General features: G+C 44.7%; 1 protein-coding gene across 3 annotated transcripts; it reads left to right on the top strand.

Moving 5' to 3' along the window:
* Positions 1-2410: 2410 nt before the first annotated feature.
* LOC121593966 lies at positions 2411-55087 on the top strand. Of its 3 annotated transcripts, none has more exons than XM_041916774.1 (6): positions 2411-3073; positions 16110-16315; positions 25450-25690; positions 53264-54016; positions 54202-54466; positions 54538-55087. In XM_041916774.1, the coding sequence occupies exons 5-6, from the start codon at positions 54209-54211 to the stop codon at positions 55000-55002; spliced, it is 723 nt and encodes a 240-aa protein (XP_041772708.1). In that variant the 5' UTR covers positions 2411-3073; positions 16110-16315; positions 25450-25690; positions 53264-54016; positions 54202-54208; the 3' UTR covers positions 55003-55087. The 3 variants fall into 3 exon arrangements, with proteins under 3 accessions (XP_041772708.1, XP_041772709.1, XP_041772710.1); XM_041916775.1 differs by lacking the exon at positions 25450-25690 and having other exon boundaries at positions 53264-53441; positions 53647-54016; XM_041916776.1 differs by lacking the exons at positions 16110-16315; positions 25450-25690.
* The last annotated feature ends 5861 nt before the right edge of the window (positions 55088-60948 follow it).

Raw genomic sequence — 60948 nt, forward strand, 5'->3', positions numbered from 1 at the left:
CAGTGTCTGCCTGGTGCTTTTGATTTTTTGTCAAAGAAGCCGCGCTCGCTTGCATACATTTCAGTGCGCAGGCATGCTTGGTTTGATGAAATTTCTGAACCATTTCTTGGGAAAGTTTCCCATTGCACTGTTGGCTTTGATGCGTTTGAAGATTCACTTATTCAATTAAAATATGAAACTTATAGCTCCAAAAGCGACTCCAAGGGAAGATGCCCTGTTCATACTATAGCTCAAAGAAAATATATGGAACCAAAGTTGATGGACAGCAGGAATTAACTATCGTTTCCACACCCACTGAATGACGACTGACAATCCGCAAGACATTCTATGGCTTTCATTTTAACCCTCATTACTTCCACCGTAGTTTACACATTCCGCCCGGGATGAAATCAATCCTTTCATCGGACGCAGATTCCTCCGATCAAACCACCTATCCTTAGCCCTTAGCGATCATCGGCGACCCCCGTTTGGAAGATTGGAAAAGAACGTAAGCAGCAAGCCTTTCGCTGGTGTTATGCAAAGCAGACAACCTTGTTAAAAGAATGGCAGCGGAAGTGTAAAATGAACAAAAAGCAGCGTGCCACTTTTCACACTTCTTTTGTTAGCTTTTTGCCCCCGCTGCCGATGGAAGCGATGTCAGAATTCTATCATGCAAATGCCACGTCGTGGGGAGAGGATGCTTTTAACACGCCCCTTTGTCTACATTAATTGAACCGAGGGGCAAGATTTCTCCGATCGGAAGCAATCGCTTTGAGATGGTAAACGATCGAACGCCAGTCGGAACACGGGCGAGTCCGCTCGGAGCGGTCACTGTATGTGTGAGTGTGTTGTTCCGTAATCGTTCGATCTGAACTGATTTTATGAAAACACGCTTTGCAAACGTTTTAACATGCAAAATCTTGAGAAATAGTTTTCTCTACACATTACCGTTCTACCATCCAATGGTTGAAAGAATGTTATGTTTAAATACTTAAAGGAAGTAAATGAGATTTCACTACAAAGTTACAAGTACCATGTACCAAGTGCGGAATAATAAAAAGCAATTGAAAAAAATCTGCCCTCAAAAAATACCACCAAATGGTAAAAGGTTGAAAGTTATTGGAACAACATACACCATGGAAATGAAATATCGACACGGCGGGCAGTAAAAAGTAGGTCGGAAGATAAAAATGCAAATGATCTAACGAGCGAACGTGCCCGTGCAGTACCCGATTGTGCCGATTCTATCCGTCGCTGGTATATAATTTATACTTTCAATTCCACCTACCCTAGTAGCTAGGAGAATGCGTATGTGGTTGACTGTGTGTGACTGTGCGGGAATGTGGTTTACCAAACGCAACCCTCCCCGAGTTTGCTCTCCCAGCGCTCGAGCTGCCTCCCGTCATTCAACCCACCGTGACACTTACTGCCATTCAGCACATTTCCGCGTATGATGAAGTTTTGCCTGACTTCCGGTGCTGCTGCTGCGCTTTACAACGGCAATGTGTAAAACGAGCGGAAGTGTGTTCTCGGGCAGACTTCTTGCACGGCTCCTTGGTGAGACAGGGATTTCTATTGGGTTTGCTTTTTTCCTTCTTGTCCAACTATCGCTTTTGAATTATGGTTTACTTTTATTTATTCGCACTACAGAGTTTTCTACCGGGGAGCTTGGGGAGTAAAATTCCCACCAAAACTATGAGTAAAACTTTGCTCGCCTCTTCAATGACGAGTCTTTGACGCAATCAAGGGAACATTCGCTTCGGGGAGTTTTATTCAAGATATTCAATTCATATCTATTTTTCGTGCAGTGTAGGATTTTCTCAGCTGAAAGTTACTTGCACATTTTGAGGCTCATAGCACGGTTTATTGACAGAAATTTAAAAAAAAAGTTAAATATAACCTAAGATGGTTAAGAAACTACATAAAATGTTAAAATCATTGTGGAAGCTTCAGTAATGGATATTACTATAAACAAAACAATATAAAAAAGGCATTTGTTGGACAAGTCTACCTCAATATGGCATGTGAGCCAAACATACCCTTAGACAACATCGACAAAAATAACCCTGCACAGCACCGAAGCAAGCGTACCGGCCGTTTTCCGTCATGCTCACGAAAAGCCCTTTCCTCTCAATTATTTCATACATAGCATACTGTCGCAAGAAAACGTCCATTTCCCCACTCACTCGCCGATGAGCGCTCAATTCACAGGAAAGCCATTCTCCCCTCACTCGAGCGCCACTCTCAGCTCACTCTGCTGCGCTTCTCACCATCAATTCCATCTCGCGTCCGCCGCTCTCGGCGCATGGATGCTGGGCTGCCGCTCCTTCCCCTTTTGGCGGCACCAGTTTTTAGCACAACACGACAGCACGACACCATTTTCCACCGGACGGTCACAGGACCACTGCCCTACATGCACTATCTGCTTCAGTATCTGCCGTAGACGTTTGCACAACGCAGGCACGCCGTCGCTCTGCGCCCGCGAAGGTCGGAGCTTCACACAAAAATTACGACAAACGAAGCCTTTCTCGCCCTTCACCCATCCTCCGCTCGGTTTCCGGGGTCGACGAGTCGATCAGTCGGGTTCGCACGCTCGGCGTCCGAAAATCACGGCCGGGTCTGACGCGTAAAGTTCTCAAGGACGAATCCTTGATGGGTTTCCGTAGGCGTTTCGGTGTTTGTTTACAAGTAACATTAATGGCATCGTAGCTTACAATCACGCAGATAGTGGAGAGGGATGAAAAGGAGGCGGTGGTAGAGGGAAGAAAAAACTGGTGAAAAAAAAACACAGTTCGAAAGCAGAAAGTAAGAGATAAGCAAACGGGAGACAGCGTAAGTGTAAGTGATATGCCGGGTTTTTTTTTTTTTCTTGTGGTGTGACATACAACCCAACCATGGAAGCAATGTCAACAAACTGACGGGTGAAATATTGGACGGATGAATGCACGGGGGTTCGGTGGATGTTTGCACCTTGGTGAACCCAAGAACCCAAGTTTTGCTTCAATTAGTGGACGCAAAGGTTTTGTAGCTGCAGCAATTTAAGGAGCAGTCCAAGGAAGTTGTGTATAAAATACTCAATCCATCTACAAAGCTAGTAAGTAGCAAGCCACAATCAAGCTAAAAATCGTTTTGTTGTTTTAGTTCGTCTTTATTTATATACGTTAATTTAAATTGGTATCAATTGATTCCTTTTCTATGTTTATGCATATCAACCATGCTTTAAATATCTCCAAATATCCTTCCAAGAATGCATGGTTCTGTTAGATCCTCCAAAAGCGACCGTTCTGTTAAACAAAAACTCTGCAAAAACCTGGGCAAAAAAAATACTCACAATGAATACCATATTGAGCTAAAAATAAATCCCAAACCGAGCCCGAATCAGTCAAATGATTTGCTCAAATGATGGGTTTTATTCTTCACCGTCCTAGATAACCGTCCTGGGGACGCGTGGGCTCATTTAATTTGCCATGTAAAGCAACCGATCGAACCCCATTTCCACACATGCTCGACTGTGTGCCTCGCACCGGAAATATAATCCCAACCGCACCCGAGTCGAGTCCTTTCCGTGGGTCAATGTTATTTATTTTTTTGTCCCCTGCCCCTGTGCGCCATTGACGGGAGGGGAAATTGGTACATGCAAATATTCGTATCTCGCCCGTACAATCTGCCGCGCCTGTAAGCGAGCGATCTAAAGCTAAAGCTTCTTTTTGTTACCCTTCCCTACCCAGGCCCTGTTGTTGCTGTCATGTTTTTGCCCCAAATCCTCCGTCCAGCCAGTGGGGTAGCTTTCATGTTTGAATGCATGTGAAATGTTACGACCCCGACGCTTCATCTTCACTCACCCATTCCGGCTTCCCTGCATCCCGGATAAATTGGGTCACACCGGTTTGGATTCCATTGACAAATGGGATGATCATGACCAGCGACGACGATGATGGTGTTGGTCGATCCCTTTCGTGTTTGGTGTCCTCCATGTGTGTGTGTGTGTGTGTGTATGTGTGTGTGTGTGTGAAGTAAGGTGGTGGGGAGGAGGAGCGAGTTAGTGTAGTGAACGAAAATAAATTGCTGTTACGTGAATCGATTAACCATAATATGGACTCATCGTCCCGTATAACCCTTTCCGTTGTCGAAGATCCGGCCCTGCTTATCGCTTTCTCCGCTCATTCTTTTTTCTTCCCATCCCCCATTCAATCGCTTTGAATGCACACACATACACACACATGGACATCGGAGGTTTATTATTCGCACCGTGTGCCTTGTGCCTATCACGATAAGGCCCGGCATAATAACTACCCACCGGGACTGGCGAGCAATAAAAGGTCTTTAATTTCGTACAGACTAATGTGAATTTATCATCGCACAGCAGACGACCTTCCGGTTCCGGCCCTGCTCCTTCGCCCTCAAAAGCGATTACTTGTTGGCATATTGTAACCGTTTTCATGTTCCGCAGACGGTTATTGTGTGTATGTGTTTGTTGGGCGCTATCGATTACAATGGAAAGGTTTAGCAATAAGCGACTAATACCTTTAAGAGATGTGAAATAATTCAAATGGTTTCTTCAAATTCAATACCTATTAGATACAAATAAGGAAATACTATTCAAAAACAGACTCTCACGCTTGATTGCTCTATTTAAAGGATTGTTTCATACCTCATCCCTCTTCCTGCTGCTCCCATCGATCGCTAAACGGTATTGTGCTTTCTATTGCGTATCAAAAACTAACCAGCAGAGCGAACGGAAATGGTGTCCTTTTTTTGTTTTCACATTCTTCCCACCCTCTGCCTTTTTTTTTTTTTGTTTTCCACCGAGCGCAATAAATGCCCGCAAGTGTGGACAGCCACTTCATCGCAGTCAGCTTCTTGTCGGGTCGGTGTCGGCCGGGCTGCTGTGCTACGACCGGAACACTCACAAAAGACAGAGCTGTCAAAAAGTGCAAACCATCCTGGCTGGTTTTGGGGCTTTTTTTGTGTCTGTGTGTTTTGTTTGCCCCGCTGTTCCGATCGTCGAACGGTTTTTACTGTTGCTACGTTTTTCACCCAACTGCCAGCCGAATGGCAGTTATCGATGGTGTTCGACGCGGCGTTTTTGCTGCCTCTTATATGCCATTCGCTCGCATCCTGAGACCTTCACATACAACGCACAGCACGGCACTAACGTCACATGTGATCAGTTAGTTGGAGGAGTTTTTTTTACGCGCTTTATTTTTCCCCCTTTTCGTTTAATCAGGATGCTTTGGCGAATGGTGCTTTTGCGAGCTTTTTTCGTTTGAAATTAGTTAGTCGTTTTTTTTTGTATGGCAATTGCACCAGGGGAACGAAACTTCAGTTTTACTAATTCAAGCGAATTGCGAACGTAAAAAATGACTTTTTTCCGTGGAATAGCGCGATCTTCGTGTCTGGCATTCGAGTGATCAATCTAGATGTTTGCATCAAATGAACGATGGGGGTTTTCCGTGATATGACAGATGTTTTCCTCTACAGCTCCTGTTTCGCAATCGATATACATTATAATTGATCTATTTGACATCCACACGTTCGACATTACGCTAAGATACGTCTAAATGATATCTGGAGTGTGGTTATCTTTCCAATAGTGGTGGGAGCACGGAATCGGACCTACCCGATTCCGATTACGTGTTCGTAATCATTTCCGGAGCCGATTCCGGAGTTGACTCCGGAGCCAATTCCCGAGTCGGTTCCGTAATCGATTCCACAATCAGAAACGGCCCCGGATTCGGAATTGAACTGGAAATTGCAATTTGCCCCGATAACGGAATCATAATTGATTGCAGAATTAGAATTAGCTCTGGAATGTGAATTAGTTCAAGAATTGAAAAAAAGGAGTTTTAGAAGCGAAATCAGTCCGGGAATTTCCATGAGAATGGATCTTTGCAAGTAAATTTTGATTTTTTGAGGTTATCAATACGTAGTATGATTGGACCCAAAAGCCTATTTTTATGGCGATGCCGAAACATGCTCCGTTTGGCAGCCGATTCTAATATAGGAGCCAATACCGATTCGAGAGCCGATCTCGATTCGAGAACCGATTCCGATTCCGGAGTCGATTCTGGAACCGATTCCGGAGCTGATTTCGGAATGAATTCTGGGGCCAATTCCGGAACCAATTTCAGGATCGATTCCGATTTCGGAGCCGATTCCAGAAAACTGCGAAGTTAGCCGGAATCGATTCCGACAAAAACTTATTTTTTCCATCACTACTTTCCAACAGTTTAACCAATGGAGTGCTCTATACATTTCCTGGAACTGCTCTTTGATGCTAACAAAAATGTTTACTCTTGAACATATTCATACACCTCAGGGTGCGAGATGAGGGTTACACACGATCAAAGAGGACGATTCAAAGAATTGATTGTGGTTTTAGAGCTCTAATTTCAGTTCCATTTCAGATTGAATGTCTATTTGAATAACTTTTTTTAATAGCACAGAGAAGAGGATAAAAAAAATAAGTTATTTAAAAAGCAATCAACAACTTTACGATTAAAAAAGGAAAATAATTAGACTTAATGTGTAAATTTCCATACTTTTAGATAACTTTGATTTTGTATACAAAAAGGTACATGAGTATCAATGGTTCCCTTGCCTCAAACGAAGCGTTAATAGCTCAGACCAATGGTTCAGCGCAAAAGAATAGAAGCTTCTCTGCCTCGACGACACACGAAAGCTTCCATAAATACCATCACCATTGCCAGTAAGCTGCTGAATCCCGCCACCAATCCATTGAATCCGCCTTTAATGAAGCGAAACATGTAGCGGCACAGGAAACGATTGCAACAAGCAACCCAAAACCAACACACACACACACACACACACAATCAGATCCCATCGCAGGAAGCGATGTGTCCAATAAATTTCAGTTTCGTTTTCCGTTTTTGCGCTTTCCAGCAGCCTTTCCCCCCAACAACAACAAAAAAACAAACCTCACCCCCTCGTGCTAATGCCCCCCCCCACACACACACACTTCTTTGCACAACCAATGCACGCACACACACACACACGTACACAGCGAGCATCTGACGACAGGGCGGATATTTGATTAAACTCAACAGCTTGATGTGATTAAAAAGCGTAGTGCCTGGTATCCTAGCCAGGGAAGCGCCGCGCACCGAACCCATCGACGCCATCGCCAACGGAAACAGGATGTGGCGGTGTGCGGTGTGGCGTTAAACTTAAGAAACCACCGACTTTGGCTTCCTTTCGCCGTAGCGCCGAATGTCGAGAATGTCGAATTGATTGTTTATAATTAATTTTCTACTCTGTGGCCCGGGCTTTGAGTGGGAGCAAAGCGATGGCGAAGGTACGGCGTGACTGCTTGCGGAGTAATTTACACACTTTTACTAATCGTGTGATCGATGCGGCTCCGGCCGAGACTAATGTTACCGTTTTAAATTATACGCTGTTGTGGTGGGGAGGTTTTGTGCTAAAAATGGGAAATGTTGTCATTATTGCGGTGTGTGTCGTGGAAATGTGTTGCCTCTGGGGGAGGAACAAATGTTTCAGATTTGTATGTAGATAAGTGATTAGGGGAAAACAAGTTTGTTCGGGGGATGCAAAATGGAACGCTCTATCTGATTTGGGTTTGAATTGAATTTTAGAATGAATGATAAAGCATCTGCAGTGAACTAAACACACACAACACAACTAGATGTCCCTATCTCTGCGGCCATTTTTCATGCCTCGTATACGATACAGATAACCAACGGGAGGATGTATCTCCGATGGGAGGAATCTAATTGAATGACTATCAAGCTTTGAAGCTACCATTTGCCGAAGTAAGTGGCATCCATTTATCTTTTAATTAAATCATTTCAATCGCAGCCATATGCAGTGCACGATAACGATTGTCCTGCAGGCAGTGCAAGCGTTAGTAGCATTATGCTTCTCTAGTAGAACTGTGAACTTCACTGATAAAAAGCTACTCAAAACGTACTGCAAAACACTCATCGTAACGAATGCTTCCCAGTTCAAATTAGCAAACACATTTCTCTAAAATAGCAAAAACCCTTTTCCTAACTATCTAAAACATTGTTTTTGTAGCAAAATAATTGTACTTCATGTATGCACTCCACTTCACCAAGCATCTCACTTAAGGAAAAGTAGCAATAAAAAACCGGACCGGAGCAATATCTCCCACTTGCCCTATCAAATCCCTAGACTGTTTTTCGTCTACACAAACGTTTTTCTGTCGCTCAACAAGAATTCCGATACGGAACAGTTTTGGGGAGACAGCAATAAACAGTGCTTATTTACATCTACACCCTAACCCATGGTCATGTCCATCCCTGCCCCCACTTTGCGGCTCTGTGACACGGCACTGTTTAACTTTTCCATCGAGCACGACCTCGAGTGGTGCCTCGGAATGTGCCCTGCAGATGCCAGCAAGAAGCAATGAAGGGATACAAGGAAACAACCAGCAGTCAGAGCCCAGGCTGGTGTTTTTGGGTTTTTTGCTAAGCCGAGCAACGGTGTCACTAACAAATGGTGGTCCATTCCCCCGGGGGAGATACTATTTTCGATGTTGACTTTTGAGGAATTGATTGAGGGAGAAGAATATTTAGCAATGCGAAAACATTCGACACAAATGGATGGGTGTTTTTTGAGATGGCGAAAGGGTAACATTTATTGCTTTAGTGAAGTAATAAAGATCGGAAAGCTTGTGCCAAATGGTGTCAACTGTAAGTAGTGCTAACGAAAGGCACTTGAACCTTCAACCACAATTGCAAAAGAGAAAGCTGGAAATAGTTGTTAATAGCTATCAAAGTCAGTAATTTTAGATATTTTCAAGTGTTTTTAACCTTTCAATCATCGCACTTTCACTATATCATGAACCAGTTTCCTGTGAAACGATCACTCAAATTGAACGTAAATGCAATTCATGTTGCAATCGTCCACAGTTTTCACACTTCCGTTCTGTAACGCTTTGGGAGATATTACCCCACGTACACTTGACTATCACTATCTTGAAAGCCAGTTTTTTTTTGCTCCCTTTACTCCACTGCTTCGTCCAGCTGCTGGTCATCGAGTGAATACAAAACCAAAAACCCGGTGCTTAAAAGTTGGAAAAACTGCCGAAATTCCCATCCCCCAGGCACGCTCTCGAGCAATTACTTCAGCGAAATACTTCATTGAAAAGCGCAGAGCGAAACATGATATTTATCCGGTAAGAGGAAGTTTTTTTTCAGGTCTACAATACCTCACGTTTGAAAGGATGGTCGATCGCAGGAAAATTTTGGAAATGTTTTCTGCCATAAGAGGGGGTCATGGTTGGGCGAATAAAAGTTTGTTTTACAATAAATATGTTTTTTCGAACGTTGCAAAGTTTTGAGTAGAGCTGATGGCACTTGTGCTGCAAGTGAGATGCATTGAAATTCATGAAAATAGTGGCTGATCTCTTACGTTTGTGTTCTTTTTTGTTGTGGCTTTGTTTGTGCCGAGTTTTTAATGTTTCACCCATTGCCTTACTGGTAATTGTACGTCCAATGGTCATAGCGGAAGCATACGATGTCTATAGCTAAATTCTTTTATGTTAAAATACCCTGCGGTAATAAAATGTGTACATTTTTCCCACGATAGCACAGTACTTTTTACGCAAAATCGGTACAAAATTTTGCATACGGCACGTATGCGAAAAAATCCCACCTGCAAAAAGCGAATGCAATGCATTGCCCAAAGATCGTAGCTGCGAACGAAATCCAGACCATAGTTACGCCAGTGACAGGCATCATAAACGTTCCAACCAAATTCCATACCTCACGGTTACATCACAACCACCTCCAAAAAAAAAAAACAAACAAAAAAAAGGAGTAAAACCAAACGAGAAAGAAAAAGCCACGCCAACGAACGTCACGTCCGTTCACGCCCTGTCTCAATACGCATAATCCTGTCCGTGAGCGATGTCGTGTGCGCGGCTGTTCGACCTCCAAAAACGATGTCCTATCGCCCCGCCATCAACCCGGCCCGATTGCCCTGGTGGCAAGCCAAAAATTTCCATTTAAGCGATTTTTATCACGCCCCAGTGACAAACATCAATCAATTTTGATCAAGCTTAACACCGATAAACGGCCTGATCGCACGTCACCATGCCATAAACAAACCAAAGAAGAAAAAAAGGTTGTGTCTCAGGGTGTCACAGAGCGTCAGTTTTTGTTTCGTACAGGGGGATTTTTTTTGTTATTGTCATACCGAGCGATTTTCTTGCTGCGTAGAACAGCGCATCATTTCATTATGCCTTTCTTTTCGCAATATTTGTTTTTTTTTTCCTGGAATGGAAAAGTCGTTCCCATGTTTGTTTTTGCGTGTGTCTATCCATCGATCCTTGACAATGTTGTGAAAGGCTTGGCATTTCGCTTTCGACGTACGCTGCTCTAAAGAGAAGCAAACAGAGAGCAGATACAAAAGAAGATGGCCAAATCCTGGCATTCGCTTTGCTCGCTGCAACCGAAACCAGAAAAGGATGCTGACACGTAATGCCTACCGTCCTTCCTCTTACGATCGAATAAATCGCAGTCAATCGTAGCCTCGTGTGTCGGGTGTTTCCTTAGCGGAGCGTTTTGTCACGGGGAGCAACCGATTTGCGATTGACATCGCCCTGGAATGTTGGCACGCCACGCCACGCTAATGGAGGCGAAACGCTAACGGAACGGTATGCCCGAAACGAAATACCACACCGATGGTGCTGAGTAGAAGAGGCAAAGGGTTGTCCCCGTTAGCTGACATTCAAACATGTCCGGTGGAACACATACGAACAGGCGATGGTTGCAACATTGTTTTGCTTCACGCAAAAGCGTGTATAAAAACGGGCACATTCACTGCAGCATTCTTACATGCTTAGGATCGCTTAGCGAACGAGCGTGCAGCCTTTGGTGGTGGTGAACCAAACAGGATGACACGGTTTTCGAACATACCTTCATTTTCATTCATTTTGTTTTCCTTAGCCTCAAAGGGGAAAGCTCGTAAGGAAATGTCGTTCGATCAAACATCAATCAAACGATCCAATATCGCGTAAAATGACAGTCAGTTGGACAACCCAATGTCTTTAATGTGGCCTTCTGACAGACAAGCTTTTCTCAATACTTTTCCTTTGTATGACAATCCATCTTTGAACCTTTCTCATCTAGCGAGATAGTTACCTACATCGTTCCCCATCTGTAGCTGCATATTTTCCATCATTAATCATTCAGCAACTTGCGGGCACACTTGTTGGTCAAATTATTATCATCTCTCTTTATTGCACCCACACAAACACATCGTTCCCGATCGTTCTGTCTACATGGAAAAAGCTATTTGTCTCCGGTTCAGTGATTTCCTTTTCCGTATCACAGGTGCACCACCAGCGCTCGTTAAACAATGGTTAAACCCCCGTGTGTAACTAATTAAATCTCATCAATCTTCATTTCATGATTTGCTAAGCTTATTTTGCAGCTCTTTCTCTCTCCATCTCGTTCCCACCTGGCGCATACAAGGCAGCTTTCCCTTAGCTTTGTGGTTCTCACAATGCTCACAGGATATCCTGTGAGCTGTGGAGTTAGAGTTTTGTTGTTGAAATCTAGCTGCAAATCGAATTACACTAAAGGTGTACTTGACCGAATTCTACAAAAAACACGCTCTGACACTGATCCATTGCGAGAAGCATGGAGGTGATTTTTGTTTATTGTGGAGCCCTCAAGGAAAGACTGTTAGTATACAGTACATGCTAATCGACGTAATCGAATGTCCTTGGTACAACTCGAGAATAGACAGACCGAAGAGAAATCTCCCCGTGTGTAAGTTGCATCCTCACGATAAGCTCGATGACTCTCAATTTAACACTATAACACTGACTGACTGAGACTGAGATGAATGTTTTAATTGTATTGCCTCTGGAAAGTTGGGTCATCCAATTCAAATATGATCAAAAATAATCGTTTACTATTAAATTTATCAATGCTTGCAAAAGGTCCTCAATCACCGGAACATGCCGGAGATAATGCAAATTGTTGTTACCTATAAATCCATTTAATCCATTTAATTTAAATCTTCCCACTTCCCAGCTTCCCACTTTCAGTAATTGGTACTTAACATCAATTACAAAGGGAAGTGATTCCAATTTCTCGCCACAACTTCATGATCGGATGCAATTGTTGGTATTGTAATCAAACTTCCTGGAATACAAAATCAAACACATTACTGACGCAAAGCAAACACTACGAGTTAAAGCTAACAATTTAAGTCGTAAAAATTAAACCAACATTTCTGTCAAACCAACCTGTTTATCCTTACTAAAGCAGCTTTTCGATTTTTACCGTGCTAAATTAATGCTCTTCTCCACCAAACCACTGCACACTAAATCCCCGTTTTAGCACTTCATTCCAACTATAACAATAATAGTTATGCAAATTCCACCCCAAATGCTTCCGCCGATTCGTTTTACACCTCGGTTCGCAATAAAAAGCCCTTCATCACACTAATTCCAAACCAAACACTGCCGCTCAGCTCGTGCACACGTTCCTCCTCGTGCCTGCAACCAGCTTCTCCGGCTGTAATCAGAACGCCAACCGACACTGCCGAGCAGGGGATGGCAATGAGAACATGGTTGAAACTGGGTTTTCCTTCCCTTTTGCCTTTGTGTTGGGCAACTGTTGTTAAATTAGCTCTACAGCAAGATTACCCAAAACACACGGCAATTATCTTGCGCGGAGGTCAACGAGCAGACAGCGGAAGAGCGAGCCTGGTCTGGGAAGTAATCGGAACGGGTCAAAGAGCGTTGCTCATTAATGCATAATTTAGTGCATAATATGCAAACGAGGGTACCGAGGGGTTAATGCTTGTTGACACGGTTGTTGTGTGAAAATGATTGAAAATTCATTAAACTTTTGTGCAGGGGATGTCCTTGTTTTTTTGTTTTCAAAACAATTCATGTCACGTCTTAAGCTTACTTTAACATATAATTACAACCAACTGCTTGGCATGCTGTTAACCGAAAAAAGGGTTGTGAAAAAAGGATATTTTTTCTTCAAATTATTGTCCTTACACTCGCATTCACAAGCCGTAGTTAAAGCTCATAAATAAAGCATGTTGCTTTGTTTTTGTTTCTCCCTTTTAAAGCATCACCCTTGCCCGAGCTACTTCGATGCGATGCGGTGATTGTTGTGAAAGAACCTGCCGTCGTTTGTTTTTGTATTTCGATCAGCACCGTTTGTAAAGCCCCAACCGTCGTTGTCGTCGTCGTCACGTGATACCCTACGGGTAAACTTTAACTGGGTCATCCGTGGCGGAGTCGGCAAACAATTCGAGCGTTGTGTTGAATTTTAATAGCACCACTTGAACGTTAAGCAAATTGATCGATTTTTCGAGAAACTTTTGTCCGGAAACTTGCTACCAATAGGGTGTGCAGGGTGGTTTCGGCAATGGATCAAAGGCGGTAGAGAGGATGTGCTTCGCATATTTGGATCATCATCAATTATCCACCGAATGTTAGAAGTCTTATCAATAAACCATTGAAGCTGCCGCTCGTAAAAAGTGGCTCATCAACTATCCGAGCAGAGTAGAGATAATAATCAATAGATGTACAGCTACCATCCAAAGACACACGACGGGTGCTTTATGTGATATATCGCTATTTTTCATTTACCATAATACTGAAATCGGTACCCAGTTTATTCTGCCCGTTCCCTTGCTCAACACTGCTAACTGCCACTTAGACCCTTTTGCTTACTTTATTGATTTCCTGTCTCGGTGGGAAAACAAATCCCTATATCAACCGCTGCCGCGGTGGACCTTTTGGCCTTTGGCAGCGCCTACGCGAAAGGTTAAATGGCTTCCTTCAAAACCATGCAGCCCCCATGCACGGCAACCTGTTAGCAATCTTGGCCACGGAACAAGCAACATCGTGGCTCGTCACGCAAATATCCTTCCCTTTTCGCCGGTTCGTTAGTCACGCAAACGCGAACGCCTTTTTTTAATGAAACGATCGCTACAACCATCATCCGAACACTCTCTCCGTTCGGGCTGGGTTGGGGGATGGGCCGGAAATTGTTTTCGTTGCGATCGAGCTGGATGGATCAACCGATTTCCGGGCTAGACCGGTGGCAACTGGTGGCTGTCGGTTTGAAGTAATTGATTTTTTTTTTTTTTGGTGTAGAATGTTCTCGCGATTGTTGGCCGGCAAGCCAACACATTTCATTGTTTCCGTTCATGTGCGCAAAGACGGGAAGCAGGAAATCGCAACACAGCTCGACTACGGTCGGTCGCTGTGAAGCTAAAAGGTGTGTAGCGTAATTTGTAATAAACTGCTCATGCATTGCAGCTCGATGATGAGTGAAATTAGTTTCCACCATCAATCAGCAGGAAGTCGGCCGGAGCTGTCGGCTGGTGCAGAAAAGATTCTATTGCTTCCTGGGTTGATAAGACATGAGAAATGGGTTTGTCAAATTGGCAAATTCTTTGCGATTTTAGGATTTCACAAGATTTAGATCACTACACTAGTACTGTTTCCAATATACTAAGGAATATAAACGGAAAATGAACACTTCATTTAAAAAAAGAGTTTCAATTTTGTTCAAAATTCCAGTCTTTTTTTCATCCATACAAAAGCCTGGCTGCGAATAGTCAGCAAGAAAATCATTTAATTCATTTTTTGGAGCTTTCATTTATTTTCCTCTAATTCTACCCTTTTTCCGGCAAATGCCACTCACCTTCACAGCCAGATGCAAATTTTTAGTCAGCAAGCAAATGCATGGTGTTGTTTTTAATTTCCTCCAAACTTCTCCTCTGCTGTGGCATGTATAATCGCTGTTAAAAAGTAGCTCAAACCCAAACAAACAATAGTGGCATGAATTGAAAATGAAGTAGACCAAAACAGGAGGAAAAAAAACGACAACATTCATTTACGTACTGTCGAACATATTGAATGCCTAATGAACCCGGAATGCTGCACACGAAACCTCGCACAAGGGTGAATTTAAATTTAGGTCACTTTGCTTTGCATTAATTTCGATTCGAAGTGAAATCAATTAAGGTGGAGAGCAATTTGTTCGGCAGGCTTGCTCGCCCAATGCAGCAGCATAGGGGAGCAGTACATTCGGCTCGCACATTGAATACAGATTCGTTAGAAATAGTGACACATTTAAATATTTCATTACCGATATGCTCCGTACATGCACACTGATGGGTAATGAAAAATACGAATTTAATAAACGCAAACAATGTACAATCCGCCCCGGCAAAGGAGCTTCATACAAGACATTTACTCATGCCACCCGAACGGAACCTTCCTTACCGTACGTGAATGCTTCATTATTGCAAACTAGAATGGCTCCTTCAGGACTTTAGGCGAATAGGGGCAATAAAGTTCTCCAGACACTTCTCGGAAGGGAAGGCATCGCCGCACAACATTACCTACCGAGCGTTGCTAGTGCCTACAGAGCATACATTGCCTCTATAAGGCTAGTGCTAGCGAGATAATCAAACGGGCAAATTACTTTCTCGGGGGGGAAAAAAATCGATTCAACCGTTCGAAATAGGGTGCGATGATGAAACCCCGGGGTCATATAATATTGTTTCTTCGGTACGTTAAGTTGGTGCAAAGTATACTCACACCCTCCGATGGGCCTACGAGCAGCAGCCGTCTGCCTTACGGGATGCTTCTCGGGATACGAGGCTCCAGGAACGCACTAGCTAATAATGGAATTACTTTCATGAGCCTCGGTCGATTCATAAGAGGGTGTACATTGTGTGCCTAAATAATACCGGAGCCTTGCTAAGAGCCCAATTTGTTTGCTTTAATGTAATGCGTACGAGTCCATTTGATCGCAAATATTCCAGTAATAATTCAATATTCCTTACCTTAAAGCACCTGAGCACCCTTTCGTACCAAAAACTTTATTAACTCCCAGACAGTTTCGGTTTCACAGTCAATAAACTTCCCCGGGCTTGAGTTTCTTTTTGTTTGTGCTGCCGTACTTTTTAACACCATGTTTCATTCACTCATCGTTCACGGGGCGATAGTCGTATCGTCTGCTAACTTTGAACCATCCTTTACTGCCACACCATGAAGTGAATTGATCAAAGCCTCCACGAACACTGCATCAGAATCCAACACCCAACCCAAGTCTGTCTTTTCTCTTCCCTCCAAGATTCACACCGTTATCATTTCACGCGAAGCCGTCCCGCCCGATTTTTCTTCCGCTGACACTACGTACTGCAAACACCTTCCAGATGCCGCACGACTCTCCCACTATCAGCCATGCGGCTGCAGGCAAGACGACTATCATCCAACCATCATCGATACATTGCGCCGCAACGGATCGGATCATCCACGTGTACGACTTGCACGATGACGGTAAGCTGGGATGAGGTAGAGGATATTTTTTTTTTTGTTGCCTGCTCACATTTCGCAGAACATTCCACCAACAGAATGGTGTGAGGGGATAATATTTGCGTCGTGCTAAGTCTTGTGCGAAATTTCATCAAACAACATGCGGATGCGGCTTATGAAATACTTGGGGGAATGGAATTTATTTGATTAACAATTTCGTTCGAAACTGTCTGCAGTGTGCTGGCCCGGGATTGGTACGGGATGATAAAGTCAAGCTTGACGCTGGTATCAATTGCGTTCAATGTCTCAGATTAATGCAGCAATCTTTAATTAAGCTTTATTTTATTTGAATCATTTTTCTACGACTCAAATACTCTATTTTCTTCGATATTTAACAAGGTTTAGTTAGAAATGTAGCTTCATTCGCCTTTCTATAGACTCTAAATAACCGGTACGTTGCACGTAACACGCTGTTTACCACTTGCTTGAACGCAAAAGGCATAGCTACCTTATTGCCTGTGCACCTCAGCACTCAACTCAGCTTAGCCGAGCGCGTCACACGATGCATCCTTTTTAAGTGTGTGCCCATTCACGTCCCTGTTGACGAGGCTGAAGTACTCCGGCTGAAAGGAGAAAAAGGCTCTCTCCATTGCCTACTTTTGCCTGCTCGTGTCCTTAGAGAGTTTGTTTCCGCGTGTTCCGTACTCTACAGGACAGTCATTGAGTTGCGCTTTCTTTCGCGCTGAAAAGCCCGGCTGCCAAGCTGCTAGCTGCCGAGTATGAGTGGCTGCTGCTTGGCTCGGGAGGTCGATAAAGAGCAAAACTAGCGCTCGGTCACTAGAACTGGCTGACGGCACGTGTACGGCTACTTGATTCCATGTACACTTTTGTGCACTGTATAATTGAAACAATGTTATGGAGTGGTTTGTTTGTGTGCAGAGTGCAACTCGTTGACGCTATTTGTAGCACAACAACATATCTTTCAGTTTGTATGGAAAAATAGTTTTTTTTTCAGGTTTAAGTATGCTAATTAAACATAAAATACAGATTTGCTACCACGAAACCACTAACTTCACAGATATGATTCTTCCCAGTAAAACATACAACAAAAAACCAAGCCACATTTCCAGCTCTTCCTGAGCTTAAGCCTTGCTTTTTCTTTTCCCTGCCAGCCGAGAGAGCGATTCGTCCCAGCAAGCGCACTCATGCTGCAGCTGCAACGACGCAAATTAGCGTACGCTCCATGAGCACGTTTGCTCATTTGTATTTCCGTCCGCCCTGTCCCGCGTGGTAGAAATTCATTGAGGGATTATATTATCCCCCCCCCTTTTCGGTGCCACATGCAACATGCACTCATGTGCAGCAGTGCACCACAGACGCCAGGCCGAGTAGGCGCATGCGGTGAACTTTGTATGGCAAACCGCAGAAAGAAAGTTCCACTCATTGCCGCTGCCCTCATGGGCAAAGAAACGAAGCCTGCAGCAGGATATCTGTGCTTACCGAACCGCATTAGAACCCGCAAAACTACATAATGAAACGGGGCGGGCAAGTTGGGTGAACAACAGGGGGGGGCAAATAAACATGGCTTCCGGGCTGGGCGAGTCTGGGAAACGGCGACACATACACCGGGGGAACGATGGGAAGTTGCGCAACAGACAAGGTTTAGAGTTGCAGCAACAGGAAAGGCTGGGGAGGTCGTACGAAGGATATATATCACCACCGAAGCCTTTGCCCTTGCAAAAGCCTTAAAGCTTGTTTTTATTTTCCAGTTTTGTTTGTTTGTTGTTGCTGCTGCCACTGCCGTTGCACTGGCTGGGTGGAGGACGATAATGAAAAGCTAATGACATGAGGCTGTAGGCATAAGAGCAGAAAGCGGCAGCAGGAACATCCTGGCCGGATGTAGACATTATACTGCCGCACAGGAAACCACACTTGGGATTGAAATCTCCTGCCGACGTCACCGGTTTGGCTGTGGGTGCGGCTGCTACTGCAGCGGCAATGTTATTTAATTCTTGCCCTACACTTGCCAGCAACATACACACACTCCCGCTCCTATCGATGGACGGACAATGGCATAAAGAAACAGCGTCCCTTGCCTCACTTGCCAGTATACTAATTGCATGTTTGCAAGTTTAACTGCAACTGCATATGTCCTGCCGATACGCCCTGCCTCCAGGGACGCTCGAAACATACGGCAAAAAGATCCTCCAGCAGTTGTTTTGACATCTCAAAAGCACAGCAGGAAAGCATTGGGCCTCCGCCTTGAACTTTGTTCCTTGCAGCACTGGAGCGCACAGCGCACTAGCAAAACAACGGCCACAATGTTGCGCAAGGCACTTCATAACTTTTCCCGCTCAACAAAAACCGTCCCGACCGTTGGGCGTGTTGTTTTCTGTCCGGCAGCAACCAACTAGAAATCGGAAACAATTTCAAGCTAAATTTCATTCCCTCTGTTTTATTCTCTCGCAGCTTTTCGAATCCTCCACTCCGGCAGTCCACAGCGGGCTCCCGCACAATCTGATCAAAGAACGCAATAACTGTTTCATCATTTCATTGCACAAATTTAACCACTTTTCGATCGTTCGGTCGTAAAACAAACCGGCCAGTGGAGTGGGTCGGTGTGTGTGTGTGCCACGGTCTGGCCGCAGAAGTTGTGCCGCCGGCTCTCGAGCAGCAATTATGTTGCGCTTCACTTTGCCGACTGATGGTGTGCCGGTTTATGTTGCTGATTTCTTGCAAGATTTGTTCGATTCGCTTCCACCGATGTATTGATGCACCCACAGGGAGCAAAGAGGGCAGACTGAATTTAGAGTCCATTTATTTCCCCTCCCCCTCCTCCCCCACAGAGCTACCCACGGACAGGAAGGGGGGCAGTCATCGACAATTGATGAGACTTTAAAACGTCAAGCTCGATCATATAATAAATTGTTATTGCATTTTAAAAGAGCTTTCAATGAACTTCTTCTTCAACGTTAGGATCTAATTGAGCGCAGACAAATGGCCAGGGTGAGTTATTGATTTAAGAGTCCTTCGCTTTTTAGTGTTGTGCAGTTGTTGTTGCTGTTCGGGAAGCTCTGGAAGCAATTTCATTTGTAAAGAAGTTTCCAGCCCGTCCGTTGATAGCACGCTTCATCAGGTCCCAATTGTGTGGTATTCTTGTCTCGGAAACCCGAGCCGGCAATTATTATCCTCGGAAACGTATTTCAGCTCTAAAGCACCGTTTAACTGTGGCCAAAACAGAGCAGCATTATACCGTGCCGGTGGATCCTATTTAGACTGCTGATCCAATGCTCCTTTCATCCAGCCGGGCTGTGACTGCTGCGTGTTCGCACTCCAGAAATGGAAAGAAAGCACGACACCGCCCAAGAACAAAGGGCAAGCGCATCAAGCACATCCTTCGGGCTTGTCCTGGTTGTGCTTTCCCCGGTTTGGAGTTTTGATGCGCGTCTCTAAGCAGCAGAGAACCCACCTGCAACTCTGACCGAAAGCAACCTCCGTGAAACACTTCAATGACGAACGCGTTACCCTTTCGAGTCCACTTTCCAGTGTCCTATCTCTCCCTCTCTCTATGTCTCTTTGACTGTGTGTTTGTATGCCACTTCGTCAATGCAGCAACGCTCACATTCATTCTCACATGCGTGTCAAAGGCCAGCACCTAGCACACAACAGTGCTGGGAGGAAATGGAATTAGCAGACGGATGGGTCCGTAGGACATGGGACATGCGACACAGCGCACGCAGCAGCTTGCTGCTTGCATTCATCTTCGTCAGCGAGTAAACGTGATGCTGAAGCACGATGAATACCGTTACGCCACACGCTGAACGATGCTGCACAAACTGTGTGTCCGCTTTCAAGACACCGTGTGCCGTCCGTGTTGCTGCCTTGCCATCCTTTTCTTTTTTTTGTTTCTCATTTTCTTTGTGATGACGTGATGTGGACAGAATGAAGGATGCCTTTTGAGAGGTTCAGTGCCTCCGCCTACATTGGGCGGAACCTTTTCGACGGTGGGTGACATCTGCACCAAGCTGTGTAAAAAGGAACCGCTCATCGTGATGTCATTGGAGGCGCACAACTTAAAGGGCGAAGAGCTGGGTCGTAATTAACACTTAGCTGAAACAATATAAACTGCACGCGGCACATGGTTAGCGCAGACGCTGGCAAGTTGTTGAATGTGAATGGTAGCTGGGTTTGTGCTCAAAGCATCAGCTCACCCGCATTAATCTCAATAGAAGCAGGAGGCCCCGGGTGGAATGAGTTCGGCTGGAATGAAGCACATGCAAAGCAATTCCATCTACTGCAGTTCATACCCCATAAAGACACACTGCTAATGTACACTTTATATGTCTGCGGATTGGACGCATTAATGCAAAGAGCATCAGTAAAGATTAAGACTACAAACTGCGCACCGAAAAACATCAGCAACTTGAAAACCCTTCCAAAAATATCAACTTTATGATAAATTGCTCAACCTTCCAGGCAGTATTCGGAAGGAGCAGGGATATGCTCAGATTGAAATGTTAAGACACTGGTGTGTGCGTGCTAGCCCTATCTCTTTAACACCAGTTGCCATTTGGAAGCAGCCCGCTTTCTGCCCGTCAAACTCCAGCAACTCCGATTTCTCTACCCCAAAATGGCCATCGTGCTCAAATATTTATCGTAGTTTTATGTTAAACATATCGGCGAGAATGATTTATGTAGGCATCATTTGCTCCCGAGCAGTAAGCTATCAACTCGTATGTTTACATATTCACAAGAGAAGGAGGATCTTCTGTGTGTCTGTTTTTTGGGGGCATCACAGTCCCTAAAAGCATCCCCAGAAAGCTAACCCAGTATTAACGAACCACACGAGCTCGAGGGGTGAAAACTTAAGAGCTACCGAATCTCTTACATTACTAGTTGTATGTGTGTGTGGGGGGGGGGGGGGACTGGGCTGTAGTAATAAAAGCTTCTCCCTATGCTTTATGGCAGAGTGTTTGATGATAGGGTTATCTTTCTACGAATATTGAGCCGGCTCTTGGGCTATGTAGTAAGGGAGAAGTCGATTTAAAGCGAGGGAAAATCTTTCGCCGCAACTCACACAGCGGAAGCAGGGAGTACTTTGGGAGTGTTGGAAGGGCTAGGGAAAGGATGACTCTTTTCACAAGTCGTGTAGAAATGTGTGTGGGTTACTGGCAAGAGATAGGAGAAAAATAATAATGCATACGATGGTCCGATGGGAAGAGAATTATTGCAAATGAAACACCAGCATAATCTTACTTCCCTTGTAGTTCATCATTCCCAGGAAATTACGATGATGCTCCTTCTCGGAAAAGGACTTCATCGAAAGTGTCATTGGCTAATATTTGCACTGTCTTTTGATGTGTAATATTAGGTGAACATCTTAACGTTTTCAGTTCTGCTCGGCACAACTTTAAGCAACTAACCGCCAACGTATTTCAGTGGATGCTTTTCTCTTCCTTTGTGACTTCCAATGTCCATTTGTACCGACCAGCCAACCCAACAAAACCAGAACCAAACTAGAAAAAGAAAACAAACGATTCTCATGCTCAGAAGTTCAAACGGAAGCGAATGATTACATGCAAGCGATGGGACTGTGAGTGTGTGTAATGTTTCCATTTTGCTTTAAATTTACTGCAAAACCGCATCCGGCCAGCACCGACACCACTGGGAGGAGCAAAGCCATCGCCTTAAGGTACAGCAACAGCAACGGTACCGAAACTTTCCCCATTGCGCCCCCGTTCTGGGCTTTCATCGGGACCTCTGTGTGTATGTCTGCAAGATCAAAAACAAACATAACCGCACAAAAAAACCCCTCCATTCGAGCAAGCAACCACAACCGTTCTGCTTATGTAGAGCATGTGGGACATTAGGGTTGTGTCGGTGCAGACAGTTCAAGGATATGCAACAGTTTCGAAGGTTGGACAGCCTTACTAGCATTGGAAGAGAAAGAACAACTATACAATCCTGATCCAAATTACGTGTCGATGAATGTGAACAAAGGTTTCATGCTTGAATACGCCTAATGTAAACGTCAGCAAACTTTTAGGCCATATTTATTGTTGAGCAATATTGCATCAGTTGGCCTATGACAGGAAAAAGGAAATAAAATCCATATGCATGCATAAAAGAGCACTTTTTAATAGCAACAGTACCATCATAAAGCTACAAACTTGTGCATTTAATTACCACTTCGCAGAATTGGTACACACACGACCATCATAATTAATTGTGATATAGCATTAGATTCCTGGAAATGCAGATAACAATCCAGAAAATCAAAGCAACTCTTCCGCAAACGATCCACATGGACACCGCAAAGGGGTAAGCAAAACCAGTCAACAGTACACTGCATAACTGTGACCCACAGAGTCCCAGCTGCAATTGTTATTACGCATGAGGCAATAAGGGGGAAAAAAATGCAAACATGCACCGTGGACGGCTACACCCAGGATGGCACCGTGGGTTAACATTAAACAGACTGTTGAGTGAAATAAGCTCTCCATTACAATGAAGGCTGAAATTCATCAGAACTACGTGCTGACTTTTTTTGTTTGTGATTGCTGGAAAGTTGCATGCCTTCACAGAACGGCACAACAGACACACAGGAAGGAACGGTACAACGAAAATTGAAATGTTGATAACGTAGTCAGCCGAGTCAACCAAATCAACCGTCCCATCTCTAGAGCACAATGTTCTGCAGCAGCAGCAGCAGCGGTAGCAGCACCATTTTTGATGTCTTTTTAGTTTTTCGCTGTTCTTTGCTTCGCTTTGCTGTCAGCTAGTTGTGTCAGCTCTTCTTCGCTTTCAATCGATCAGCAGAGTGCGGAGCAGTCGGTGCTGTTTGCCGACGAAACACAACGTTTTGAGGACGCTTTGGAAGGCAAACGCTGCAGCTGCTGGAGCTACAACTATCGAGACGTTGTGCATTATTGACGATACGATTTCGGACATAAAAGGACAATCGGTGCAACAAAACGGGCAGAGCGAGAGGATCTATAGGCTATGAATGTTCAAGTAGACACGTCGAGGGCATTTGTTGAGAAGGATACGCTTCGCGGAAGATGAAAGTGAATTGTTTTATTTCCGTGACCTTATTAAACCTTTTTTTTCTATGAATTTAATACTGTTACCTTAAACCTTAAACTACAAAAAACACATTCCTGTTATTCTAAAAAACTTATAAGCTTCTTTTAACTTTAAAAATACTATCCATAAAATACTTTATTTGACACGCTTCACTACTTCTATGTCGGTCGATCGCTGTATTGCTAGAAGCTGTGAGCAAGAGCACATCGAACCAAAGGAATTTCATTACGGGGAAGCCAAAACCTTTCAGGTCCAATTTCCGCTCAAAACGCAATGGAGCTTCCGCCCTTTTTCCCGCCACTTCCCATCGGGACCATTGTCTGCTCCCCGACGCTCCCTACGGTAATGAGTGACACTATTGCCCGTACCAGGCTCTCAGCGGCGTGGCAAATGAAATTAAACGCTACAAAAATATTCTTTTAAAGCAACTAATTTACTGCTTACCGCGACCGGTTTCGGTCCAGCGGTCCTTTGTAAGCCATCACATTATGTGCGGAGTGTCGTCTTGTGTCTGAACAACTAGTAACTCAATTAAAGCTAGCCGGTCACTCTTTGCTGGAATGATTTTGCTTTTTGGTTTTGGTTCCGCCAACCGAAACCATTTCCCAGTTTGTTGGCGGAAAGGCCTGGAGGGCATCCAAAGCGCGGTACTCGGTTTTCGCTACGAAAGACAACTTCCTGCACATGTCTTGCTGTTTGTCTTTACAAAATAAAGGACCACCGGAAGGATAGCGTTACAGCGGCCCAGCCCCTTACGCCATTGCTTGACGTTCGTTGGTTGGCAGATTGTAGCGTACGCTCGAAACGCTCCACTATCTATTGGCAAATAGTGCAGCGAGGGGAAAAGTTTTCCACACTGTGTGCGAGTGGGTGTATGCGTGTGTGTGTGTGTGTGTGATGTGGAATCGACTCTATTTGCACAAAAAGCAGCGCAGCGGCAAGTTCTTCTTCCGCGGTTTTGTTGGGTTTGTGTCGCTTGGTCACACGGGCCAGCCTTGATATGAGAAACCACCGGGACGACGTGACGTGTTCCCGTTCTGAGAAGACGCGCACATCAGTGACACTCCACATATGGATGGGAAAGTGTGGGCCGGGATGCCACAGAATGCCACAGTGGTCCGTTCTGTATGCCGTGCCCAGCGCTGTTGCCCAACGGGACAAAAGTAGAAAGCTTGGAGCAAAATAATCGTTTGTCTCCCTCTATCCTCTATTCCGCGCTTGCTTGCACTCATGCGCGAGCGCTCGACTATATTCTCTCAGAACTGAGTATTCGCAGTTCAACCCGTGCAGTGAGAATGTATGTGTTAATGTGTAGCGAAATTTGTCTCTGTATCTCATTCCCCCACCCCCAAAAAACCACATTCACTCTCCGCGCACTCTTACAATTTTGGCGCGCACGCTACATACAACATAATACAAAAGGTCGTTTTAACCGCGCGCACTGATCAAAGTCGCGATGGTTCAATCGGAACGCCGACGCTCCAAGTCAGAGATATTTGGTCTGAAGAAAAAAGTTTTTCTGACCAAATCGACAACACACACGCGACGACACACATCGTCACATCGACCGCCGTCGATGGAAGTGAATGATGTTCTAAAAATAGTTCTGTGGGGCGAGTGAGAAGGAGGAGGGGCGTAGAACAAGAGTACGCGTGAGAGTGAGTCGTCGCGTGCGTGTGTGTGGGGTGTACACGAGAGAACTCATTTTTTTGCTCTTTCCTGGAACCCAGATGTTCTACATTCTTCTGATTTTAAGCAACAAAAGTAGAACGGGAAGTAGAAGGCTACTTCATTTCTACTTTCCTTGCTACTTTCGAGCGTGTTGACTCGCTTGGGTGGTTGTGCGCTGGTGTAACTCTGCTGGGCGTTGTTTAGAGCACGATTACGCCGCTAGCAACCGGATAATACCGTGGGAAATGTATAAAGCTACCACTCGGCAACGGGCGGCCGTACTAGCACTGCGGGCGGGTGTTGATTTTATGTTGCCATTTACTTGTTTTTTTTTTTACTTCGTTTCCGCTCCGCTTTTCCAATCCAATAAGCTGCCCTGTTTTCATTGCTATTTTTCCCAGGGGCCAGATCAATACGTTTGCACAGGGAGGCTACTAATGCGACGACGTTACAGGAGAGTGTGTGTGTGTGTGTGTGTGGGTAAGAATCCGTTGAAAGGACACTTCAACTTTGCTTTTCCAAGAATGTGGCAAGGAAAAAGCTAATGCACGTGAACAGGAAATAAAAGGCTCTCATCCGTCCCTGCAAACTTCACATCCAACCAAAGACTCGACGAGAGAGTTTGCACTAAGCAGCATGAAGGTAGGACATTGAAAACATTGGAACTTCAGGCATTGAAAAGACTTTAAATGCAATTCACAACATTAAGAATGTATGAACGTCACAAGTTCAAAAATAGCTCTGCTGCAAAGCAAAAAGCTTTGGGTGTAGCTTTCTATATTTATTTCCAACCTGAGGCCTTACAACACGAGCCCAACTTCGCTAGAACTCGAACGATTTCCCCCCGAAAGAACCAACGTATGCAAACTTGTTACACTGCTGGAAAGCAGAAAATAAAACAACGATTCTATGCTGTGTATAATCTCCAGCTTGGGGGGGGGTTTCTTCGAGCCATGTCCGTGTACATGTTTCTTTGCCCACCCTTCAGCAGAGGACCTGCTGTGCCTCGGTTTCGCCCGTAATGATGCAGCTTTTTTGATTTATGGGTGCAATTGTTCTCCCGCTCGCATCGCTTCTTTAGCCTGGCATTAAGGTTTAACATAAATACCCTAATGCTCCCCCCCCTCCCCCTCCCTACGCCACCTAGCTGGACAATATGCTTGCCGTACGCAAACCGGTCCCACTTGCTCCGGGTGATACCTATCGTACCACAAGCTCGATGCTCGATTCAGTTGCGGAGAATTCTTTCCCCAAACGAGACACTCGTCGTCGCTTCCGGCAGAGCATTAGTCCATCGTCGTCCGTTGGTTCGGGATCTAAACTCCTAATGCCTGTTACAAGTCCTCGGAACCCGGGTGACGAGCCGATGTAAAGAGTGGCGCATGGGTAAGCGGGCCACAGAAACACACGCAGATGGAGAAAAGCCCACCACCACAAAACTGTGGTCGACCGGGTCGTCGGCCAAGAGTCACACGGTGGCCCAACCACAACCGCAGAGAGCATTGGAACATAATCTCCGGTTCCTCTGGGGGGGAGAGGAAGTGGGAAGGGGGGGCACCTACTGCCCGGGGTGAAAACACGCACCCAACCTGCCGTTGGGAACCGGTGTGCTGCTGTACAACTTACGCATTCGCCGGCTCAGAGCTCATTCTAGGGGTTGAGGTTCGTACATCATTTCCTTGTTTTATGCACGACCGCGCACTCTGTTGCGGAGATAACGGCGCGGCGGTGCCGAATGGTGCCGGTGGCGCTGCAGGGCAGATGCATTCTGCAACGTTGTCCGAATGCAACTGTGGCAACGTTATCTCTTGCCCAGGGAGTGAAACGGAGCAAACGAACACGGAGCAACGCCGTACGCACGGCACAGTGAAAGGAACAACTTTTCACACCGGAAACACCATTTGCAGGCCCAGAACGCAAAGGCAGACACATCCAAAGGACTATATCTGACGACAAAAACACACACATACACACACTTGGACCTTGACGCCTTTCTGCTTAGTGATTCCTGCCCTGGCGCTATTTTCTCGCATGATGTAATTAGTATGAGAATGTTGTCCAACCGAATAAATAAGCTCGGGCCACCGCCCGCATTCGTGCACGCCGTGCTCCCTCTTTAATCCCGCAATTATTCTTGCCACCGGCCACCAGCCACCCGTATTATCGTTCCTACGCCTCTAATCCCCCCCTCCTCTCTCAAACGGTTACGGTAGCGTAAATTTGCCGACGGAAAGTTTAGCCCCATTTGTGCTTTTTTTTTCCTTGCAAAGAAGGTTTTTTGTTTGCCTTTCGTTTGTTCTTCACGCTTATCAGCATATTTTATGTGATACTTTGCCTCTTTTTTCCTTCCTCTGCTGTGCTTATATTTTGTCATGCTATTCAACTTTTCCCGCCATACGTTCGCCCGTGTTGAGGTGTTAAACTGAAGTGTCAAGGCTGAAACAAACGCCCTCCCAGTTTTGGGGATTAAGAAATTATGGAAATACACACGTACTATTACTTTGTGATGCTACGTAGTGTAATGTTTTATACGAAACATTCGAACCTATTCCATTAAAAAGTGGTTTCTTTGAATGTGATTTGTGCGCCGTGCCAAATAGTAATAACTTCCCATGCAAATGTACCCTACGTCGGAAATAAAACGTTTAACAACTAGAACCGCCGATGGGACTTTTTTGTCCCATTGCACTCGAACATTAGTCCGCTTGCCGCCGTGACAAACCATTGAAGTTTTCTGACTTTTATTTGTTTTAAACGGTCCTTCGAATGCGCTCATAAAAACTATTGTATCCCATATGGCTCTTTAAAAAAATCATTTTTATCCTAGAACCGCCATATGAGATATTTTTGTCCCATAGGCATAACACGTAGTGGTGACTGATATACTATATCTGCTGTCAACGAGTGACGGATGTGCTTCTGCAAGTTTGGCAACACTGGGTAGAAAGTATGCGTAGACAGTACTCGGTGAAAAGTGCTAGTAGGAGATGGCCTGTTCATTCATTTTTTTTAATATTCTGGATTTGGCGGGAATCAATGATTGAGTTTTTTACAAAGAACTTACAACAGAAAAGATATCTAGACGCGATTTTCTTTTCAAGCTAGGCAAAGAACTTTCATGTTTCATGTGAGCCAGGTTCTGATGAAACAAAGATGGTTTTTAGATGCTTGAAATAATTAATCTAGGTGTTCCTTTTGTTTTCGAAAAAAACCTTGTCCTCTTCTTTTGACCATTTAGAGCTTTATTTACATCAAATTTTGTAATGTTTCTAAAGCGAGTCATAGACGTTTGCCTATACCCAAAAAACTTTGAACATTAGACATGTTTCATTCTCATAAAAACCCTACTTATCAGTTGATTGTTTAAATAATTTATAGGTATAAGCCTAGATTTACTGTCGTTCAACCCTGTAAGCAATAATTACCTGTAATATAATTATCATAAAGAGTTTATCACTAGAAGCTCTGTAATGTTATATTATTCTACAGAAAACTGGCTTTGATATCTTTGGCATGCGCTTCATATGATCAGAATTCGATTTTTTCATTGATTGAGTTGCTAATAAAGCTTCATTATAGCTAATCATAATGTTTATTAATTATCTATTCACAAGAAACCCTTAGGTAATAATAAACATGTCTAAATATTTACACATAACTAATGGGACAAAATTGTCCCATCTAGCGGTTCTAGTGAGGTTGAAAAGCTCGTCGGTTCTAGTGTTAATACATTTTTTGGGTATTAAATAGTGATTGTCACATATTTTATCTCTTCCTTTTCACGCATCACAAGTTTCCGAACAACCCACCGATTGGCATGAAATCAATGCATCAGCTCCATTCTCACGCTCTTCTAGGAACGTAACAAAAGCCTTCATCCCACACATACTGTGGGAATACTCTCAGCGCAATCAACTTCCCGTTTACTGTTAAATTTTGCAAGCAACGTTCAGCAACAACAACACATCCATGCATCTATACAAATCTGTTAAAATAATTAAAATTCCCGGAAGCTTGTTCCTGCTTCGTGTGGAGCGAAACTGAGTTCTTTTCGCTTTTCATCCAACCCCGTTCATCGTGGATTGTTGATGTCATGCGTGATTTTCAGGGAACGCATCTTCATCGCAGCGTTCATTTGTGCTGCCCTATGTGTCCCTATTTGTTTGCGCTGTTTTCATTGAAAACGTTCTTTGACTCGAGGAAATTAATGGAAACGCTCGATTCACTTGCTGAGTTGTTTAAAACAGATTCAATCATTTGATCACATTATTACTTCAACTGCTTCAAACGAAATAGCGTTTACTTTTATTCTGTGTGCAAGTCGAAGCATTTCCCGGTAGAGAGTTGTGTGGTTTGTGGAATTTCACGGAAAAAAATACTTCGATGCATGTCAGAAATTCAGCAAGATGTGAAGCGTGCAAAGAATGCTCCACGCTTTTACTTCTCATGAACTACTATTTCTTCACTTCTGCTCACTTTTTCCCCCAAACCATCCAGACATTATTGTTTGCCGCCTGCGGTACTATTTTCGTCCATACATTCTACCCCTTTTTCGCCCTTCCGAACAGCCCGTCCTTAACAGTGATGGTGATAATGGTGGAAATGAAAAACAAAACCCGTAGCAAGAAGCTAAGGCAATCTGCTTTTTCACCCATTCTTGGAATCGAGAGTTCCATGCACACAATTCTGGCACGGGTTTTCTCCATAGCGAGGATTTCTGTGTGTTCCCTGGAGACATACCCCCTCTTCCTGGATATTCTTTTCTTTCAGTTCTTCCTCTCTTTGAGAAATGAAAAGGAAAAAGCAGCCGAGACTCAGTCTTTTCAGATGGGTTTTTTCTGCTCTTCCTTTCCCTACCAGCTACTACTATTCCTCCTTTTTTTTGTCTTCATTCACCAGCTTATCCTTTTCCAGCCCTTTCGAGGACGGTTCTGTGCCATGTGCAGCTGTTCGGCAAAGGAACAAACCAGAGAGAGAGAGCCCAGCGTTGCCTTTAGGCTTTAATTCAATACAATTTATACGCTGTACGTATGCCAATTTTCATTTGTCACCCTTGAGCCATAAGCCCCGACGTGTTCGTAGCAAAGCCCCATGCGCTCGGTGTGTATTTCGAAGAATTTCGCACCGGCGAAGAAGGATACGTATATCCTAATGGGTCACATGAAGCCACTGGAGAGGACACTTGTACCTTTACACTTGTCAATTAACATCACCTTACGAGCACACAAATCACACCAGAGGAATGCTGTCAAACAGGACGGGGGGGTGGAAGGTTCAACAAACACTCCACCTGTCCACGGTGTCCCTTGTGGGGCGTCTTCCTATCCTGTTTACCACACCTTACCTAAGTGATTCGATTGCTCGTTTGAGTGTGTTTTTGCTAAATCTTTTTTTTCTGTTTTCACCATTTCGTTTTCCTTCCAAAAGCATACAGAAGAAGAAAAGTACATTTCACGAAACGAACTGCGCAAACAAATCCACCATTACACACAATCAGAAACCACAGCACCAGGTTTGTGTGTTGCTGGTTTGCTGTTTTATTTTCATTACTTCAAGTACAATTCTTGTCCTTGATTTCACTTTTTTACTCTGTCTATGGCACGCTCTCTGTCTCTGCTTTACTCATGCTCAAACTGAGCCTGAATGACGCAAACCGGCACGGCAAGAGGGGAAATATTTGCATTTAGATCGAACTGTCTGCTGAGCTGAGCAACGCAACTTCCTGATGCTGATTGCGTAGCTTGGCATCCCGTCTGCACGGGTTGTTTTACGGCACAAATCTGCAAGTATATTTGAAATTAATAATAGCCAAACCCGGAGTCCGATTTGCTTGCCGCTGTGATATCAACATTTTCATTCTGGCAGCCACGGCCCCCTAACTAAGCTCATCTTCCGAGTCTGTGAACTTTTGCTCGTTGACCTGCTGTAGGAGCAAACCTTTTCGGTGTACCCTGGGCAAGGTAAAGCCTAGCTTCTTGACGACTAGGAAAAACGTTTCGAGCTGACAGTCGAGATGAAGCGCCTCGTATTGCAGTGTGACTTCAGCGCCAAAGAAATCCCAAACAATTGCTACCCACTTCTCGCAGTGCTAGTAGCTCTTTGTCTTTGTTTCCCTATTCCGTTCGTCGGCAACCATCGTCCACAATTACCCATCCACTGAATCCTCTTAAGCATTGCCTGCAATTACCTTCGGTTGCGGTAGCTCACCGTACTGTAGCATCGCGTGCCGGGCTGACAGTTTTGTCGACATGCACGAAAGGACCTCCTCCTTCTGCTGCGTCCCCGTGCAGTGTCACCGCTCACCAGAAGTAGTTTCGTGTCTTCACAGCACAACAGTGATGACTACACCAATCATAGCCATCGCGGGAGAAAGCAGGAGAGCGAAGGTGATTAGCTTTACCATAAATACAGCACAGTCAAGATTTTGCCATCCACTAGCAGCAAAGTGCAGCAATCATAGCAAAGCCCCCCCCCCCCCCCCCCCCCCCCCCTCACTAACACAGCGTTCAACTTTGCATATTTTGTGCCCAGGCCGCCGCGTTCGTTTCGAGTTCGTTCAACACCCGGGGACGGATTCGGGGTTGCTTTAGGGTGCGATTTGTGCGACTCACTATTACGAAACATTTGAATCCATTTCACCCGTTTTGTCTCGAATCGAATGGTGCGACGACCACGCGTTGACAAACGGGGATTTGCCTTGAAAACTTTGACAAGGTGTTCGGGAAGGATTACGACGGGCAGGATGTAGTTGACAACGAACACACATCTGTGTGTAGAGCATTATTACCACAACATTAGGCAATTCCGTCGTCACCTGGCTTCGTCGTCGTCAGTGGCTTTCCATGGGGGAGCTGCACACACTGCCACTGAAAGCATCACAAGATTGATGAAAGATGGCATCCAACCGTAATTGTCTGCGTGTGTGTGTGTGGCCGCCTCGGCAATCGTCCAAATCGCCCCCTTAAGCTTAGGGGCTTTGCTGATTCGCCAAAAAGCTCACCTCGTGCCTCCTGCCAAACCACAAACCGCCAGTGATTTATGTGTGCCGGTGTGTAAGCATTCCTTCCTGTCCGTGCCCTCCTTGCTGCGGCAACGGTTACAATCGCCATCATTTTCCATCTCGTAAGTAGCTCCCGTCAGTGCACGGAAGCTATTTTAACGGGATATTAAATAAGCATAAACTTTCAATGCGCTTTGCATACATTGCCGTACCTGTGCAGGCCGCAACAAACACTGACACTCAGTACGGAGGAGGACCAAAGGTGGGCAAAGGGACCAAAGTGCCTGCGGGAAATGGTCTTCAATTAACAAAGGGCTTCCATATTACACAAACCCCGCACACGATACGCAACCAACGAGAACGGGCACGCCCTTGATAGATTGTCGACCCATCCTGGCGAGCGACCTAGGGAAAGATAATTCGTATTATACCGCTCGTTAAATGGTTCAATCATCTGGAAGCGTTATCGTGTGTAGCAATGTTGGTAGCATCATCCCGGAAAGCCAACAGGGTAACCCCCAAACCCACATGCCCACACACATACACACACCCATCTGCTCATTAAAGTTAACGTAATATGTATATCTCCACCCCTCGAGCCAAGAAGGTTCTGTTTCTGTTCTCTGGGGTTCTTTTGTATCTGTGCGTGTGGACGAGAACCAGGACGTACCGAAAACCCCATCCGTGTCTTGTGCAGTGCGAAGAAGAGTTTCGCCTTATCGTCCTCTGCCCGCAAGCGAAATCTGCTACGGGGTTTTGGTTCATATTTAATATTTCAATTAGTGCGCATCATAATTTAGCACACACACACCCACACACATGGATACATCGGTCGGTCGGTGCTGGGATATTTCAGCAGGGTAACTGGGAAGATTTATCCAATGGAAAAATTATTTATGATGGCCCCTTTTCGGTGTAGCGCTCCCCAGGGAGTTGAGATGAAAACTTGAACCAGATTAACCGCACAAGAGGCGGCACCCAACGGGGGGGGGGGGACGACGACTCGGGAATGCCTCCTGGAAACGACACTTTCCCGTGGGCAGGTGACACTCATGGGGTTGAAGCATTCCCCAGCCCAACCCGTCGCTCAGCTGTCAACAATGCACTATCCTTGCAAACATCCAACCAGAGCGCCAGTTTTCACCGTACCGAGGCAAGCCAAAGGGAAAGTAAATGACCTGCTTCGGTAGAGAACGATGGGAACAAGTTACCCGCCCATACATACGGGTAGCTATTTTTAGAGCACCAGCCACTAGCCTCCTTGCCAGCCCTGTGTACCGTGAATTAAACGGCAAAGCATAGTCCCAACCGCATCGTGGGGGATAAAAAGCATCTTCCTCATGGAACGGGGTTTTTTGGCTCGACAGCTTCTGACAGAAGATGATGGTAGAATAAAGACTACTTCTTTTTTTTTTCAACCAAAAGCGAGATTGCTCCTTTCGCTTCCCATTTTACGGAGCAGACAGTACGGTAAGCCACAGAATGAAATATAATACCCGCTCGTAGTGCTGCTGCTGCTGCTGCTGCTGGCGTCCCAGTATCCAGCCGGCTGAAGGGCATGATCTGGCTGGTATTAAATTTGAAGCTTCCGAAAACAGAGGGACGATCACGGTGGTTTGCGGGGCTAGTACTACACGGGAGGGGCGGACGGTTGTTCATTAACAAATTACTTTAAAGCCGAGCTAAATGAGGATGTGTGCTGCTGCTGCAGCACGAGCATTCTAATCCGTGTAATCCCTTTCTTATTGCGCTCAATTTTCACCTTCATGATGGATGAGGCAGCGTTGAGTGTTGAGTAGTGGTAGTGGTGCTTTGTGTATGAAGCGCATTAACCATGCCCGGCAGCATGATTTACTCCCGGTTGGTGCTGATTTGTCGCTAAATATATTATCCAATTGATCACGAGCACTTCTAAAGCAGTGTCAGATAAACCGGGGGATTAATGGAATTAAAAAGGGAAGTTTTTCCAAAATTATCCTCAACCTAGAATAAATACTGATGTAGTTAAATTACTTTGATGAAATTGATGCTTTTCGATGTAACTGGTTAATTTGATCAGGTTACAGGGCTGCGCAACTCAATTTCAAATGCTTCCTTTACCCTTAAGCAGGCATGTCAAACATACGGCCTGCGAAGGCTCTCATTCCGGCCCGCGAACAACTTATTATTAACTTATTATTCATGGCAAAGTTATTTGAATGAAGCAGAAATAGATCGTAATTTAAAGTAAATTAAAGAAAAACGAATGTATTAACGTTACTCCACTGAGGAAGAAGGTTTCAACATTCAATTTTAATAGTTCGATTATCGAAGAGTGAAGCAAGTTACACGTAGTTACTTGTTTGGGAAGGTATCCGCGAAGATGGCATGTAGCAAGTGTTCTATTAGTTGTTTCCTGAGAGCACTCTCAAGTCATACTACCAATATTTTCACTCATATTCCAACATTGAGGTTTTCTAGTTCGGAAATCATGTATTGGAATACCACTTTTTTTAATCATTTTTTCATGTTCGTCACAAATACCAAGCACTCAAAAAAGGTATGAATTGTGTGAGATCGGCTGTATGCTGGTAGCCTCTTTTCCTCCTCAAAATGGCCACATATCTAGGCAATATTTGCCGATGTAGTGATACATTTTGATTTATCCTTATTAATCATTACCGTTGTCAAAATGCAGCATTTGTTCTTCGCGTGTCATTGTGTGAAGGCGAATTTCCGAGCAGGCATGACCACCACTAAAGTGAAGCATGAGTAAATTCACGATTTTCATTAACTGTTTATTGGATGTTACGACAAATAGTAGATAAGGTCTCGATTCTAGGTTCAAGAATAAGTCCTTAATTATTTTTGCCGACTGAAAGCACCCCCACCCCACCGCCAACCAACTGCGGCCCGTGAAAATATGTTGGACCGTAATCCGGCCCGCGATCCAAAACGAATTTAACATCACTGTTCTAAAGAGTACGAAAGAAATAGTGGCCTTTAAAACAAATTAAAATGAGATACTTCTGATGATCATGGACCATATACTGAACCTATACCAGTCCTGGAACCGATAGCGATCCCATACCGTTCCTAGAATAGATCATTAGAAGACTCGGTGTTGGAGGACGGTTACTGTCATGGTTCAAGTCCTATCTGTGCGGAAGATCGTATAGAGTTAGAGTCGTCACGGGCCTCTCTGGAGTCCCTCACGGAAGTGCTCTCAGCCCCCTTCTTTTCCTTTTATTTGTCAATGATTGTACCTCCATACTCCCTCCCGATGGCTGTCTGCTGTACGCCGACGACGTCAAGATTTTCCTCCCTGTCCTCCTCGTCCTCTGACTGTGGTAATCTCCAAACTGTACTTAATTCCTTCTCTGTTTGGTGTAACAACAGTGGCCTTCACCTTTGTCATAATAAGTGTTGCGTTATTTCGTTTACTGCGTTGATTCCGTTCAGCTATTCCCTATGTGATACTGTCATACGTCGAGTATCGTCCGTAAAGGATCTGGGTGTGTGGCTGGACAAGAAGCTGTCTTTTAATACACATGTTGAGCATGTCATCATCAAGGCCAACAGGTCATTGGGACTCATTACAAGACTCGCTTCTGAAATCCGCGATCCCCTATGCTTGAAGTCTCTGTACCGCTGCTGGTTCCGACCTATCCTGGAATACGCCGCCGTTGTTTGGTCTCCTCCAGGCTGAAGAGTGTCCAGCGTAAGTTCACTCGAGTAGCTGTTTGACTCTTCCTTCCCGGTTCTCATCAATCGCTTCCCTTATACCTATCCCTATCCGCTGTCGCCTTCTTGGGTTACTCCCCATCGAAAATAGACATTCCCACATCCGTGCAAGTTTCATCTCAGCTCTCCTGTTAAATAAACTTGACGTCCCATCTCTCGTATCCGCCATTCCTCTCTATGCGCCCTCTCGTCGCCTTCGTGACAGACCTCCCCTATCCATCCCATCCCGCCAGACCCACTACGGTTCGAACGATCCATTTCTCCGAGCTCTATCGGCTTTCAACAACTTTTATCAATTATTTGATTTCAATGTCCCAATGTCCCGTTTCCGTTCACGCCTTCGTGATTTTTCCTCACTCCAGTCCATGTAATGTGTACCCGTCAACCTTATTTCCTCTCGTCAACTAGCATGAAGTATACACTTTGTTAAGCCACTTTGGCGGACAATTTTAATAATAATAATTAACCCGTACCTGCCCTGGAACCTATCATGAACCCATATCTGTCTTGGGACTGATGATTAACCCGTACCGGTCCTATAGTCAATCATGAACTCATACTTGCCCTGGAACCTATCATAAACCGCCCATTCCCAGTCGACAAATCGCTACAACAACAAAAGGAATTAGCGTAGGAATAGCGTAGGAATGAGCGTAGGAACTAGCGTATTTCCTAAATAGCGTAGGAATTTTAGTATAATTTCTGTAGTGATTACAAACATCCTTTGCCTCAGTGCGAGTTCCACAACACCACACACCACCGCAAACGTTCCAAGCTCACAGCAGCTCACTCCACGAACGCAATGTGTCGCGCACACGAAAGTGTCTTTCGGAGCAGCAGCTTAAGACAGGCACAGTACACGCCGACTTAAGCACAATAATAACGCACCAACTGGTTCTTGGCAAATAATCGATTCATTAGTTTATTCAATTGATTTTATACTCTAAAAATGCTGACCGTCGTCGATCAGCATATTTTTCTTAGTCTATTCTTCTTAGCCTATTTTCCATTTAATCGTTAAACCAGCGCGCATCGCTGGCGCGTTGCATAACGTAGCTAGTCAGCATTTATTGACCTAGCAACGCTTTGTTTTTTAAGCCTAAATTGTCGTCAGCGACATCCCTCCCCCCGTAAGTCCTCGTAGGGGAGTTACAATTCTAGGTTTAAAGTGGGTGGCCTGCATGGAGGAGGACCAATATTTTGTTTTAGATATTTCTTGATTAACATCGCGGAAACCAAGATGACCGTAATAGAAACACTTAGTATGGTTATTGAGAAAAGTACATAGTTACTAGTTACCGATTCTACTTCGTTAGACTTATCTTCTTTTGATATGCTTAAATTTAACATGGGTTTAAAATATGCTCTAACTTGCTCAGATTTTATTAGCATCGTCGGTTGTATTTCGAACTTGCTCGTCAAAATGCTACAGTCTAGTGACAAGGTTATGATTCCGATTGAGCAGCTTGGGGTAGTGAGTGTTTTGTTACATTTTAGTAATATCTTATCAGGGTTGGTAGAGAAGAACAGAACACTGTTTGGATTTGTAAGTTGTATAAATTCAGTGACTTCTGGCCCTATTTCCTTTGAACTACATCTGGTACCACTTTCTGTGTGTAGTAATGCTGATGCTATGCAGTCTGGTTCTCGTTGTATTATTTTCTCAGAAGATATGTAGTGCGATTCGTTCAGTTTAAAAATTTCCTTCGGGTATAAGTAACTAGTTTCGTTGATGGCTATTGTTTTTTCATGTATGTCTAAAATCGTATGATTGGCAAAGTTTGGAACGGCTATGACTTTAAACATCTCGTAATTTTCTATCGATACAATTATGTTTTTGATAGAAAAGACTATTTCACCCTCTTCTATTCTCCTATTGGTTATTTCCGAGTATTCTAAAACGTTATAATGACTTGCCATCTTTCTTCTTATAGTTTGTTTTAACATCTCTTCGTCCTCTAAATATAATTGGGTTGAATCTATTTCGTGATACTTATTTATCATGTCTTGTACTAGAGCGGTTGTAAGCATGATCGTTTCTTGTATATACTTTGTTAGAACTTCATTTTTGTTATGCTTAAATTCCTTGCTGAGAACATCTATACCATCATAGAGTTTGTCTATTCGGTGACGTAAATTTTCTGTTATCTCATTGTGTTTTTTATTTGTTTGGGTCAAACGTTCGGACACATGTGTAAATTTTGTATCCTCTGCTGCTCTGAAGGCTGCTAATTGCTCGTCTATGTCGTCTCCCCCGAACATGAAATCTTTTAGTATACCAAATATTCCCCGGGAGCGTTTTGTCCTTTTGTGACTTATTCCTTGAATTAGTTGAATTGCATGGTTGCATTCGTGCTGAAGTGTAACTTTTAGATCCGAGAGTTCAGAGTCCGTACTATTAACGGAGTTCAATACTATGGTTAAGTGTTTTTTCAACGTTTGTAACGTATCCGTATCATTTTCCGGACGTGCCCCCGTATGGAATGTCGTTTCCCATGCTCCTTTTTTTAATAGGAGTGTCCCAATATGCCGGTCTCATGGTACAGTCGTCAACTCGTACGACTTAATAACATGCCCGTCATGGGTTCAAGCCCCAAATAGACCGTGCCGCCATACGTAGGACTGACTATCCTGCTATGGGGGGAAATCAATAAGTCACTGAAAGCCAACCCCACAAGTGGGTTGGTAGGCCTTGACCGGCATCGGTTGTTGAGCCAAAAGAAGAAGAAAAGAAGTCCCAATATGATCAAAATATATTCCTGGTTCAGGGATAGGTACGATCGATAAGCATTCGACTCTAAACAGTGCGGCTATGTATATTGTTATTTTAAGGATGAGCTCCATGATACGGGCCTAATTTTGAGCTTTTTCCTTTTTGGTATTTGACTTGCTAGTTCTTCTGCTTTAGCTTTTATAACGTTAAGATTTGTTTCTTTCCTTTTTCCCCAATTTGAAAATGTTTGATCTCGTTTTACCTCGAGTACTGCTAGTTTTACAGTTGGCCTGTTAACTAAATTATTACCTACTTTGATTCGTGCTGAACGAGTCTGTCCGTCTACGCCAGTTACCAGCTCGCAGATTCGGCCTTTAAACCATTTTCCTTTCCTTTGTTCATCGGGAAACGTGACAATATCGCCTATTTGTAATGGTTTGGCCGGTTGAGTCCACTTCTCTCGTTTAGAAAGCTTTGGGAGATACTCAGCTATCCACCGTCGCCAATATTGTTGTGTGATTGCCTGGGCCCTTTTCCAATCGGACCGTACCAATTCTGTTTTGGTGATATCTGAGATATTCGGCTCTGCCTCGCCGGAACAACCTAGCAAGAAATGAGCTGGAGTTAGGGGCTCGTCATCTTCTCGTTCTAGTGTTAAGTGAGTCAATGGTCGATTATTTGTTAGGAACTCTATCTCAGTTAGTATTGATCTGAGAACGTGTTCTTTATAACTCTCAGCCATGGGAAGCAGACTCTTGATTTCTCCAACCATTCGCTCCCACGCACCTCCAAAATGAGGGGCGCCTGGTGGGTTAAAGATCCATTCTATGCCTTCTGAGGCACATCGATATCTTATTTGTTTCATCTCATTGTCGGCTCCGACAAAGTTGGTCCCATTATCGCTGTATAGGAAAGATACCTTTCCTCTTCTGTATTGCAAATTTTTAAAGCAAACAATAAAGGTGCTTGCCGTTAGATCAATGGCTATTTCTATATGGATTGCTCTTGTGGTTAAACACGTAAATATAACACCCCACCTTTTTTCTGACCGTCTGCCTATCGTAACGAATAGGGGGCCGAAGTAATCTACTCCACAATGCGTAAATGGTTTTTTAAACACTGCTGTTCTACATGTTGGCAGTGGTGCCATTATTGGTGGGATTGGTTTAGCTCGTGCGTTTTTGCAGTATTGACATTTGTTTATTACGTGCTTAAGACTGCTTCTGAGATCTATCACCCAGAATTTTTGACGAACTGCAACCATCACTGATTCGCTCTTCTGGTGGTAGTACCTCTCATGATAATGTTGTAGGATAAGGTTTGTAATGTGATGCCCTTTTGGTAGGACAATAGGGCTACGTGCGTTAAATTGAAGAAATTTAACGTGTTCAAGTCTTCCTCTAGAACGCATGATCCCATCTTGGTCCAACAAAGGGCACAGGCACCTAACTTTACTGCTGCCATTAATCGGGTTCTTCAATGAGAGTTGTATCATCTCCGTTTGAAAGCTTTCCCATTGAGCCTTTTTTATTAAGTGGCGCTCAGCTAAGTCAAGGGTAGCTTTATCGATTGCTGTCGAAAATGACAGGGATTTAGCCTTACTTTTTAACCAATCCAAGTACTTTAGTGCGTACGCTACCGATCGTTTTAGACGGTGCCAGTTGGAACACCATTCGACGGAAATGGCGTCATAATCTATTCTTTCCACTGTTCTCGAAGTGTTTACCCTTTTCCGGTCTTCAAATGTGTCCGGAATGTCTGGTGTTAGTGTTTTTATTTCTAAATTTTTGAGAAAGTCGGGACCATTTAACCATATTGACTTTTTCTTACAAGTTTTTGTAGCTTCGTCAGCAGGGTTTTCTGCAGATGCTACCCAGTTCCACTGCTTCGGAGAGTTGAACTCCAAAATTTCTCCGATTCTCAGGGCTACGAACTGATTATATGTTCTAGGCTCTGAGTTAAGCCAAGCTAGAACTGTTTTTGAATCGGTCCAAAAGAATTCTGTTTGAACCTTTAACCGCAATTCCCTCTTGATTGATTCGTTTAGGCGAGTGCCTAGCACTGCCCCTTGCAATTCAAGCCTAGGGATCGACAGTGGTTTGGTAGGAGCGACTCTTGATTTTGCGGCCACGATACTTATGTCGATGCCTAAGTCGTGGACTGTCCTAAGATACGTAACCGCGGCAAAGGCTTTTTCTGACGCGTCTACGAAAGTATGGAGCTCCCTGATCTTTACGTTATTTCCAATCGAAAAACATCTAGGTATAGATATGTTGATCGAGTTTTCGATTCGGTTTATCCAGTTTTCCCATTTTTCCTTTATGGACTGTGTGATTTCGTCATCCCAGTCTAGTTTAGTTTTCCAAAGATCTTGCATCAAAATTTTACCTTCAACAGTAATGTTGGCAAGATGACCTAGAGGATCGTAGATTTTCATTATATATGAGAACATCTGACGTTTCGTTAATTTTTTAATATCTGCCTTTTTAAACTTGTAGGCAAAGACGTCAGACTCTTTGTCCCAAATCAATCCCAACACTTTATCGAAGTTTTGATTTTTCTCCTCTATGCCAAGTACACTTTTCTCAGATAACCTGTTGGTTGGAATGCTTTTCTCTACTTCTTTTGAGTTGGAAAAGAAGTTTCTCATAAAGAATTTAGCATCATCATGTATTTTACACACCTCCGAGATAGTATTCACGGCTGTATCAATATCTGGATAACTATCTAGGTAGTCATCTACGTAGTGATTTTCAATAATCGCTTTTACTGCCTGGGGATAAATATTTTTGTAACGCAGTGCGTTCTCGTTCTTCACAAACTGAGCACAAGTTGGTGAGCAAGTTGCCCCAAATGTCATCACTTGCATAACGTAAACTTGAGGAACGTCAGAAGGCGATTCTCGAAATAGAAATCTTTGAGCGTCTTGATCTTCCCGTCTCACCTTTACCTGGTGATACATTTCCTTGATATCTCCTGAACAGCCTATTTTGTGTTCCCTGAAGCGGACTAGCACTCCGAACAGGGACGCAGTAAGATCTGGGCCGGAAAGAAGTTGAGAATTAAGGGATATATTTTGATTTTTTGCAGCCGCGTCGAATACTAAACGTGGTTTGGGAATGGGTTTATTATGGTTTATCACGGAAAAGTGGGGAATATAGTTTATTTTCCCGTTCAATTGCAGCAGTTCCATTGGTGTCGCCTTACGTGCATATCCCTTTTTAATGTATGCGTTTATTTCTTTATGATACCATGATTTTAAGTTTGGATCCCTTTCCATTGCCTTCTCTTGACTTTTTAAGCGCGTAAGCGCTTGTCCGTAACTATCTGGCAATTTAGGATTGTCGGTTTTCCATACTAAACCAATTTCGTATCCGTCGCCAGTATTTTTAAGCGTTTCTTTCATAATCTTTAACGCTCTTTTGTCTTCTTCAGAGGCACGGGTTGGAGTAGGTTTAACTCCAAATTCCTCTGTAGAAAAGAAACCACGCAAGATTTGCATCATGTTCTTGTTTTCTTCTTCGTACGTCTCTGTCATCACAAATGAGTTCTCTGTGACATTTGGCGTATTCGTTCCCCCAAAAATGACCCAACCAAGCCTCGTTTCATGGGCAATTGGTTCGTTTGGTCTACCTTCTCGATATTTTGCACCATGGCAAAGATACGAATGTGGAAGGCCTAGTAGCACGGTAGGCCTCGCATCTGCATAGCTAGAGATACTAATGCCTTTCAAATGTTTAAATTTTCTTTGCAAAAACGGAGCATCTATGCTTTGAACGGGAAGGTTAAGTTCCCTTACACTTCTGAGACCTTTAACTTGGAATTTTCTTTTGTTAGCTCCCTCTACTGTTATGGGAACTATCCTACTTTCTGTCTCTTTTTTAATGCTTCCGTCCGTCCAGGAGAGAGTTAGCGGTCTTTTTGGTCCGTGAACGTTTAGTTCTTTTCGGACACTTTCCAAAATGAGGCTAGTTGAAGAGCCAGGATCCATGAATGCATAAGTTTCGAATTTTCTTTCATTGTGGTGCAAAGTGATGGGCACGATCTGATAGAACAGATTATTCTTTTCCTGATGGCAATTTATTTTGTTTGTAGGTTGCCCTTCTACCAGATTTCTTTTATGAAACATACTATGATGCCTTTTGCCGCAACCGTATACATTACATTGTGGTGGTAGGCGACAGTTTTGGGCGTTATGGTTGCTGTACTTGCAGCAATTGGTGCAAATTCTATGCCGAATGAAAAGAGATAATTTTTCATCGGGCGTCTTACCGTTCAATTGTCGGCAACGAGTGGTTTCATGAAGAAATCCACAAATTAGACATATCGTTTCCTTTTCTGGCCCTTTATGACGATGCTGCATGTTTTGACGGTTCGACCTTTCTTGTTTGGCTACTCCTTCGTTCGCGGCCAGTATAATGGCCAGTTCTTCAGAGGGTTTCAGCCATTCTGCTAGGTCTTCTAGCGTAAGATTCTTATTATCTTGTTTCCTACTTATTGTGTGTTTCAACCATTCGTTCCGAAGTTCGGTTGAAAACCTTGATGTCAAATCGTTTAGCAGCCTCTGATCATTCAAAAAACCTTCTTGTTTCAACAACACCATGTTATCAATGAGATTGCGCAAAGCGTTGGAAAATTCTAAAAATGCTGAGGGATTATCTGTCGTTATGTGCTTTACTGCTAGTAATTCTAACAGTAAAGACTTGTAAATGCTTTCAGCATTTCCAAACATTTTGTCGAGCCTGTTTAATACAAGCGGAACGTTTTCTGGGTTAAGCATTAACCCGCTAACCGCACGAAGTGCTTCGCCTTTCAGATGCCTTTGCAGCCTATTCATGTTTTCTAAATTTGAAAACTTACAGGCTCGGGAAGTTTCTTCGTAGGCTTGTTTAAATTGAGGCCAGCATTTATAGCTTCCATCGAAATCTGGAAGCTTTGAAAGTGTTACTTTCGAGTCCTTAGAACACAACGATTGAACCATTTTGTCTAAACTCTGAGTTAACAGTTTTACGTCTAAACTTGTCATTGGTTTTTCATTGACCTCTTCTGATTTTTTGTTTTGTATCTCTTCTTGTAGCCGTTTTAGCTCTTCTTCTATTCTTACTTTTTCTTTTTCTTTTTCTTCTTCATTTGTCATTTTTTCTTTGAGCAGTTTTTGCGTTTGCATTAGTGCTGACCTATATTCCTGCCGTTCAACTTCCCTATCTTTACACTTTTTGCATAAAAAATCTTTAACAGGTGATTTTATATCTAAGCATGACAAATGAAACCACCTGTCGCAATCAATACAAGTTATCAGTTTCCCTATCTCATCTGGGTTCGTGCATAATTTGCAGTGCCCATTCGGATTCTTTTTAAAATCATATTCCATCTTGAACTCACCCTGGTTCAGATCCGCTTCAGCAGAGTCAACTCCTATTCGGCTGGTCAGGGACGGCTGGATCGGGAGTGATGTCTTCACTGCTGCTTGTTGGTCTTCTCAGGATCAAATACGACGTCTTCTGTATTACGTGCCGGTTGCCCTCAAACCGAGAACGATGGTTGACTCAACCGGAACGATGTTTTCTTAGCGGTGGGTCGGCGGTCATACACACGACGGTCATACACACGATGGATACACTCGTCACAATTAATTTCATCAATTTGCTCTTCCTACGTTGCACTGCGTCGGATGCCTTATGCAATATTTAGCTCGCGGCACACGTGTTTCGTTATGCAGACTTTTATAATCACGTTTCGTCGGAGTTAACGTCCGATACTTGCGACGCACGCGTTTTACGATAACTGTTTTTTTTTTCAACTGGCGCTAAACTGACGGTGTCATGTTGTGTTGCGAGAACGGATGCACCTTTCGAAGCTCGCGGCGTACACGTATTGGTCACCTTTTCACTAGTTCAGCATTTGCCTCATACGTTGGCAGTATCGAGTTCACTTTCGATTGCGTCACTTCACTAGCGGTAATGACCGCGTTCTATTCACTGTTGTGTCGTTGCACTTACAGTTATTTTGCACTCACTCACCGCCGAGGCGCTTCTCGGGTTTTGCTTCGTCGGCAACTGGTGCGTGGCCCTTCTTCCTGGGCTGGCTGTCGTATATCGGCTACGCCGGATCGTCGTCCGTCGCCGTTGTTTCACTATCACAACCCTGCTTGGGTTGCTGTGGGGTCTATTCACGCCTCTACGGGCTTGTTACTACTTCGGGTTTTTATTTCCCGATTTATTTGACTACTTGCCGAACCGTTGGTTGATGCGTCCTCTCTGGAGCCACCATTTGTCGCGCACACGAAAGTGTCTTTCGGAGCAGCAGCTTAAGACAGGCACAGTACACGCCGACTTAAGCACAATAATAACGCACCAACTGGTTCTTGGCAAATAATCGATTCATTAGTTTATTCAATTGATTTTATACTCTAAAAATGCTGACCGTCGTCGATCAGCATATTTTTCTTAGTCTATTCTTCTTAGCCTATTTTCCATTTAATCGTTAAACCAGCGCGCATCGCTGGCGCGTTGCATAACGTAGCTAGTCAGCATTTATTGACCTAGCAACGCTTTGTTTTTTAAGCCTAAATTGTCGTCAGCGACACAATGTCTCATCAGCTAGCTTATTTACCATTTGCTTGAAGGGCGGATACGTAGCGCAAGTTAAACACCAAATAAATTAAATTCTTCACCAATGCTCTGCCGACACAAACACACCCCAATGCCCCCCCCCTCCCCCCCCCCCCCCGCGTAACACATGCCCGGGTTCATTCTCGGGAGAAACAAATACCACAAAACACATACACGCTTAAACTTGCAACTCTCGCAATCAAGCATATATCTACATCGCCTCAGACACTGTAAGACGCAAGACACTCATGATGCTCATAAAACAATGGCGCAAACGAGTGCGGGCGCGCGCGCGCCACCGCCAAGCGCTAGAGGTCAAATAGGATGCTGCACGGGGAGATCCGACAGTAGACAGTACGCACACACATACACACTAGAACGCAGTACAACGGGGGTACAAATTGAATTTTATTCAGCTGAAAATTTCTATTTGCATTCCATTTCGGGCGAAGGAAATTGTTGCGAGCCCTCTGAACCTCTGAACTGGATGGAGGCGGACAGGCCTGCTCTGTATGTCGTGTGTCGAGCTGTCGACCGGCATTACTGCCGCACTGGGTGTGCCGTGCGCACGAACCACGGCCCCACAGTGCGGCTAGGTCAAGCAGTCGAGCTGCCCGGGAAAGCATGATTCCACGCTCATTGGATGCATAATGCGGTATGCACGTTGCATGTTTCAATCAGCAGCGCACTGATAGCGGTCAGCAGTCCATTGTTAGCCGAGCGTCACCGGAGACCCGGCAGCTCGGTGGGTCTCTGGGTCACGCAAATCACGTCTCAACATCGGACACAGAGGAGGAACGCACGTCAGCCGTTCGATGTACCGATGGGCCGGTCAGTTCCGTTGTGTCGGATACAGGCCACACCGAGGAAACATCCCCTCAGTTAACCACAACAAGATTCGCAAACACACACACACACGCAAGGTACTGGTAACATATGGCAGGCGGTGATCGTTGTGGTGACCACCCACCAACCGGTACAAGCGATCAATGTCCGACCGAAAAACCCAACAGCACTCGTGTTTCACCCAATCATTCCGAATGCTCCAAACCGACTGACGTGCGCTGGCTAGCTTCAAGAAATATCAACACAAACTCCGGGCAGGCTGCGTCTCGTGTTACACCGCCTATTGGCATCTACCGGAAAGCAATCCACGGTCAAACCCATCAGGAGACGCTGTTGTTGTTGTTGATTCTGCAAACCCCTTAGAAACGCAAATAATTATTTCCTGCCGGGCGTTTCGGTCCGGGATTGGGGATTCGTGCGGTCGGGCAAAGTCTTTGCCAGCAAACGATTCGGAGCGGTGGGCTCCCATCATCAGTCAACGGCCCACCGTCCATACAGCGTTCAATTTCCAACCGGTGGGGTAGAAAAGTGTTGCTGGGCTGCACGCTGGGAAAGCGTAACAGGAGCGCACACCCAAGAATCCTACCTCACGGTGGGAAATGTTGCTAATTGCTTTATGTCCAGCTCACCGACAAACCCACAGTCGGCACACAAGCACCCACAAACCAAGGGTGTTTCGTGTGTACCGGGGCGTTTTACGCTGCTTCTGGACGATCTGGACCTAGCTAGCTGGAGTCTGTGTGCGCCGAGTATGCGAGATTGAACGGCATCGGTGAAGTGGATGAAATTCTCTTTGTCGCTTGAAATAACATTTACGACTGCCATTGGGGGTTGGGGAGGTTTGGCTAACGGAGGTGTATGGGCTGACTGGTTGGTTCGAAACTTCCTAATGAAACCGGAAGCTCTTTTCAGAATTCACAATGGCGCAATGGTACACGCCGCAATGGGGTAGAATGATTTTGAGCTTAAAGCCTGTAAATGTCTGTAGCACTGTATAGGAGGGCCATCCACACAAACACATTGTGCAAACAGTGTCTGCGAAACTACGACAACAGGTGCACGGCACGAGGTAATTCCAGCAGAGTATTTTGTGATCGGAAAGTTTGATCGGAATTAAAACCAACTCAAGAGGAAGGTATGCATAGTCGGTCAAAAACTGGCATGGTTTATGATGAGTAAAGAAGAAACGTACAGTCACCACCTAATACCAGTCATACAGTCGTTGCCACCTAATTTTGCCTCTATAACATCAAGTTTTGACAGTGCGCAACAATTGTTGCCTCTAACGCACCTATTGTTGTCTGTAAGTCATCAAGTTTTGACTCTAGTAGGAATCATTATAATTTTACGAAACTCCAAAACTTCCAAAATAGGCATGCAAATTGTTAAGGCCGGGGGACACTGTCCGTGCTCGCTAGTGTCGATTTCGATTTTCACTAGCGCATCTGGCGGCGGCTGACTGAAGCATTTTGCTAAACAATTTGGATCCACTTACGAAAATATGTTATTCTTCCATGTTTTGTACTCAATTCGGACGAGAAAAGTTTTGTAAAAGGTAGATGCACACGTCCTGCACGCATTGCATCCATTTTCATGACAAAAAAACGATGGAAAAAACTGCTTAATTTCGAGATTCGGCGTGACCATTCCCTCGATGACCAAAAAAGCTTCCATCAGCCGCCGCCGGATGCGCTAGTGAAAATGGAAATTGCACTAGCGAGTACGGACTGTGTCCCCCGGCCTTTATTTTTTAAATTCAATCGATGAAATTATTCACTACTTAACTTAATTTCAATCGCTTCAAAACACACAGTTTCAGAAATTACTAATTGCGATTGACTCGCAGTCAAAAAATGATGCTTTAGAGACAAAAATTGATGCGTACTGTCAAAAATGCATGCCTTCACGGCAAAAATTGTGACACGCTGTCAAAAATTGGTGCCTTTGAGACAAAAACAGGAGAGTTAGAGTCAAAAATTAGCGGCAACGACTGTGCCGCCATACGTAGGACTGACTATCACACAGGCAGAACTTGACTGACACCGGTTGTTGAGCCAAAAGAAGAAGAAGAAGAATATTGTAATTAAATTTGCGATATATTAGTACTGTAAGAACATTCAACTTGTGTCAAAGATGGTGTTGTTATATGATACATCGTTTAGTTGAGCTACAATGGAGAAGCCTGGTAGTTTGTAGAAAAATGCACAATTAAAAAGGTTAAAAACTTTGACCTAAAAGCATCTGCTATTAAGAACTTTCGTCTAGGTTACAATTACACCTAATGCAAACCAAAAGAAGAAGAAATAATATTGAAATAACAAACCCAAAGGCGAATCTTGCACTGCTTGTACCAACCAGTGCGACAGGACGGCACCCGGTACTGTCAAATTACAGTTGTGCAAATCCATCCATTCCCGGGACAGTAACTACCGTGTTACTGCACTGCAAACATGGCGCACTAGGAAACATCCCTTCCCGAAACCCCCGGATCGAACTCTCCAGTTTCGCGCTACCAAAACGACCATTAGTAACGACCTTCCGAGGTGCCGAACCCAGCTCGTTCGCTCATGTCATCCCACACCGTTTATCTTGTATGCTTATTCCATCTATCACTTACCATCTTATCTATCTTTTACGAGCCCTCCCATTTTGTCCCGGTTTGCTTGCTTCTTTCTTTTTTGCCCCTAGCTTTCACTCGGCCATAGGACACCCGACTCTCTCTCTCTCTCTCTCACACACACTGGATTTCGGAGCTAACGTTGGATTGGGACTTCAACAAAAAATAAACGGGAGATACACTCCACAAACCTAACATTTTCGTCTCTCTCTCTCTTTGTCTCTCTCTCTGTTTCTCTCTCTTAAGCTCTGGACACGATTTATTTCGATCGGTCTTTCGTATATCAACCCGGCCAAGCTATCAGGGGGGGCAGCTCCATAACTTTGCACCGCTTTTGGTCCCACCATAACCGTTTGGTGTAATGTGCATCACCCGAAACCGGAAATTTTCCGTACAGTTGCGTGGCTGGATGTGTTTTCCACTGAATTTTAACAGTACAGGGGTTAGTTTGGGAGAGGAGGGGGAGGGCAGCTTTGCTCTCGGTCAGTCAATTTTGTATGATTTAACATAAGTAGACTGCTCTTCCTGTTGCCGATTCCTGTTCATCCTCTTTAGCGTCCATTGGCGCTTGACGGTTGCGTTCGGGCTTTTGCAAGTCACATCATCCGTGTGTGTTCCTGTGCTCGTGCGTGCGGGGCGGCATGGTTCTATCTATTATCTTTATCACCGCACAAAACCCTCCCTGTACCGTGCACATCAATGAGGCTGAAGGCTACATGCATAAGCAGCATATCGATGCTCTTGCCACTGCTCGCTTTTGTCTGCTGCTTAGCTGGAGGGGAAATTGATCGGTTTGGAGTACGTTGTGGAGTGGAGTTTAACAACGTTCAATGTTCGGATCTGCCAGTACCCGTCATGTAATATGTTCCACAGTGTTTGCGCTCCAAAGCCACAACGCAGACAGCCGGAGCTTTATGAGCTTTAAGTGCGTTAGCGCTGCTCGAATCGATTTTGGTGAATAGTATAACCTTTGTTATGCGTTACAGTGGTTTTATAAGGCTTTTGGAAATTCTGAAGTCAAACCCTACTAAATGAGAATATTTAAGCAAACTTGTCGCGAAAGCAAAGTCCTTCAATGCAAAGCAATTAATATTCCAGGCAACATCTGACCACAAGGTTCAAGGTGCTGCTCACACAAGAGCTGATCTTATCTAAGCTTTTGCTCATGTAAAATGCAATATGAAAACTCTTGGATGAGCCCTCAACTCATCCCCGGGGAGTATCGAGACTGCTTCTTTATGCCAATTTCCAACCACACACAGTCTCCCGGGACATTCCCAGCAAAGAAAGCGAACATCGTGCATTTAAAGCGCAAATCCCGCTCTCTCTCTCTCTCTCCGCTGATGCTTTAATGTGTTAATGTGAAGACTTTTTACTTCAGTTTAACATAACATTCTACACGCTTTGGAAGTGTTTCTCCCGCCCGTCTCCACCCAAGACAACGATTTATGAGCCCCCGGTACATGTTTACGACTGCTCGCCGACCGCCGACATCAGCTCCGGGTTTCCTTACCATTGGGCGTCGTCATAAAAACGCAACCTTCATAAAGATTTGATACCGCACCAATATTAGGCGCCCGTTAGTTCTTCCACTGCTCTCTGTGGCAGTGATTTCGTCTGTGTCTCACCCGCGATGTGCTGTTCTCAACTAAATTTTTGGCAACGACTTACGGCAGAGTTTTCAAGCATTCCTGTATTTACGACAACCTACCCTACCCAACGGGACAGGTGAAAATATTGGCCACCCAACGTAGAAGATACTGCTCCGAGGCTTTTTGGAAAGGAACATGGTTCGGTATGGCATCGATCTGGGCCTTTCCCCCTAAAAAAGGCCGATACATGCTACGCAACGGAACAAGACATCAGCTGTTATTGCTAGCGACAAAGACATCGCAACGGCAAAGGCCCTGAGGATGCAAAAAAAAAACAAGCCCAAACGTTACGTACGTTGTTTGCTTGGTTTTTTTACGCTCACCTTGTCCTTCTCCTCCTTTCGTCACCCCTTAATTGTCCCCGCCAGTCGCCGATGGAAAGTATCGAACCGACCGTAAAGGTTCGACCCAGGACATGTCGGGCAGGACTTGGGCGAGGAAAAGTGAAAGTAAACTTCTGGTCCGCCCATGCCTTTCCTATTGACTTTGGGCATGTTTGCGAAACCATTTGCCGAGCAAACCTGCCAAGTCGATTGTGCGTACCGCTGGCCGTGTCCTTGTAGGTGCTTCTTGGCTTGTTTTTTTTAGCTTGCTGCACTCTGTTCCCAGTAATTACCGTCACTTGCTCTCCGCCACTTTGCTTGTGCCTATTTACACTGTCACAGACATAATTTTGAGCATCTCGCAATGTGAAACGGAGCATAAAGGTTCCGGTGTTTGAAAGAAAGCTTCGACCCGATCGGGACTACTAATTTAGCCCGTACTTTTAATTAAAAGCCCACAGAATCCGGTGCTGCTTGCGAAAAGGTGTTCCAGTAAGGCACCTTAAGGCACCATCCAGTAACATCGATTATTCATGCACTCTTCCAACGACAAACCAATGGCACCGATGTTGGTTGGTGTTGTTTGGGCAATCTCCCTCCCTGCCTTATCGGCAGTTGTTCCCGTAACCCTCAGTGCTGGCGGTTCACTGGAAAGTGGAAACATTACCGGTACACTTTGCGGAAGCTGACACAGTGTACAGTGTACCAGGTGAAGCCCCAATCGCCTCCGTTTGTTTACCGTTTGCCTGCCAGTGTTACAGAAAGCTCCCGCTGTACCCTTTCGTACATAAACCTGCACATTTCTGCTTTAATGCACATGCAAACACATATACACACACACACAACACACAAGGGCAGACAAACTGTTTGACAAACTGCTGTAAAGCAAGTGCAGGTGCCAGCCCCAGTGATTAGCCTAAATCGTTTACCCAAACTCGCCTGTTTGCTGACAAACTTTTCAAAGCCCAGCTCCATTGACAACCAGTCAGCCATTTAGTGTGTCGGGACGGGAGGGGAACTTTGAGGGCACCACAACAACCCCTACAAAGCTGTTGCTTGTTTATAATACACTAACTGTAGGCAAGTGGCTTCATGAAGTTGATGCTGTGTTTTTGTGGGAATTTGCTATTCAACTCAACCGAACCAACGCTCACAAAGCGCTTCGAAACTCCATTCATTTTGCGAAATAGTGTTTATCATTAAACATTAAAAAATATTACACATTTACACACACTTCGAATGGGCGGCTTCGTGCTATTAACCTTTTTATTCGTTGATTTGTTGATACGCCCTTTCCCCTGTTAAGCAGCTTTCCGCACGCAATACGTGCCATTTTCACCTTTAATCACGCGGTGAGCTCGCATTGATGCCGCGACCAGTGCGCCATTTCCCGTGCGCCACTAATCGACACGGGCGTAAGAAGATAACGCAAATGAATACACGGACACCCTTCCGCTTCCCCGATCCTATTGGTCCGCAGCTTCCCATCAGCTTTTCATGCAGCACCTGCCTATCAAACGCGATCGCGGGGGCTAATGCCCATTCAAGCCATTGAAATGGCTTTTCTCATTTGCGCTCCTACCATGCCAACACAGAAGCTGTAATCGTGGATTAATGTGTAATATTTTACCATACTAAATGGTTGCTAGCAGCAGGGTAGAGGCTTTTGAATAGAGGCAGTTGGCGTGAATTGAGATACCCAGTTGTGCACGTAATTGAGATCCGTCCAAGGTTTCACGGCAAACGGTGGTTTGTGATTTTACCCATAATAACAACCCCTAGCTGCCCAGTTGTGTGAGTGGGAGGACTATTTACAAACTTCAAAGACTGTGTCAAAATTAACGTACACGCTTAACGCTGAGCGTCCCCGTTGCGGGGAGAGTGCGTAAAGGTTATACAGGGTTTTCCAGGGGTGCTCATAGTGGTGGGCCACTTCCTACACTCTTTCCTATTGGAAGTGAACTTTTTGGACAGGCTCGTTAGAAATTCCTATTGCATTTGTCCAGCAAGGGTGCTAGAGAGTCCAATTCCCATTACAATAAGTTCATTTCTAATAAGAAAGAGTTAATAATGTTTCCGGCAGCAATGAGAACTCCTGGAAAACCCTGTAATATCCCACTCACCTCCCCCACTGCTGAAGTTTGAAAATAACCTCAAAAATGATAAGGGACACTCTCACACACACACACACTGTTGGATTAGGTAATCGAAGGCATCATGAAACGATTTGGGAAGCTCCTGTCCAAACCCTTCGGGGACCCTGGGCTTTCCCGCAGGGCAGCGCTGACTGCTGTCACACTTTTGAAAGTTTCCCACCTTTTTCCCTGTTCGAAATCCCTGAGCTGCAACAAAATAAGGAAATATAAGAAACCCTTTTTGTAGTGAGCATGATAACTTTCACACAAACTTTCTATTTGAAAACTTTCAAATTAACCCAGGACAGACGTCACAGTGTACGCCTTTCGTAGCAAGAAAGGGTCAGCCCCGTTCTTTTGCATCTGTTTGTCTTTTATTCCTTTCGAAACTTTGAAGCTAGTTTCGATTAAACGCCAGAATCTTCCATTAAGCTAACCAAGGGGGGGTTGGTTGCAAAATTCAAATTATCTCTCACTTCGGCTGTGTGTTTCTTGCGAAAGATGTGAGTTGCTGCAAATTGAATTAAGGGAGCACGAAACACTTCTAGCTCGGTTTTTTTATACTTCATTGTGTAATTTTCTTTTTTCTTTACAGAAGCGAAGGCGTAAGGCATGACGATCGAGAGGGATGGTACAGACATCCTTGAGGATTCAGCAGACGTGAAGATTAATCGGCACTCGCTGCGGATGGGGAGCAGCGATGATGAGGACCGACGATACAGAGCAGCAGCAAGCAGGTTAGCTTGCTCCGTCTACGCTCCAAAGAAAGCTGGGTAAATAGGCGAATCTGTCTGGCGAATCTGGGTCCGCCGCTGGGCAAGACTACACTAATGAGTGCGTCTTGTGCTTTCGATAGTGTCACTTTGTTCGCTGCTTCAAGCTGGTGACAAACTGTCATCCAACACTACGCGAACCTCTTCCCTTTTAAATGCGCTATCCAGCACTAACGCTTGCTTTGTGGTTCATTCATCCTCGAAGGTTCCGCATCGTCCTGCACGTAGCATATCACACCATTGACCCTTCGAGGAGGCGACGGGCTAATTATAACGGTAATTAATTCCACTGCTCATCAGGCCTCTCGCAATGACGCAGTGCTCTACCGATTCGGGAACGGCTTCAATATCTACGGAGCTTCGCACGTTCCTATTTGGCACGCATTGAGATGAGATGTGCACACACTTCCCGATCGAAAGCACTGCAAATGAATGCACAAAATACGCAACTTAACTCGTACGTTTTGCGCTCAATTCAACGGGGGTAATTCGGTCTCACGTACTTCTGCTTTAGCCACGCGAAGATGACCGTAAATACTGTTTCATGGCTCCTGGGTACTGGCACATCTCACTGGGTAAGTATCGCCAGTATGGTCACTGGATCTGGCTCCCTCCCCAATCAAACGCTCATTATCTGCCCCTCACATTTCCGTGTCAACACCTCCTTTCAAACGCGGTTTGTTTTGACATTTACATAAACACGATCTCAGTAGACCATACTCCGTATCGTTCATTCGTTTCGGTGTTTCGTCGCTCGCAGCTCAACCATGGACCCGTTGGGAGGCTGTCGAAATTATCAATTGCTATCCGTGCTGGCTCAGCGCATCTGTTCCCTTGTCGTGTGTTTGATCAAACATGTGCAGCAAGAAAACGGAGCGGTGCAGAGTGTCTTGCGCCAAGCGCTGCTCCCCATGCACCGTGCGTTGACGGAGTTTTTGTTCGGCCAGGCGCATTCGTCCCAGCACTTCAGTCCACTTCAGCTGCGCGGTTCTACACATTCGCTTCTCTCCTTACCGTCGATGCCTGTAAGTAGCATTATGTTGTTTTTTTAAGGTGTGGGCACCATTTTAATTCACTTTATTTTTCCTAATTTCAGCTCTATCCCAACCACCCGTCCGTTCACCAGCCAACCCTTGAACGTTTCCCATCGTTCCGCGGCAACATCACGCCACCGGAAGGCTCCATCACGCCACCGCGCGGCAGTACACCGCCTTCCTGGCTCGGCGGCACACCGATCGGTTTCACCTCAACGCCCCTTCGCACGCCGACGGTGCGCCCCCAGCCGGAACCGTTTGCGCTCATCAATCAGCTGCTGACAGCGATGCGCACCTCGAATGGGGGCAATTTGTCAAACGTCACCGAACAGTACGCCAGCGATCCCGTTTTCCGCGAGCGGGCCCTTCGCGAGCTGGATGAGCTACGATCGTGCATTGCACCGCAACTGGGAGGCGCGTGCAATGGGGCAGGGCAGGCAGTGCGGGCACTGCTGGACCGGGTGGAGCAGGCGGAAATAACGCTCTCGATGCTAATCAACAATTTAGAGCAATTGCAAAATCATTGAAGATTGTTTGAAGCATGAGCGAAGGAAAAAAAGCAAAATTTTGTGTGTTTTTAAATAAATTCTTAAAATTTAATACGTTATTCAATTAATTATGCGTAAAACAAACAAGTTTTTTAACGTCTACCACTTCACGAACTGTCTCTTGAACGGTTAATTTCAAACTGAATACTTGCCCTCTGGTGGTCGTTCCGCTAAGTACATCGAAATATTGCATAAGTTACACTAGCGAAACATAGATGGCGCTACGGTTCGGTAATGAAGTATCATTATGAAAAGAATTAGTTTTAAGCAAGGACAGAACTTTTTTTTAATAAAAGATTAAAATATTTTACAAACACATGCACACATCATCAAATTATTATTATAACAAATCATTTCATTTTTATTTTTATTTAACAAATGTTCTAAACTTCTAGCTAACTGTTCGGTCTATTTAGAAGTCGCATCACAGCGGGACGTACCTTCTCCGAAAATGGTGCCTACCCCCGTGTACGTCATTTGTAACCTCATAAAAGTGTAATTGATTCCCTGGTTGCCAAAAACGTGTCTGTCTGCATGTAATCGGTTATTCCGTCACCAGCCTGACACTTTCTTTTCCATCGAAACCTTTTCCATCGGCCTAAGCGACAAATCTGCCCCGGACCGGTACTGGCAAAGCGTCAGCTTGTGCGTGTTAGGTAAATATTTCTTAATTGTTTGGGAACTTTCCATTGAACCTTTTGGCACACTCGCTGCCCACGCACCAGGTAGCTGTTATTTCGTACGGACTTTTGGTTCGAGCTTCACGCCTTATTATGTATCGGCACCAAACGCCTCGACTGGTAAAAACAAATTACGACTGCCAACGGATCGTTCGTTTGAATGAGCAAAATTATTAAACGCATCGGTAGTGCAATTTTGAGTAGCTTGCGTTGCTTTTGCAGTACAAAGACAGGCGTTATGGGAACTTTGTTGTAAATTGCTGCTGAGAAGCGTGTTTCGTGACGGGATGGATGAACAGGCCGGAATGTGTTTAATTAGATGAAACATTTGCACATTTAACACGTCCACAATAGCGATTGGCAGCGGAAATCAATCGGGCTTAAGTTGACCACGAAAGCTGTTTCGAATATTTCGGGAGCTTCTTTTTTAATTCCATCAGCACACAATCCACTTAATTGTTTTGCAATACAGAATACATCAGGCTGAAAGCGATTTTTGTTGTCAATTTCTTTAATTGTATGAATTTATCCTTAGTGAAACAGTTTCAATTTAAATTTAAATTGGATAAGAAATCATCCAGTGCTGCTCCCATAGTGCAATATTCTGCCTGAGTCGTAAGTTGTTGCTTTTCGCGTTTCTAGAATCCTTTGACAGTGTGTTTTCAGTGGTCTAAATTAAATTAAGAAAATATACACAATCAGCAACATTGTGTATTTTTTTGCTCCAATTGTGACTGACTCACACAATGCAAACATTGACTGCTAATCTGTCCTAATATCCAACACAAATTAGCTCTGTTTGCACTGCGTACTCGTCAGTCAGCGAAACACTAGCGCGCTAACCGCAAACCACACAAACACTAAATACACACACACACACACACATATAAGGAACCAAAAGCCGCTACACACAGCGCCATATCATTGTGTGCGCCACCGCAGCACCACCAGACCCATTAAATCAGTCAGCCCCGGCGACCAGCGTCTCTTGACCACAATTGATATGCAGTTATCCAATAATCACCAGTTATTACAAATTCAATTCTTCGCCCCCACCTCTCCCTCCACCCCCTTGGCTGCATCTACTTCCTGCCCCCGTCGTCCGTTCCCTGCCCCTTCACGAAACATTTCCCCTCGTCAGAGCGCGCTAATGACGCGCGGCCACGGTTCCCGGGCTCTAATAGGTGGCGATAATCGCGTGCCCGCGCGATTATCCCCCCATTTGCGTACATTGTCAAGCGTGGTTGTTTGGTGCGCGAAATCCTGACGAAAACGGTTTCCCCAACAACCGCAAATTGCTTTCACTTCCCATCAAAACCGACCCCGGAAACCGTTTTCAAAAGGACACGGAGCGATCGTCCGCTAAGCTAAATGATGAAACGAATACGCTGGAGCTAGTGGTTGGTTGGTTTTATTTATTTATTTTTTTTGCTTCACTTGACCTAAGTGGTTAACCGCAAATGGGGAGACCGCGTTCTAACCAGAACAGGTATCGAGACACTTCTGTAATGCTAACGCCGGCTTTTTTTTTCTATCGCTGTTGTTGTTATATTGCATGCGCACACTCAAGTGCGTAATTTATTTTGCCCCGGATTAAGCACAATTTGCGACGGGTTGGAAGGAAGAAAAAAATGGACACAACTCACGAGCGGTGTACACACAGAGGCGCTAGCTTACGGTTGGCGGTCGTGTCCGGGTCTGGAGTTCCTGTTTGCCCGCGCTTTATGTCCCACCTGTGCCGTGCTGTGACGTCAGTCCAGTCCAGTCCGTGCGTGCAAGGTTCCAGTGGCAGGAATCACGATCCGGTGCGGGTTAAAGATCTGCAGCCAATAACGTCGCCACCATGGCCAATATGGAGCACATACACACACACACCTGTGTAGGTAAGGTTGGTAGGTTAGCTAGGTAGACGCGAAAAAAAAACAACAACGCACAGCTGCAAGTACATGCGTGTTCTATTAATGGATCGTTTGATTGACACGTTGACCATTTCCTCTCCGACGCATGGGGGACAAATTTTGCAGGATGTTGCGACGGAAAAAACGGCGTGTAAACTGACTGTTGACTGATGCTGTACCGGCGGTTAAGCATGTAAGAACTTCTCTTTCAGTGTTGAAATGAGTCAATTAGCTTTATTTCCATACTGAGGAGTTTAATTTCAGCACAAATTATCTTGCAAAAGGTCATACTTAACTAGCCAGTGAAAGCTTTGAGTACCAATTACGATACTTATCCGGCGCTACAACCGCCTTCCTTCCTTCTGATCCTATCGTTGTGAGATGCTTTCAACTATGTAATCATGGCCTAGACAAATCTAGACGAAGATTGGAGTTTTGAGTTGCGTCCTAGTTCTGACCACCTGGGAGAACTTTAACCTGGACGATCGACAAAGTGATAAGAAAGTTCTATATTACCTTATCCTAGCATAAAGCAGTAACAATTCGTTTTCAAAGCGCAGCATTGAAGAGCTGAAGTCAAAGTATTCGTAGAATTCCTTGAAGTATCGCAATATTACTAAAAAGGCACATTGTGGATTTATAAACATCTTCGCAGCACTAGAATTTGTCTGTTTCTTATAAATCCTTCAGGAGTCCTTCATGAATATTGAACCTAGCAAACTAATTCGGAGCGTAATGCTAAGTAACACTGTAAGATGTGCAATATTACCCAAAAGTGTTTGAAGTCAGTTTCACACAGTTCACTTCAGAAAGGGTTTGATGAAGTTGGCGGTAAAAGGCAGTTTTCAGCCAAAGTGCGTCGCCATGTTCCGTATTGCGTCGCCAATTACAGTGAGGTCATGACAGTCACGCCGTACTTTAAGACATTTATATCGATGGCTTAACAAATACAATAATTGATGATGTTTTGTGCATGGCATGAGATGAAATTGAAGACGCATTTTCAAAACCTAATCCCTATAACGTAAGCCTAGAACTAACGCCACCAATGGATGGATGTACTACTGTGATACACACCAGGATGTGTATTAATTGCTCATGTTCCAGCAGTATCCGATGATTCAACCTATCATAAAATCATTTCAAGAACAACTCAACCACTTGGAAGTATCTGTCAGAATGACAAGGATTAATGGTTCCGAGAACAAGGAGAGCTGCTACAAGGAACAGATCGATTGTGACGTGTTCCAGTCACTTCAAACTATTTACAGTTCCTTTCTTTACCATTTCAGAACCTTAGATCCCTTTCGAAAAGATGCTTCAGATACGATAAGAGCACATTAAAAAAGTTAATCACTAAATTACTACTTGCGCATTGTGCCCCAAGACTATGATCTACCCTTTTTAACGAATTAGCTATCTCGTACGTACCAAGCCCCTTTTAACACATTTAAAATGTAATGTCCGTTAGTGCATTAATCCACCATTCCAGCCGTGTGAAGAGAAAGGCAATCAGGCACGCACGTACGCCAATCGAGTGCCGACACTAAAGTCCGCTAAACTCCGCTTAGTAGCAACAGGATACTTCGACACGTGCGCCACTTCACCGCTCAAAGTAACCGGTGAGACAAAGAGAGAGACAGAGAGATCGTGAAAGGGTTAAGAGCGATCAAACACAATTACCTTTTAGAACCACAGACCGGACCAGACACAGCGACTCGAACCGGGGAAAAGGGAAAGGGAAGGCACGAATGCGGCAGTGCAATTTTTAATAATTAATAATGCTCGATCGCTCGATACATCGATTAGTGCATAGAACGGAGGAATGCAGTTTCAACGGAGACTCTGAGCAAGTTATCCCTTGCGCTGGCCAGCTTCACACCTGGATACGGAACGGGTGGTCGATCTGGAGCACCCCAGTGTGTGTGTGGCGTGCCAAATGACCATACGGTGCAACATTGCACGCGTGATATACCCACTGATCATCTCGAGTGTGATCGTGATCATCATCTATTGCTTGCTGGCTTTTGCATGGGCACGTTTACGCTTATATAATACTGTGCTGCTTTGTTTTTTTTTGTGGCTTCCCCAGGAAGCTTTGTTACTGTGCGCCATTTTGAGTTGGCTTTATGAGCTCGGACGTAATCGAACAAATCATTCCAGACACAGTCAATCGATGAAGATCAATGTAACGCGCAGCAACCCTTCACCCTGTTCGTGGGCAATTGATGCAAATAAACAATCCATCAAAACCCCACTCTCCAATCATTAAGTGAATCGGCATCAACGTAAAAGAAGTTTCTATTAACGTGCTATCACCCACACAGGCCACGCCAATCGCTCCAATTTAAGGCCAAATTGACACCTAAACAGGTGCCCTGCTAAGCGGTCCCCATTAGTGTCGGCTTATCGATGACAATTTATGTGCGACCCACCGCTCCCAACCCCACTGGGGTCTGGTACCGGGCAACGCCAACAATCTGGTGTCACTTAATTCTATTAGCAAGGGGGCAAGCAAAGGTAAGAAAAAAGTGGCTCGTTATTCAAACAATCCATAATTCAGTGCCGTCGGTGGCGTTAATGTACTCCGCGCCGGTGTGGTACAGGTGCAGAGCAGAGTGGCTGCAATGCGCCTGCCGGGTGGGAAATTATGTCGCGCCGCCGAGTGTGATTGAATGCAGCGCGCTGCATTGTGGCTTTGGTTCCGCTTCCGAGCACCTGGAGCGCACCGAGCACGGTGGGTCAATGTCAGCTTCAATATTCTTAAACCGACTGTTCGTTGGTGTGAAAGCGTTCGAACCTCCTTCCCGCCGGCACACACAATCACGCTTCACTCTTTCGTTGCCTTCGGACGCTTTTTTTGAAGGCTGTGCCAATTTCGCTGGTAATTTGTGGAAATAAACAGATCACGGATTGTGCCCGGCACTCGGTGCGTGGATGCGGGGTAAGGACTTTACCTTGACCTTGGTGTGATTAGTGCACACAAGGAGAGATAGAGCGAGAGAAAACGTCTCTAGGGAAGGTAAAATAAAGTCGTTCACTGTGCTTGCTTTCATGTTTATCAAGGTGCATTTTAACGCAACTTTAAAATGAGTGATTGTAGCACCATTTGCAGTTGCAAAGCAATGCTCTCAGTCGATGGATTATCGTCTTTTTAAAAGACGCTATTTCTTGCACTACTTTCAAGTTGGCAAGCATTAGGATTTGACAAAAAACAAAGCAACTCATCAACGTCCCGAAGCGTAACGAGTTTCCTTTCAATCCACCCCAATCCCAGAGTGTCCTCACGCAAGCATTAATCCCACACCCGGCGTGGCCACACTCGTTGTCGTTGGCCTGTGGGAAAG

Source organism: Anopheles merus, chromosome 2L, assembly GCF_017562075.2.
Source record: "Anopheles merus strain MAF chromosome 2L, AmerM5.1, whole genome shotgun sequence".
NCBI lineage: Eukaryota > Metazoa > Arthropoda > Insecta > Diptera > Culicidae > Anopheles > Anopheles merus.

What these genes read in the sequence shown, in the direction of transcription:
- LOC121593966 (XM_041916774.1), top strand. Translation starts at nt 54,209, where the DNA reads ATGGACCCGTTGGGAGGCTGTCGAAATTATCAATTGCTATCCGTGCTG. An exon ending in TCTCCTTACCGTCGATGCCT is followed by an intron (nt 54,467 to 54,537) that starts GTAAGTAGCATT and finishes TCCTAATTTCAG; the next exon opens with CTCTATCCCAACCACCCGTC.